The sequence below is a fragment of the Tasmannia lanceolata genome, unplaced genomic scaffold, assembly GCF_043159265.1.
Source record: "Tasmannia lanceolata isolate RefF3 unplaced genomic scaffold, GAP_Taslan_0.1 ptg000019l, whole genome shotgun sequence".
NCBI classification, from domain to species: domain Eukaryota; kingdom Viridiplantae; phylum Streptophyta; class Magnoliopsida; order Canellales; family Winteraceae; genus Tasmannia; species Tasmannia lanceolata.
Genome location: NW_027518696.1, coordinates 16,543,371 through 16,615,459, shown reverse-complemented (window position 1 = coordinate 16,615,459; position 72,089 = coordinate 16,543,371). Strand labels below are relative to the sequence as shown.

General features: G+C 39.1%; 2 protein-coding genes across 2 annotated transcripts; both read left to right on the top strand.

The window, feature by feature from the left end:
• Positions 1-46,296: 46,296 nt before the first annotated feature.
• Positions 46,297-47,088, top strand: LOC143852365 (putative inactive poly [ADP-ribose] polymerase SRO1). The gene has a single exon (XM_077361748.1). It carries the CDS (start codon positions 46,297-46,299, stop codon positions 47,086-47,088), a length of 792 nt encoding a protein of 263 aa, XP_077217863.1.
• Positions 47,089-66,833: 19,745 nt separating this feature from the next.
• Positions 66,834-67,394, top strand: LOC143852364 (uncharacterized). Its single transcript, XM_077361747.1, has one exon. It carries the CDS (start codon positions 66,834-66,836, stop codon positions 67,392-67,394), a length of 561 nt encoding a protein of 186 aa, XP_077217862.1.
• The last annotated feature ends 4,695 nt before the right edge of the window (positions 67,395-72,089 follow it).

Here is a 72,089-nt window from a genome sequence, read left to right as displayed (position 1 = left end):
TTGGAAATCAGCCCAATCGTCCCAACAATTCAAATGCTTGTTTCAAGTGTGGTCAAGTTGGCCATCGTTTCAAAGATTGTCCAAAGAGGCAAGTAGTTGCCTTCGGTGATGAAGAAAATGATGATAATTTTATTGATGATTCAAATCAGCCCATATATGATGAGGATCTTATTGACTATTCAAATCAACCCATATATGATGAGGAAGATGGCATACAAAATGTAGAAATCGAACCTGAAGGAGAAAGTTTGGTGATCCAAAGAGCACTTGCTACACCAAAGGTTGAATCCGATGATGATTGGCTTCGTTCCGATATTTTCAAGACTCGATGCGAATCTCATGACAAGGTTTGCTCCATTGTGATTGATGGTGGGAGTTCTGAGAACATCGTATCTCATAAAATGGTGAACAAGCACAAACTCAAAACCGAACAACATCCAAAGCAGTATCGGATTGCATGGTTCAAGAAAGGAAATGAGAGTAACTTTTTTATTTCCAAGAACGAATTTGATCAAGAGACTAGTGATAATGGTAAATTCAATGCTCTACTTGTTGTTGAAACTAACGAGGAGTATGAGGAACTTCAACGGCAATTCAATGAATTCATCACCAAAGAAATTGTATCCAATTGCATATTAGGTGAACCGATGGATATTGAAGTGATGGGTGAATGGAAAAATATTACATCAATTTTTCACCCAATTACATCGATCCATTTTTATTCGATCCTAGATTGAAGCTCACAGTTGACGTTTATATATTCAAACATGTTCAAAATCTAGACAAGTTATCACTTCTTCATGGAGATTATGAAGCGGAGTTTGATCTTGGGAAGTTTCAATTGATGATCATCCGTCGATACTTCAAGGTTCGAGGGCGAGTTTTCTTGAACGAAGGAAGTTTAGCAAATTTCAAGATCGTGTGGATGCCCCTTTTCAAGTGCTTCAGAAAATTGGGGATAGTGCATTCAAGGTTAAGCTCCCTCCAAATATTAATACTCACCCAATTTCAATGTTAAGACTTGACAACTTATCATGGAGAGCTTGATGAGAACTCATGGGCTAGTTCTTTCTCACCCGGAAATAATGATGCAGTGCCAACATGGTAGCCATGTCATGCCTAGGTGGTTTTGGTGGAGTTCCATGGTGCAGTCCCTCATTAATGTTGCTGGCCTGTTTTGAACCTGATTTTTGAGCTTCTAAATGAAAGAATTATGGAAAGTGGTAAACTACAAAGTTGTAGGTCTCTTTGAGATCTTTCCAACAAGTATTTGTGCTTGAAAATTGGACAAGAGAGTAGAAAGTTATGATAGTTTTGATGGACTGTGTCTGTGGGTTCCCTAAACAGTCAAAGTTAGTGAGTTCCTATGCAATTAATGTTATGTTAGTCCCTAAGCTAGCTAGTGGAGGAGCTTGAACGAATTTGCTTTGGTTTTATTTTATTTAAAGAGTTAGAAACTATCTTGAGAGGGGATTTTGGATGTTGATAAACTTATGTAATTGATGGAATATCAATTGGGTTGAGCTTTGCTCCCATTTTCTTCTTCTTCTCTAAGTTGTGTTCTTGTGTTCTAATTTTCTCCTTCTTCCCTCTTAAGCACCCGCATTAGTGATGGATCCATTTAACACAATTGAAAGCTTTCTTGTTTAATATTCTATGTATTAATCGAGTTTGTAGAAGTGCAATTCTTGGCTAACATCATGGATGCCATGGTTAATCCTTGGTTGATTTTCCACTCATGTATATATAAAGATGCACTATAGTTGAAACGGGGGATGAAACCCTATTCCTCTATCTATAACTAGAGAAATACATAACAAGAAGAAAAAGTATGAAGACAATTGTGTTAAGGTTGCTACAAAAAGCGGATCTTTGGATCCTCTTCATTCTCTCCCTCAACGTTGCCCTAGCCATGGAGAGGGTTTTCCTAGGGTTTTGGGAAACATAAAAAGGGATTATTTTACTTAGAGATTGGGAGATTGGAGAAGGTTTGCAGAGAAACATTTTCTTTTCAAGTAAAGCGGCCTCAGTGCTGAAAAGTTGAGGCGATTGGGGGGTGAAACCCTAGTGCTGAAAAGGGCGCCTCTCCGAATCGACTATAATCCCTCCAATCTCGTGATATTCTCACCACAAATCCGGAGTAGTAAGTTTCAGAAACCCTAAATTCCCTATTTCCTAAGACTTCGTCAACTATGTTAGGGTTTGTTCTCTGCTTCTGTACTTTGTATTGAGCTACTGAGGGTTTTAGGGTTCTTAAGTTTACTTCCATTCCAGAAAGTTGATTTTAGGGTTCTTATGTCTCTGATTTCTCTTATCATCTTCTCATTTCAGTTGGTAGATACTCTCATGTCTACTCCATAGCTCTTTTTTCAATTCATTACTTATGGAGGAAGATGACAGTGACCCCCCTAGTCATCCTCTCCCCCAACACTTTCTATAGCTCAACTCATTAGACATAAGATCCAATCTACCAACCCCCCAGTGTTAAGTGAAAGGATGTAGAAGCTGAAGGAGATAGATAACGAAGGAAAACGAGAAGAACTGTATAGAACCTGAAGGAGATAGATAATGAAGGAAAACGAGAAGAACTGCTAACAACCCCACCAGAAATGTCATTACAAGAAAAAATGGAATTGTTGAAAGAGATTGAGAGCTCAATGTCACTCCATCTCAAAACAATCCCCTAAATGAATTAGAAAGCATCTCTTCTAAGATAAGAAGGAAGCAGGAACTAGTCAAAAAAAATTATCCAGGAAGATATTGAGGAAGATGAGATCGTCTTCACACCCCAAGCTTCAAACATGGTAGTAGTAACCATGGCCGGAAATTTTTCAATGAATATCACCTTCAAATCTGGTAAGAAGAATCTTCACACTTTGGTGAAAGAGCAGATTTCTATCCCTCCAGGCCAGCTTTTAACTATATACTAGAAGGAAATGCAGAAATCAGCAAAACTAAGGCAGGCAGATGTTTCAAAGGAATTGAAATCCTATAGGGCAACCCAAGAGGGGGGTGAATTGGGTAATTTAAAAAAATTCTTAACCTACAAGGGAGTTTGAAATTAATCCAAGGTTGTTCTAACCCTTGTTCAATTAATATTACAAATAAAAGAAAGATATTACAAAACACCACAAAGAGAGAGATGAAGAGTGAGGAGACCACACAACGGTATATAGTGGTTCGGTCACAAACGGACCTACTCCACTACCCAAGTACTTGGTCTTTTCTTGGAATTTTCCTTTGCTATTGTGAGATTCCACACGCCGAATCTGCAGGCTTTACAATAAATGCCACCTACAAAGGGAACAAACCTTCTTTGCAAGAACCGCCTCGAAGGACGTTAACCCTCTTTCACACCGCCTCGAAAGGTATAACTCCTCTCCGTAAATACAAGAAATAAAACTAAAGAAGAAAGCTCCCAAAGCCTAGTAAAAGCGAGTACACAACACTCAAAGCTCACAATCACTCCTAAAGATTACAAATCAATGCTCTTTGGAATGCCTCTTGACAAGAAGTAAATGCACAAGAGAAAGAAGAAGAATCCTTTTTGATTTCAAGAGTAAAAGCTCTAGGGCTTCATAAATGATCTTTCAAAAGGCCCTTTAGAAGGTCTGAGTGGTTTTACCCAAACCAGATGAAAGAAACATGGTATTCGAATGATCTTTGGCAATTTCAATGGGGGCTGCAACCAGGAGCCGCTTAACTCTATCCTCACAGCTAGAAAAAATTTCCTTCTCTTCTACCATGTGTTGTTGGAAGAAAGACTTTGCTTTCTTTCTGCTTTTCTTATTCTTCTCTTTCTTACTGGATGAGGAGTTAGATTCATTAGAAGAAGGAGACTGAGATAGCTCAGCATCAATAAGCTTGAAGATTTCTGTTTTCTCTTTCACGGATAAAGAGTCATCGATGCCTTTAGATTGCACAAGCTGAGAAGTTTTTCACTGGGAGTGACATTGTTCAGCTTGTCGAGGACGAATTGAATGAAGGATAATGTTGAAGTTTCTCATCAAATTGCTCGGGTAAGATGTAACTCAGTGACCCTTCTTCATTTGATCTTTTTGCCAATGATTCCAAAAGAACAGATTTCCCCACAGAGGAAGCATCCAAGAAAGGAGTTGGTTCCACCAATGGAGCAGGATTTCCATTTTCCACCAAAGTTCCTCTTTCCTTGAGTGGAACTTGCTGAAGTCCAGGAGACCAATCCTTATTTAGGTTGGCAAAGGAGACGGCGATGGGAATCTGCATCTGAAGCTTCTTCCTCCGAATCTGAGAGTAGCTTAGCAACTGGTGTTCCATGATCTTCTTCAGAGGATTCAGAGTGTAGATGGGACCTCACAAGGGTAGCTACCACCAGATTTTTCGTGTGTAGAACTGAACAGAACTTGAACTAGAACTGAACAGAACTTGAACAGAGCTAATATTGAACAAAAGCTAAATCTAAAAAATCTAAACCAAACATAAAACCAGGGCTTAACTAAGTGAAACCAGTGAGAAGCAGAAGATGAAGGCTAACCCATTTCACATCTTATTTGCAGATGACATGCCCATGTTTATTGCACGGTCTTTTGACAGGTTCTGAATCAATAGACAAACAATTCGGTAGAGAAAAACTAGTGGGTCGTAGATTACATCCCACTATAGCTAATTAGAAAACAGAAGCAAAAAGCATTCTTATGCTAGCCAAATGGAAAAATGTAATTGATGAGTGCACTATTTCAATGAGCCTTAAAATAAAATCTGAATGGCATGTAAGTCAATTATATTAAAAGCATAAGAAACTAAAAACCAATTTATTGAAAGATTAGAGGTTGGAATAATTAGCACATAATAGCACTTATATCTGAAATTGTAGAATTCCTTGACTTACAAATCTGCAACAGTGTTGTAAGCATATTAAGCTTCTCCAATCAAAGAGATGATGCCTATTTTTGCAACAGCTAGATAAAAAAATCAAAACATCCAACCCTAACATATAACCAAAAAACCCTTCTTCACCTATACTTTCAAAGAAAACCATTCAAGAAAAAACCTTCCACCAATCAAATCGATTTCCCAGAAATCAAGAATAAGACTATAAATTATTATTAAAACAAGAATTCGACAATAAATTATAAGAAAATTGTTTGATAGAATGAAATATAGATCAATCTAGTATGTCAATATCCTAGGGCAAGAGTAGTGCAAAAATGCCAGATAAAACATGAATCCAATGAGAAAAATGCCAAAAAGTGAATGCAATGCCAATTATCATCATAAAATCCCCAATCTAGGTAATATTAGGGCAAATAATTCAAAGCAAAAATAGAACTAAAATGCATTGAAAGGAAATAATGCAGATCTGCTAAGTAAGATACGCTATTGAAAGATTAAAATTCTAATACAGGGCAATATTAGGGTAAATTTTCAATGTAAAACCTAGCATACCTCTTGCAGATTGATGCAACCAGCACTAGCAAGAATCCAGCCAATAAGATATCGGAGAAAAGTCAAGAGAGCAACCTTCGGAAAACAGTTCTAAAATCCGATGTAAATATTAGAACGGTTTTTCAATGCCCGCCGGACCACTCTTCTTCGGTCGGATTTTCCTCCGAGGTCATAGTGCCACCAATCCGTTATTTTTCTCTTTTAAATTTTTTAAAATGACAAAATTTCGCACAGCCCTCTCTCTCTCTCTCTCTCTTCACGGTTCATTCTCACGGTAGTAGTAGTACTACAGGGGTGCAACTTGGGCGGGCTCAACCCGAACCCGACTGGTTCAACCCGGCAAAAAGTCGGATCGGTTCGTGTTCGGGTTCGGGTTTCTCAACCCGGGTTGAGTTCGGGTCGGGTTCGGGTTCGGGTTTCTCAACCCGGGTTGAGTTCGGGTCGGGTTCGAATTGAGGGCTTTGGCAACCCGACCCGAGTGAACCTGACATTTTTAATATTTTTTATTTTTTAAGGTTAAAATCTCGGGTTGGGTCAGGTTGAACTCGGGTTCGGGTTGAACAAAAAGGGTTCCTCAGGTCGAGTCAGGTTGAATCTCGTTGGGTTGGAACTCAGGTCGGGTCGAGTTGAGCAAATTGTTGTTCGGATCGGGTGGCCGAGCCGGATGGACCCACAGGTGCCCATAAAAACACAAATGAACAAGATTTTATATGGTGTAAGCCCTTATAGGCCCATATCTTTCAAAAAGTACTGTATTGACCACATAATAGGATGGATGATCTAAACCGCACACAGTAAATAGGTCACCCACCAAAAATCATTTCCATAGGATGATCCTAGCCCTCCGATCTACGGAGGTTTCCACAAATAATAATATGCAATTCCTCCATGCTACGATCATCCTATGGACATGATCTTTTGAACACAACCTATTTACGTTATGGCCCACCACATGGATGGTTTGGATCATCCTATTGTAGTGTGGGAATAAAAATAGAAAAAAAAATCGGGTGACCCACGGGTCTACCCGGCTGTACGGGTGGGGTCCAATTCCCATTCAATAAGGTGATTGCCTTAACCATATATTGGGTGCAAACTTTAGAAAGTTTCATATTTGTATCAGCATATGGTTTCTGGCATTGTTTGAAAGTGATTTGCTAGGCATCTAGTAACAATCCCAAAGTTATCCAAGTTTGTTCCCCTCCTTCCCATGGGATTGTCAAACTTAATTTTGATGGCTCAAGTTTGGGGAATCAGAGGCCTGAGGAGATTGGAGGTCTTTGAAGAATGAAGTAGTAATATGGGCTTTCAGTGGCCCTATAGGTGTGGCTAATGTTACGTGCAACTTAGGGATGGGTTTGGTTGTTGCTACTTTTTAGGAAATTAAAAAAAGATTGAATATTTATTGTTACTAGGATAAGCTATGGTGGAACGTTGTGGTAGGATAGGATGTTTGCACATAATCTTAGTTTCCTATTTTGTAGGTTTTATTCCTACTTTGTTGGTAGTTAGGAGAGTCATTATAAGGTGGATTGTAATTGATGTTTTTTGCTTAATAAATGAAAAACTTGTTCCAAAACGTGTCTTGTGCACAAAGGAGGATTGATCCTTCCCTCGAAGTGGATCAAGAGGCCGATCTTCCCTTTAAGAAGATCAATCGCGTTGCGAATCGATCTAGATTCGTAAAAAGTTGTATCAGAGCCATCGATCTTTCACCATGGGAATCCATACATGAAGATCTGGAAAAGATTAAAGCACCAGTTTTGAAAATGGTAGAAGGACAACAACTATTTGTAGAAGGCTTGAAAAAAAATCAACATGACGATTGAGAAGCCCTACACGATGAAAAAGAGACGTCGAAATAGAAAAATAGGGGAAAAGAAGGGAGAAAGAATGAAAATAGAAGGAAAGAAAAATGCAAAAAAGAAGCGTCGTCAATTTCGGCAAAGTCGTCGCCCCTCTTGACCTATACACCATCAAGAAGATTCCCATCCATGACCATTCCTACGCCAAAATCGTAGTTGTTCCAAACAAGCATGACGATTGAGCTTTGATGAAAAACACGATCAGATCGACTTGAAAATGAAGCTTCCTCAACACTTGGTGACTAATCGCAAGACAAAGAGAAGAAAGGCAGCGACGAAAGAAAAAAGAAAAAGAGAAGAGGGAATAATTTAGAAAGGTTCTGCGCAAATCTTTCGCGGCCAACGGTTAATTCCAACCTTGAGCACATGATTGATTCCAAGAGGGGTGGAATGCGACGTGCAACTTAGGGATGGGTTTGGTTGTTGCTACTTTTTAGGAAATTAAAAAAAGATTGAATATTTATTATTACTAGGATAAGGTATGGTGGAACGTTCTGGTAGGATAGGATGTTTGCACGTAGCTACTAACACTAATGAGGCGGAAGTCTCAATGTAATTAGGTGGCTAAGAGGCTCGCGTACTGCTCCTTGGAAATTCGGCGCTCTAGAGTTGGATCTTCTTTGATCTCCTTCATCCTCGTCAGAGTTCCACGAATGCAGAGGCTGGCAAACTCGCTAGAGAGGGTGTATTTAGGCATAATATTGAGCTTTTTTATTTTCTTCATCCCTAGTAGCTATGATTTCCGTAATTTTATCTTGATCTTGTTCCTTTATTTTGTACTCTTTGGCACCTCCTCTGTCTAGCCTTCAATGAATTTTCACTTGCCATTCAAAAAAAAGAGAATTTATATGATGGGTGGCCGTGAAAACACGTGAAGTCTAAAAAAACTTGGTACGTCCCACTTTTTTTTATGATCCAAGCCGTTCATCTGTTTGGGCACAACATAAATAGGTTGTGCCTAAAAAATCATTTCCATAAGATGATCCTAACCCTCCGATCTATAGAAGTTTCCATAAATTGGAAATCTCCATATTCAGATCGGTTCAGATTGGAGGGTTAGGATAATCCTATGGAAATGATTTTTTGGGAACAACCTATTTACGTTGTGTCCAAGCAGATGAACGGTTTGGATCATAAAAAAAGTGGGCCGCACCTACTTTTTTTAGACTTCACGTGTTTTCACGGCTACCTACCCATCATATAAATTCTCCAAAAAAAAAACAAGGAAAGGGGTGCTAGTATCAAAACATACGATGGTGAGAGTATCATTTCCTAGTCCTTTTTAGTTAAATTCAGCCTAATCTCTTGTCTCTTTACCTACGCCACCTCTTCCCAATGACGCCGCCAAGGTTGCTCAGTTTCTTACACCGGAACTACCGGACGGTCCGAGAAGGGTATTTGGTTCAAGCCTTGCAATCGGAGCTCAAACACGAGAAATCTTCTAACCCTTTTCAGGTAATATAAAAAAAGCAAAACCCAACTTTAGAATTCTCAGAAACCCTACAAAATTGAGCCTCATCTCTTAAACTCTTCAAGAAAATTGCATTTGTAGAAAACCTAATAACAGTCTCTCCATTCATAAGAACTCTGCAAATCCAGATCTCTTTCAATGGAGACTATACTTTCAAAGTGATTGGAACTAGTATTTTGGTGCTTGAGTTCCTCATGGTGATGGTTAATGCCATGTTTTTATCTCATTATTCTATGAGAAAAATAAAGAAAAAAAGAAGAGGAGAGTTTCAAAATGTCCAACACATACTCTGGGTCTATGGTGTTCAACTCAGGATTTAATGGGATTGGTCATTATTACCCACTAGGCAGATCTGCATCTATAGCACAACTAAGGCTTTTATTTTTATTTTTAGCACACCTTAGTTTTGCGTCATCTAATTCGACAGTGATCATTTCACTGTAGTTTGTGATCCAATTTAGATGTTGTACACTGGATTATTCATTAACAAAAAAATTGATTAGTTCTATTGTGGGGAATTTCCATTCTTCATTGAAACTCTGTCATCTAGTTCCTCTGCTGATAATTTCATTTGAATGGAAAGTGAGAACTTTCAAGAGCAAAACATTAACTAGTATACAACTTGATTCTGCTATTACTATTGCTATTGCAGGCATTTTCTATTATTATTCTCTCTAACCCTCTAACTAGACCTATGGACAAGGCTTGTTTAGTGATTCCTGATTTGCGCCAGCCATTTGGTCGCTTTATTAGTAATGCCTCAGTTTGCTGGCCCAATTTCCCATCTCAACTCAACAATCTCCAAAGAATGGTTAGGGGATAATCATTTAAAAAGAAGAAGAAGAATAGTTAGAGGATTTACTGGATGCAACTTCATTTTATGTGACCCTACAAAATCATCTTTAGTAACATGAGTAAATAGCTATGATCTGTGGACACGGACACAAGTGTCGCGTGTAGACACAGACACAAGTGTCACGTGTCGACACAGACACCAAGTGTCGGACACGGCAAACCCCCAAACTTTAGAAACGGGGACACGGCTAAAATAGAAAGTATATGTAATAATGATTTGTGGATATGGATTCGTGTGTCCAGTTTTGACATGGATACGAGTTGTCTAAATGACGTAAACAGAATATTCAATAAAAATCAGAATGTCACACTTGACACGGTACAAAAATATGTCCACACACCCACATTAAGTCTAACACTTACAGCAATATAAGTAAAAATGTCCAAAGGAGTGTCGACACGTGTGGACGCGTGTCGTGTCGGACACGACATGACACGTGAGTCGGCAATAAATTCGAAGTGTCGGCCAAATCATAGGTAAATAGGTATATCTGTTCAGAATTAATAAGTTAATAGGTACATATCTTCAGAATTAATGAGCCTTCCAAATACTATAATCCTGAATTTTGTATGCTCTGCAGAACCATGAAAGTGGCTCTTTGGGGGATTTTGTTTTGGATTGGGATGCCTCTCATTCCCAAGATGTTGTCTTAAGAAGATATAGTCCTGGAGAAGAGATTGCTGTGTCCTCTTTGTTGGGTTTTGGAAGTTTTGAAGAAAATAGTTTGTTACCAAGAAAAGCTTTGATGAAGGTCTGCATAGTGAAGCCTGGATTAAGCCCTGTCTTGCAGTTTGATTGCGATATTTTCAGCCGAGAACATCTTGATGCAGTCAACTAACATGATTTTGGTCACGGACATCCCATGCGATAAAGAACAAAAAAAAATCAGCAGCTTATATTTTATTACTATAATCCTAAAGGAAGCTTATAGATCAAGGGCTTAGGATTATCCGTCGAAAATAATCTCAACGGCTTTCAACCTTAGTTGTGAACGTTGTTTGGATTAACGGATCTGATTACATACATGGCGCAAATAGGTCCAAAGACTGATTCTTACGAAAAAGCGACTTTTAGCAATGGAATTGTTGGTTTCATTCAAATAATCCATCATAGATAATTTGAAAATCATTTCAAGTGATGATAAATAACTGCCTAATCATGCCTTCTCTTGTTACATGCACGTGTTTTAAATCTGGTATTGTGAATTGATGCACTGTGTTTAGCCAAAATCACTCAAATATCACTTTACTGTTATGTTCTTTAAATGGTCAAATAGCACCTGATTTTATTCTCCTTTAAACCAATGAGCTTCTCACATATTGGTTAAGATAGCGTGAAATACCCCAAAACGATTTAACGTTTCTGGAGGGGTATTTTAGTCATTTTAATTAATGAAATTAATTAAATTAAATGCTAATTTTCGTCCAAAAATTAGAGGAAAAATAGGATGACCTAGTTTGAGTCAATTAGGGCTTCTAAAGGCTACTAAATAAAGGACTCATAGAGGGGAAACTATAAATACACTCTTTTAAGCCACAAAGTTGCAAAAATCTAACCCTAGGAAGAGAGGAAACGTAGAGAGAGAGATTGGAGTCTTGGAGGAAGAAGAGCGTAAGGAATTCTTGAGGAAATCACCAACGAAAGGTATGTAGAATTTAATTTTATAATTAATTCTATTCTCCACCGAGATCCAAGATCTCTTGAGGAGAAGATTAAAAGTTTAATCTAGGGTTTGTTGGATTTGAAACGACAACCATAGATTCGAGGTGGAAATCTTGTATTCCTCGAGTAAAGAATCATAGATTAAGGTTGTGGGAATTGATTTCCTGAAGATTTTCACGACTTTCCGCGTTTGATGCCCTAATTGATTGAGGAAATCAAGAGGGAATTTATTAAGATATTTTAATATGCTTAAAGGAAGGAGAAAAGAGGGTTTTATGGTAGAAAATCAAAGGAAACTCGTGTTCTTGCACGGATTTATTAAGGTATTATGTACTGAGTTTTTCAGCTGACTGTAGTTATATAACATTTTCAGGTCTTGACCGTCGTGAAGGAAACAAGGAATAGGACGCTTACCTTGGGATTGGACTTTGACTCAGAGAACTAGTTTAGTTGTTTCCAGTTCATTAGGAAGTGAGTGCTTTGAAGAAGATGCAAAGACCATATTTATTTTGCTTTGACTCTTGGGAGAGAGATGAGATTTGATTTGACACTGATGGGTCCGCATTAATTGAACTTTGATATTTAGTTATGAATCGCTAGGTTATTTCTGTTATTGCTATGTAGCCTTGTACATTTGTGGGATTCGTCTTGCAGGTGTATAGCGCTGTCATGTCCTACATCCAGGGTGGGGGCTTGGGGCGTGACAGGATCAGAACGATCCATCGCTTGGATCGATGTTTCCGGGAAATGTTTGGATCAATGTTTCCGGGAAATGTTTCTTCCTTGTAGTGTTCATCAACCAATTGCAGAAGAAAAAAGGAGAAACGCAGCCCCCAACTTCCAATAAACGGGTCCGTATCTCCCAAGAAGAAGAGGATGAAATCCCAGCCGTTGATGTTGCGTGTATAGTAAAGCTAGATTTTAACTTTATAGGAATGAAGCTGAATGAGGAGAGTGTAGATTATAAGAAGATTAAGAATATATTTATGAAGGGGATGAGGGAAATGGATAAAAAGACGAAGGTGGTCGCTATCCATTGCTGCTTGTATGAGGAGGCCAAGAGGATAGAAAGGTTGCAGGAATTTCGGAGATATATGAGGTTGACTGAGTTACTTCGTGGGGATGCTAATGTTGCTTATGGATGGTATGGTGGATCGCCACAAGCTGTGAAGAATTTTATTTTGCATGGTTTTGGAGAGCTGGAATATGGAATATTGCATGGTGGGTCCTCTTCCAAAGTTGGAGCCTATCTATATCATGAACACTATTCTCATGTTGCCAAACCCTAATTTTTTTTTTAACTAGGAAGCTTTCTTTGGGGAAGTGACATATTTGCCCCCACTTTCTTCCCGGGACCACCCCTTTAGTGCATTTATGAACACATTTTTACTCTAGAAAGTGTGGCCCAGGGAAGAACAAGGTGTGAATATATCATTTTCAGATTTTAAATTTAGTATATCTGTGGGGCCACATTTTGTTGATCCAAACTATTCACATGCTGGGCCCAAACATCTTCACCATCGAATAGATCAATTTCTATTGAAACCATCGATTTTCTGAGGCAAGGCCCATTCATAGTAAAGCCTAGATGAACGGTTTGGACCATGAAAACAATGGCGGATCCCACTTCCCATTCATATCATTCTTTAGAATACTATTACATGCAGCCATGGCATGATTCATATTTTAATGGTAAGTTCATTTTAATGAGATTGGGAATGTTTAAATATTCATTATTATTTCTCCATACCGATCCAATTTTTGGCATTCTCCTTATTCTATAATAGAGGGCTAGGATCGTCTAATGTGGGAGATTCCTTGAGGGATGGTCCATCATCCATAATGACGCCAATTAGATATAAAAGAATTGGATCGGACCATCGAATGAAAATACATAAATCTTGCTCACTATAAGAAATGCGCACATTGGCGACGGACAAAATCCTTCGCCAAAAGACAAAAAATCGTCGCTATATACACTACAATGAACAAATATTCATAACAATATATGGCGTCCTAATGACCCTGTTTGGATTGCAAGAAAATCATTTTTGAAAGAAATTTTTCTCTTAACTTTTTTTCTTTTCACGATTTAGAGCGAAATAATGTGATTATTGTTAATTTATACGGCTATTATTATAAATACAAAGCCCCTCTATGTAAAAATTGAATAGTATTGGTTCAAGTTATATCTATTCATGTATAAAACAAATAAGAAATTTTAGAAATATTTTCCTTTCCAAACTTTTCCACACAATTCCTGCAATCCAAACAGGCCTAAGGGCATGTTTGGGAAAATATTTCTCTTGAAAATGCACAGTCCAAGATTTGCTTAAGAATTTTAACGAAGATTTTAAAATATCAATCAAAGTTTTACTGTCTGCTTCAAACCAAATGTTAGATAGGCAAAATACTTTACAGTACCTCAGCCCATCTAACATACTTCTAGTCTATGCTTGCAAGTTATTGTCATTATAATAAATGTGAGAAAAATCAAATAAAATCTTATAATTTATGGTTTCTTATAATTCGTCCTTCACGTAATAAACCGGGATTGAATTTGAAGGTACCATCCATGCTCAATTTGAACTCCTTCTTAGGCTTAATCCACTTCACCTAACACATTCTTATTTATCATGTTAATATCCTTTCTTCACTCCTTTCTCCCTCCATTTTTGTCTTCCTCAGAGCGATTGCAATAGATTTTCATCATTCTCATACCAGTCTTTCACTAAATGTAGAGGACATATACTCTAGCTGTCAAGATCCTTTCGAAAATATACACTCAATTCATCACCTTTCTCCCCAAAAATGTGTTTGAATTCGTCTTTCCCCTTTTCTATCTCCTTTCTCCCTTTCGTTTCAAATTTTGGATTGAAAATCAGCTTTCTCCCCAAAATGTGTATGATTTTCCCTTTGTCACCTCCTTATGGATTAAACATCAGTACTCCATTCATATTTCCTATGATTTCCTCTTTTCTCTATATTTTCCCTCTTTATCCTCTCCATTCCCCTTGCTTGAGTGGTTGTGATGTTGGCAAAAACATGGTTTAGATAGGGATGAACATGGAGAGAGATGAACAACATTAATGGAGCAGACGATATTAATGGGTCTCATAAAAGGATTTTAAAGTTTAGTAGGTCGGAGAGAGTGATGCCTAGGTTGTTCCCACAAGGATCTGAAAACATTCTTGGAACCGGTGCTTGCTGGAAGGATTTTGACAGAAGAGGACTTCCGGAGATCGAGGTGACAAACTGCAGGGGTTTTTTGGCAAACCTTACTATCCTGCGAGAGAGAAAGAGAGTGGGGTTGCTATCAAACAACCAGTTACTCCAAAACCTTAAGCTGTTGGAAAGGCATTTTTTATTCTTTTATACTTTAACACTCCCCCTCACATGTGACCCCACTTTCTTTGGGTTGGCCTACACATGGCACATGTGGCCCCACTTTTTTGGTTGACCATTGCTTGTGGATTTTTGACAACAAGCTAGGAAGCTTGAACTCAGGACCTTTGCACTTATACCATGTCAAACAACTAGTTTTCCAAAAGCTTAAGCTGTTGGAGAAGGCATTTTTTTCTTTTATACTTCAACAGTTGCAACCAAAACCATAGAATTAAAAAAGTAGAAAAAAAATTGATAAAGAAGCTTCCAAGAAAGTTTTATTTTACAAAATTTCCTTTTCGATAGATCCAAACGTGCCCTAAATACATTCAATGATGTATTTGATGTTTCGAGATCTGTCGCAAATTATTACGAAATGGGGACGGATAAACTCTGTTGCTAAATAGAAAATAGAAAATATAATATATAATATAAATTTTGTTTTGGCATCGGATGACAAAAAGCCATCACCAATGGTATGCTATTCGCAACGGATTTTTTTTAACCGTCTCCATAATGTGTTTTTAACGGCGGAATGATATCAACAGTTAGTTTTCCATTACTATATTGTGTTTTTCTCGTTGTGGTGGCATGATTCCTATTTTAAAGGAAGTTCAATATGATGAGATAAAAAAGGTTTACATATCGCATAATATCTTCCAAATTTTCAACTTATATATATTGGTTTTTTCTATGATTTAGCCTACACTTTGAATTTATTCTTGACACACATGTCCACACATGTTCGACACGACACTTGTGTCCACACTTGTCGACACTCATTTTAACACTTTAAATGTGTTCCTATAAGGTTCAGACTTAACGTGGGTCTGTCAACAAGTTTTTGTACTATGTCAATTGTGGCATTCTAGTTTATTATTGAATATATTGCCTCTTTTACTATGAACTCTTCTTTTATTATATTCTCTTCTTTTAGCTCCTCTTTAACTAATATTTGTTGTTATATCCCTTCCCGTAAACATAAAACCCTAAACAAACTCTCATTCAAATATTATATTCAATGTATCCTATTGGTCTCCCTTTCTCACTGCACATAAGTGACTGAGGAGAACTATATTGAATTGATGAATTTGTTGTTATTTGTTTATCTCACATTTATTTTAGATTATAGTTGACTAATCCTAAGATTTATTAGTTGGTTAAACGAATACCGTATTTATATTGTTGCAAATTATGGTAGTAATCAATAGTTTTATATGTATGTGTGTGCATGGGTGTGTCACAATTTCTAGATTTTTGGGGTTTGCCTTGTCAGACACTTAGTATCCGTGTTGAAGCTTTACACACATAGTTGCAAATTATGGTAGCAATCAATAGTAATTGTATTTAGGTTTGTATTTCTCTTAAAATTCCCCTTTTTCTATGTTTAAAAATCTTTTTTTCTGACTTCATTAGTGTTATAAAGTCCTTTTACTTTAATATTTGATCTGTTGCAAATGAAATTTTGCATAATTTTCCTACTGTTTTATGCCAATTCAAACACAGAAAGATTCAAAACTTTGTAATTGTCCAATTATATAATCTTACATGAATACACCAAAATACTTGCAAATAGATAAAAGCATTGTGTTTTATGTCTAATTGTTCAGCTAAAGACATAATCTATAATTGTTTTGTAGTGCATCTTAGTCAGAACCAGACATTGACAACGAATTTCATTTGGTTCTCTGCAATGTTATTATGGGATATATGGAGCAAATCTCAGAAGGTTCCGATCAATTTGGACCCAACAGTGCAAGCTTCGACAATAGCGTTGATGCCTTGTCTGGAAGACCAACATGAGAACCCACATTCTCCCTAGATATGTTGTGAGCTTCACAGTATCAAAACTGTCTCAAGGTAGATTTTCTGAACAAATTCTGTCAAAAAACTAATTACTCCAAAAGCTTTGGCCGTTGGAGTTGGTGTTATTTAAACTTTTATACTAACAGTCCCCCTCACGTGTGACCCATCTTTTTTGGGTTGGCCTATTGGTGGCACACTGCGCCTCTTTTGGGTTGGCTATTACGTGTGGATTTTTAATACCAAGTGTAGACACCCTCATTTTGCTACACTTTATCCAACAATAACCTAATATATTGATCCGTGGAATTTCATTGGTAAAGTATGCATCCTCAAATTTTCTGAAAACCGAAATGATAAAGAGATGTACCTGGTGAGATGATTAGATCCGAAAAATTGAAAAATACCCTGATTGGTGAATTTAGTGTGTTAAATTCATGTGAGAGCCCCTCTATCATGGATTTATATGTTTTAGGTCATTAATATCTCGATCTGACTTTACGGATCATCAATCGGGACAAAATAAGCTAGGGTCACTTCACAGCCCGGGACCTGATTCCATTCCGAGACCCGATTTCCGTAAATCGTTAGATCAAGGGCAGATCTTAACCTGGGTGTCTTTCCTTACTAAGAATTTGTGATCATTTAGTCAAAATAGGATCGATCAAGGTTAATCTCAAATTCAGATTAAACATTGTGTCACTTAATTGAGCAAAAACCCAGTGAAAAATCACGGATCAATGTGGGTGAACGAGAGCCGTCGAAATAATTTAACCAAATTATCAACAACAGTGCTTTCAGTACTTTAATTGTTGTCAAAATTCATATTTCAAAGGTTAGGATCATTCATCAAAAATTGATTAAGTTGGTTGGATCAATCGAATCGTCAATTTGATCAACGGTTGGAAAAACGATTCGCTGTTAAAACCCGACGGCTCGCATTGGTCAAAAATTCTGAAAATAATATTTCTATGGCAACATTGGGCTTAAATGAAAGATTAAAAAATCAACGATTTTAATGGCGAAAGAATTATCGAAATCGGACTTCAAAATCTCCTGAAAACCGCGTTTCTCGATTTTTACATTCAAAATATTTGAAAAATCTTTTACAAGATTCTAGGAGATTTGGAGGCATCATCTCGTCCATTCTTTCGATCGAAATTGATCTCAACCACCCAATTTTATTCCATATCATTGCAAAGATTTCAGGATATTTGGAGACCCGATCTCGCCCGTTCTTTCGATCACATGGAGATTGCAGTTAATCGCAACCATCCAAATCATTGCCATTCTCTACAAAGGCAACCAAATTGGACATTTCCCTTACCTTGAAATTTGCTTCCAAAATCTACAAAGATTCCAAGGACAAATGGCATCATCTTGGACCTTGAATTGTTCCTAAATCTTTAGTACTTGATCCTGGCCGCATAAGTGCCTGCCATTTTTAACATAGCCATGGCTTAAATGGAAGATGCCAAAGAAGAGGGAGAATATTCTAGAAAAATCCGATCTTGGCCGTTCTTTCCCCTTCCTTTTTCCATCACTCAATCTCCACCCTACACCTCTAGACCCTAAAGATGGCAACCTGGCTCATCCCTCACCTATAAATACCCATGCTCTCTTCTTTCAAAAAAGGAGAAAAAAAGAGGAAGAAGACTCAAAGAAAACTACTAGAGAAATCCTCCATATCCCCGCCTTCAAATCTTGTCTTATTCAAAGGATACCCAAAATCTCCATCACAGGTAGGTGCACTATTCTCAGATTTTTTCAGGATTGTTTGATATTTTTTTATGTATTTTTGCACGAGTTTTAGCATTTAATTGAATTTAATTCAATATTATATGTGTGTGCTCAAAATCACGATCTACATGAGTGTTTCAATTCCGATTCGTCCCGAAATTTAATACACGGATCTATTTAAATAGACTAAAATAACCATCGGATTGGATCGGACATTGAATCAAAGGATTTCGAAAATTTGAGTGATGAGTGGAATTTTATTTAAAATAATGGCTGAGAAATTACAAAATTCGAAAAAATAGCCATCTCAGGATGATCTATTTTTTGGAATTTAAAATTTTTCTTGTGTTCATCATATCAGAACAAGATTAAAGGACGTTTTCCGGAGATGTAATTTTCTCGAAAATCGTGTTTTAAAAATAGAAAACTCTTCAAAAATATCTTTTGACGAAGAAAAATAAATTATATACTAAACGGATTCGAAAATTAATGGAATTTCGTGGAAAAATAATATGATACTGGTATATTCTACCATGAATTTTTGAGAATTTTTGGAATTGGTTTGGTATATTATTTTATGCTTTCTTTGAAAATTATCAGATTTTGGGAGAATTTGTACAGACATCAGATCACAGATAAAATTCCCACAATTTTTACCGCAGTCTTATATTCCATATTTCTAGTTGCTTTAAAATTTTCAAGTGATTTAGATCTTGTTTCATATGGGATGTAGTGTTAATTCATAATCTGGTCTGAAAATTGAAAAATCCGAAACTGATAGTAAATAGTTTCCAAAATTCATGAAAATCTCACAGCATGCTATATTTACTCATATCTTATTTCTGAAGAAATTTCATTGAATTTAGATTTCTATTTCTAGTAGTTTCTGTGTTATTTTTGCAATCGAGTCAATTAATTGTTAAATCAAAATTAAATATGATCTTAATGTAAAAATATTCCAGTAAGCTACACTTCATCATATCTTGCTGCTGTAGAAGTTTCAACTAATTTCGAATTCGTTTGCAACAGTTCTACTTGTAAAAATCACTCATATGTTTAAAATTGATAAAATTCATTGAAAATCGGACATTAATTGAAAATCATCTGAAAATCTCTAAAGAACCTTAAATCTCTGTCACATATTAACTCCTTAATCCATTAAAATAGAAATTTTAGGGTCTTTAGATTTTCCTGGAAAAATGGCCAGTGCATCCATAATCGTATCCCAATTGCACTCGATCTTTGACAATTTGAATATTTAAGCTATAGCATGTTGTTGGCTCCGAGGTTCACTGTCCACGGAAATCCTGAGATATGCCAGGCAATAAGATGTTATAACCTAAGTATTAAATTGCACAAGGAAAGAGCGCATGATTCCCTTCCTTGGATGCCATTCGAGGCTGAAATTGGTGAACCCTAGAACCATTAGTATTCCTTAAATATCCAGAAACCGAAAATCCTTGAAATCTGAAATTAATTAACCTGAAGAACTTGAATCGATTTACTTTGTGTCTTTCGGAACCGTTGGATCACGGTTTCCGTCATAAGAACCATTAGAGCCCAATTTAGGAACACTTGTGTCAGGTCGTGTCCTAGGTTTTAGGGAGTCTTAGGTTTTAGGGAGTCCTAGAGTTAGGAGTCCAGCCTCATCACGTACGTTTGCTATGGATAGCAACCGTGCCTTAGGTCTAGTTACACTAGTCACCCACTCTTTTCCTAGGACAAGCCTAGTAAACTAGGATGTAGGTTAACCTGCATTAGTCTAAGGAACCACTTGCATTTAGATAAGAATCATATAGCATCTTAGATGAAATCTTAGGATAATAAAATCCTCAACTTGAATTAAATAACTTCTCATAAAACTGTTGAAACAGTCAAATCCGTCTAGGTCGGTGTCTTAGTTGAGTTAGGCATATGTAGCTTAGCTTAGGTGCACCGAACTACGTCGATTCTGATCCCAGTGAGGCTTGGGTACGTAGGCAGCTTGGATGTCTGATGGCATACCAACCGCGAGTCGGCACTCCCCCTCACATGTGACCCCACTTTCTTTGGGTTGGCCTACACATGGCACATGTGGCCCCACTTTTTTGGTTGACCATTGCTTGTGGATTTTTGACAACAAGGAGGCTTGGACTCAGGACCTTTGCACTTATACCATGTCAAACAACTAGTTTTCCAAAAGCTTAAGCTGTTGGAGAAGGCATTTTTTTCTTTTATACTTCAACAGTTGCAACCAAAACCATAGAATTAAAAAAGTAGAAAACAAATTGATAAAGAAGCTTCCAAGAAAGTTTTATTTTACAAAATTTCCTTTTCGATAGATCCAAACATGCCCTAAATACATTCAATGATGTATTTGATGTTTCGAGATCTGTCGCAAATTATTACGAAATGGGGACGGATAAACTCTGTTGCTAAATAGAAAATAGAAAATATAATTTATAATATAAATTTTGTTTTGGCATCGGATGACAAAAAGCCATCACCAATGGTATGCTATTAGCAACGGATTTTTTTTAACCGTCTCCATAATGTGTTTTTAACGGCGGAATGATATCAACAGTTAGTTTTCCATTACTATATGGTGTTTTTCTCGTTGTGTTGGCATGATTCCTATTTTAAAGGAAGTTCAATATGATGAGATAAAAAAGGTTTACATATCGTATAATATCTTCCAAATTTTCAACTTGTATATATTGGTTTTTTCTATGATTTAGCCTACACTTTGAATTTATTCTTGACACACATGTCCACACATGTTCGACACGACACTTGTGTCCACACTTGTCGACACTCATTTTAACACTTTAAATGTGTTCCTATAAGGTTCAGACTTAACGTGGGTCTGTTAAAAAGTTTTTGTACTATGTCAATTGTGGCATTCTAGTTTATTATTGAATATATTGCCTCTTTCACTATGAACTCTTCTTTTACTATATTCTCTTCTTTTAGCTCCTCTTTAACTAATATTTGTTGTTATATCCCTTCCCTTAAACATAAAACCCTAAACAAACTCTCATTCAAATATTATATTCAATGTATCCTATTGGTCTCCCTTTCTCACTTCACATAAGTGACTGAGGAGAACTATATTGAATTGATGAATTTGTTGTTATTTGTTTATCTCACATTTATTTTAGATTATAGTTGACTAATCCTAAGATTTATTAGTTGGTTAAACGAATACCGTATTTATATTGTTGCAAATTATGGTAGTAATCAATAGTTTTATATGTATGTGTGTGCATGAGTGTGTCACCATTTCTAGATTTTTGGGGTTTGCCTTGTCAGACACTTAGTATCCGTGTTGAAGCTTTACACACATAGTTGCAAATTATGGTAGCAATCAATAGTAATTGTATTTAGGTTTGTATTTCTCTTAAAATTCCCCTTTTTCTATGTTTAAAAATCTTTTTTTTCTGACTTCATTAGTGTTATAAAGTCCTTTTACTTTAATATTTGATCTGTTGTAAATGAAATTTTGCATAATTTTCCTACTGTTTTATGCCAATTCAAACATAGAAAGATTCAAACCTTTGTAATTGTCCAATTATATAATCTTACATGAATACACCAAAATACTTGCAAATAGATAAAAGAATTGTGTTTTATGTCTAATTGTTCAGCTAAAGACATAATCTATAATTGTTTTGTAGTGCATCTCAGTCAGAACCAGACATTGACAACGAATTTCATTTGGTTCTCTGCAATGTTATTATGGGATATATGGAGCAAATCTCAGAAGGTTCCGATCAATTTGGACCCAGCAGTGCAAGCTTCGACAATAGCGTTGATGCCTTGTCTGGAAGACCAACATGAGAACCCACATTCTCCCTAGATATGTTGTGAGCTTCACAGTATCAAAACTGTCTCAAGGTAGATTTTCTAAACAAATTCTGTCAAAAAACTAATTACTCCAAAAGCTTTGGCCGTTGGAGTTGGTGTTATTTAAACTTTTATACTAACACTCCCCCTCACGTGTGACCCATCCTTTTTGGGTTGGCCTATTGGTGGCACACTGCGCCTCTTTTGGGTTGGCTATTACGTGTGGATTTTTAATACCAAGGAGTTTTGAACCCAGGGCAATTGCCCTTTGCCCTGATACCATGTCAGACAACCAATTACCCCAAAAGCATAAGCTGTTGGAGAAGGCATTATATAATCTTTTATATTTAACAAATTCTACCTTAAAATATTACTTTCTGCTAGGAGCGCAACCCTGGCCGGGTTGGGTCGGGTTAAGGCCAACCCTAGCTCAACCGCAGGTACCATTACCTAACCTTATAGAATAAAGTACTCAACATTGGATTTCTAAACTCTATCTATATCTCATGTAATCTTATCTTCTATTTATTGTACTTTATCTTCTATAAACCCTAAATGGACCTAACCTGAAACTTGTTAGAGAATAAAATCACATCTCTCAAGATCTTAGATTGATTAGGCATAGTTTAGGCATACTGATTTGAATAGGTAATTAGATTAGATTATGTTTATCTCTTTCCGTTCTTATCAGTATCTCTTTCTATGTTTATCCCATGAGTGTTTTATATAAACACTCTTTGGGCTCTTTGTAATGAATCCAAAATTTAGTGAAATATCAGAATTTATCATGGTATCAAAGCAGGTCGATCGGACCTAGCACAATCCATCAAGCTTCGTTCTCCGGCGGACGGCCGATCAAGCCGCCGGCCGCCGGCCGTCTGCCCGGCCACAATAAGCCCTTAGTTTTTTCTCTCTCTTCCATTTCCTTGCTCTCTTCCAATCTCTTCTCGAACAAGAGATACTGTAGCCCACCATCCCCACTGGATTGTTCGTTTCAATGTGCCTTTGCCTTTCTTGTTCAGCCTCCAAACTGTAGCCCAAAGCCGCTCTCTCCTTGTTCTCTTTGAGGTTAATACAAACTGCAAATTCCATTTCCCGGAAAATTTTGTTGTCATTTCTAAATATCCATTAACACAGTGAATCCCAACCCTTCCGGGTTTCTAGTTGTCATGCCGGGCATATGCAATCTCTTCTCCTTCACAAACAAGCACCAGGCTGAATGTTTTCGCTTGTGCAAGCACAGCCGAACATGCCACTTATCCTCAACTTGCTGCTCTCCTTTGGGCTGCAAAAATGGCAATTTTTAGTTTCTCCATTTCACATAAGAGAACTTTTCTTTTCCCTCTTTTTTTGGGTTGCGTATCCAATACATAACCTAATGTTTGAAAATATTGCCATCGGAGAAAAGCTTCCTACAGTTTTATTCCAAACCCATCTTTTGATTTTGATAATGGCACATCCTTCCATCTTTACCCAAGTATCTTTATTTTGCTCTCCTTCCTCTATCCTATGTGAAGAACATATCCCCATGTTGATAACTGCACCCCCTTCATTTGTCTTGCACAAGAGTTGCTTGTTGTCATGTCTTTCCTGATGTCACTAAAGTTTACCGTGAGTCCTTCGTTGTCGCTCATCTCGCATCCCTTTTCTCCCATATTCTGATTTTTTCAATTCTTCTTTTCCTATTTCAGTTGAGGTGCCTTTCTTAAGGCGCGTGCCTAAAATATCCAATCCTTTCGGTTGAGGTGCTTCATTGAAGTGCGTGCCCGAGAGTGTAATTCTCTTCCATGAGGATCGGTATCTAAAGCCGACCCATGTTCTTGCCCATTGAGGCTTCCTTTTGCCATTGAGCATTGGTCCATAGTGACCCATTCCTACGAGGATCGGTATTCTAAAATCGACCCGTGAAGAACTCGCCCATCGAGGCTTGAGGTCCATCCAGTCCATTGTGACTCATCTTTCAAGCAACACATCTACGGCATCAATCATCGTAATTACATTTGGCAACAGATATCAATAATTACCATTGGCGGACATTCTTCATCCACTTTCAATCGGATGAATCAACTAGAGGATTCAAACTACATTTCTTAATTTGGGATATCTTATTTGAGGAATTTTATTGTAATCAAACGTATATCGATTTTCAATCCATATACGTTTGAGGGGGCATGTTAGAGAATAAAATCACATCTCTCAAGATCTTAGATTGATTAGGCATAGTTTAGGCATACTTATTTGAATAGGTAATTAGATTAGATTATGTTTGTCTCTTTCCGTTCTTATCAGTATCTCTTTCTATGTTTATCCCATGAGTGTTTTATATAAACACTCTTTGGGCTCTTTGTAATGAATCCAAGATTTAGTGAAATATCAGAATTTATCAAAACTTAGGTTGAGATGGTCAACACTAACCCTCCCCCCTATAAATCCGTCAGCCCTAACCCAACCAGCTAACCCAACTGTCCAAATCGGGTTGGGTTGAGTTCAAGTAGGCTCTAGGACAAAACATAAAAGAAATACCAAAAAAATGGATGTTGGATTTGGGTTCACTCTCGGATGGGTCTCAGTAAAATTGCAATAAAATTAGGAGGATGAGATCGTGTTCAGGTTCGGATGCCCAATGCCTACAACCTAACTCAACCCGTAATTAAAGCGGGTTGGCTTACTCCAATTCTAACCCAACCCAACTTGACGGAAGGCCAACCCAAGGGTGAGCAAAAATCAGTTTAAAACCCATTGGGCCCGTTGAGGTTGGGCACAACCCAAGTTTCACCTCTACTTTCTACCATTTCTGAATGTTCCAATCATTTGTTCAAGAAAGCTAAACATGTTTTTCATTGCTTGAATGTGCTAGAACTGTTGAGGAGAAAATCTACATCGGGATCTTCTTCAACTGGAAATTCCAGACCTCCCACTCAAGCAGTATGATGCCAACATGATTTTCATTGATACTTGTCATTTTAGGCCATGTTTGGCTGCCATGAAATTTTTTCCATGGAATATTAGTTTATCAAGTAGTTGGAGAGGGGCGAGGAGGGTGGGAGAGGGAGAGAATTGAGAGGCATGAGTGAGGAGGGGGTGAGAAGTAGCTGCAAAATAAGGGAGAGAATTGAGAGGCATGAGTGAGGAGGGGGTGAGAAGTAGCTGCAAAATAAGGAAAATAAAAACTCTATTCAACACTTGAGCTTTTGTGTTCTATATTTTCAGCCACTTTGCACTATATCCTCACTCATGCTTTCTCAATTCTCTCCCTCTCCCACTCTCCCTACACTCTCTCAACAATTGCTAAGATAATATTCCATGAAAAAAACTATGGTTCCCAAACATCGCCTTACTATACATAGAATTTACTTTTCATGGAGTATTTTTTAGGGTGTTTAGGTTCCACTCATGCTGCCTCCTCCTCCTCCCCCTCCAATAAGTGCGCAAGGACAGTAAAATGACAGATTTCCCCGTGCAATTGTAGATCACAACAGGGCGTTCCCGTTGTTAGTCTATGTACTGAGAAAACACCTTCCCCAAAACAGTATTTATCCATTACTGAAAGTATATTATGATTTTAAGGTAATTAGATTTAAAAATACTTGGTGTATGTTCTTTCTTTCTTTTTTCTTGGTGCATAGTTACAAAGTTCTGAATTGGGAACAATCTTGAAAGGAAATTATTTAGATAAGTAGGGAAATGTTTGGAAAGAGTTTTGAAAATAAGTAAAGAAAAAGAATGGAAGAATATGGTTAACTGTCCAATAGTTTTGAGCTATTTAAGAGATTAACAAATATTATTTAAGAGATTAACATAATTGAAAGCTTTCCTGTTTAATATTCTACGTATTAATCGAGTTTGTAGAAGTGCAATTCTTTGCTAACATCATGATGTCATGGTTACTGCTTGGTTGGTTTTCCACTGATGTATATATAAAGCTACATTATAGTTGAAACGGGGGATGAAACCCTATTCCTCTATCTATAACTAGAGATATAAAAAAAGAAAAAGAAAACGTACGAAGACAATTGTGTTAAGGTTGCTACAAAAAGCGGATCTTTTGATCCTCTTCATTCTCTCCCTCAATGTTGCCCTACCCATCGAGAGGGTTTTTCTAGGGTTTTGGGAAACATAAAAAGGAATTAATTTTACATAGAGATTGAGAGATTGGTGAAGGTTTGCAGAGAAACATTTTCTTTTCAAGTAAAGCGGCTTCAATGCTGAAAAGTTGAGGCGATTGGGGGTGAAACCCTAGTGCTGAAAAGGGCGCCTCTCCGATTCGACTATAATCCCTCCAATCTCGTGATATTCTCGCCACAAATCCGGAGTAGTAAGTTTCAGAAACCCTAAATTCCCTATTTTCTTAAGGCATCGTCAACTATGTTAGGGTTTGTTCTCTGCTTCTGTACTTTGTATTGAGTTGCTAAGGGTTTTAGGGTTCTTGAGTTTACTTCCATTCCAGAAAGATGATTTTAGGGTTCTTATGTCTCTGATTTCTCTTATCATCTTCTCATTTCAGTTGGTAGATACTCTCATGTCTGTTCCATAGCTCTTTTTTCAATTCATTACGTATGGAGGAAGATGACAGTGACCCCCCCTAGTCATCCTCTCCCCCAACACTTTCTATAGCTCAACTCATTTGACATAAGATCCAAACTACCAACTCCCTAGTGTTAAGTGAATCGATGTAGAAGCTGAAGGAGATAGATAATGAGGGAAAACAAGAAGAACTACTGACATCCCCACTATAAATGTCATTACAAGAAAAAATGGAATTGTTGAAAGAGATTGTGAATGAGCTCAATGTCACTCCATCTCAAAAGAAGGCTCTGTTCACTTGCGTTCCCGGGAAAGCAAATCCCTGGTAAACAGCCTCTTTTTCGCTTGACAAGACTTTGACAAAACTGAATTCTGGTGTTCACTTGCTTTCCTGAGAAAGTAACAAGCCTAGGTGGAAAATGTCTAATAATGACATGGAAATTGGCAAAAATGATGTGGAAATGTCTCTTTTCTCACAAGTGTGGGAAACCAAATCCCACTATTTTGGTCGGATTTGCTTTCCCGAGAAAACTAGTGAAAAAGGTGGGCAAGCAGTTTCTCGGGAAACCTTTTCCTGTACAGTTCCTGCGCACGAGAACAGGCACGAGAAACTCTTTCCTACACAGTTTCCCTGGATTTCCGGAAAACCTTTTCTTTTCCTTTCCCGGGAAAACAAGTGAACAGAGCCTAAATGAATTAGAAAGCATCTCTTCTAAGATAAAAAAGGAAGCAGGCACAAGTCAAAAAAAATTCTCCAGAAAGATATTGAGGAAGATGAGATCGTCTTTAAACATTCTGCACCCCAAGCTTCAAACACGGTAATAGTAACCATGGCCATAAATTTTTCAGTGAATATCACCTTGAAATCTCATAAGAAGAATCTTCACACTTTGGTGAAAGAGCAGATTTCTATCCCTCCAGGCCAGCTATCAACTATCTACCTGAAGGAAATGCAGAAATCAGCAAAACTAGGGTAGGTAGATGTTTCAAAGGAAGTGAAATCCCAAAGGGCAACCCAAGAGAGGGGTGAATTGGGTAATTTAAAAATTTTCTTAACCTTCAAGGGAGTTTGAAATTAATCTTAGGTTGTTCTAACCCTTGTTCAATTAATATTGTAAATAAAGGAAAGAGATTACCAAACACTACAAAGAGAGAGATCAAGAGTGAGGAGACCACACAACGATATATATTGGTTCGGTCACAAACGGACCTACTCCACTACCCAAGTACTTAGTCTTTTCTTGGGATTTTCCTTCACTATTGTGAGATTCCACACGCCGAATCTCTGGGCTTTATAATGAATGTCACCTCCAAAGGGAACAAACCCTCTTTGCAAGAACCGCCTCAAAGGACGTTAACCCTCTTGCACACTGCCTCAAAGGGTATAACTCCTCTCCTCAAATACAATAAATAAAAATGAAGAAGAAAGCTCTCAAGCCTCGTAAAGGCGAATACACAACACTAAAAGCTTACAATCACTCCTAAAGATTACAAATCAATGTTCTATGGAATGCCTCCTGACAAGAAGTAAACGCACAAATTAAATGCTCAAGAGGAAGAAGAAGAATCCTTGTGATTTCAAGAGTAAACACTCTAGGGTTTCATAAATGATCTTTCAAAGATCCCTTAGAAGGTTTAGGATAGGGTATTTATAGCCCAAGCAAAGATATCACCGTTTGGGGCCAAAACTGTAAATAATGGGTCAAGAGAAAGCAAGGGCCTCGAGCCTCAACATCTACTTTGCCAGACGGGGGCGGTCGACCGAGGTGTCGCGGTCACCCTTCCTTATCGGACGCCTTTTTATTTTGAATTTTGAAACCGCCGCAGTCGACCTGGGTATCGCGGTCGCCCGCCAAGGTCTTTCTGTACTTTTTAATTTTTATTGATGAGAAACCTACCCGCGATTAGTTGAGCCTATGGCGGTCGACGGCCGAGACCTTTCTGTATGGCTCTGAATTTTCCAGAAGCCCATCCGCAATCGACCAGGATTTTTCTGAGTAGATGCTGGACTTTCAGCATCCATCCCACGGTTGACCGGGATGCCTCGGTTGATCGGCCTTGTTTTGAAAACTTTGTTTTACATGTTTTAATCTTAAGGCTTTAGGCCATAGTCTTTGGGATTTTGACCTATGTTTTCAAGTACCTTTTTGAGTTTGTTGAAATGGTTTTGACAAGGTTTTGAAAACACAAATTCATGCAACTACTTAGTGCCAAGAGGATTGTAATACATTCTAAAAGGTAAGGGACCTTGAGTCTTCTTGATCTCTAATCTTCTGTGCGATTTCATGGGTTGTTCATTAACTTTGGAGAGTCTTCTATCTTGATTTTGTGCTTGTAGTTTCCTTGATTCTTCAATGAACTTTAAGAGTTGTAGGAAGACCACCAAAGCTTGACTTTCTCCAAGTTGTGCCATTCTTCTTCTTGCCTCAAGTGTTTGCTTTGATTTATCCTGTCTAAATCACAACACTAGATATGCCTTTAGCAACCTACCATCAATTTGAATTTGTTGATCATGAAAATATTAGTGGGCGGTACCCTTGGGCTTACAGGAAGTATACCTCAGTGTTTCAAGCTGAAAATCAGAGATAGTCTCATTGAAGAAGGCGTCATCCACAACCCAAGTATAGTGAAGCAAAGGAAATTTAAACAGACATAAAACCCAAATCAGAGTCTCTTTCTAGAATATCACCCAAACAGAGCGAGCAAAGGCAACTCAAAACAAAAATCAGCCATGGAGCTCTTTGTTCGTGAGCAACCTTCCACTGCCTACCTCAAAACTGAACTACGTCAAGCCATCAGATAAAGAAGAAGAAAGCATTGAATTCTCTGATGAGGGATTCTCATAGACTGTGTCCCAATGGGATAACTCACTTGTAGGCTACTTTTTAGGAAGAAGACCATACTTCCAATCCCTCGAAAGCCACCTATCCCGTATTTGGAAACTAAAAGGCGACCTTCAGTTGTATGATCTCTAGAATGGGTTTTGTCTATTTAAGTTCTCCAACCCTGAAGATTGCACTCATGTAGCTCTCACAACTATGGTGGCCGACTACTCTTCCTTCGTCGTTGGAAACCTGAGCTATCCCTCGAAAGACTCACGCTCACCTCGGTGCCAATCTGGTCCATCTCCATAGCCTTCATCTCAAATTTTGGCCCCAACGTGGCCAGAGTAAGATTGCAAGTAGAATTGGAAATCCATTATATATGGATTCCCAAACAACAATAGCCTCTCGTCTTAGCTACACCAGAATCTGTATTGAAGTATAAGCTGGAAGGTCCCTACCAGATCAGTTAATAATCAACACTCCAACAAGACAAGTGATCCAGAAAATTGAATATGATTGGAAGCCCCCCTTCCTGCTACATCTGTAAGGACTTCAACCATCCCAATTCCTCCTGTCCAAAAAAAAATGGTAAATAATCAGAGCAAACCTCCATATTAGAGTGGAGAGCTGTTTAGAAAAAAAGGCCTGGAAACAAATGAAGTCATCCCCGAAATTGGCCAAGCAAAGAGACATCCCCCACAAGACACTCAAATATCTAAGGATGAATCTATACCTATAGACCAGCCCCTTACTTCCAAGATAAAAGATAAGCCTCACCAATGCTCCATCCCCTCCCCACTACTCACACCCACAACTCCTATGAGATCCTTGGAGAGATGGAGGAAGACGAAAACCAACTTGAGAAAATTGAAGGCCAATGTAAGCTCTCTCTATAACTAGAGTGATCCATCAACTTCTTTTGCAGCCATTGTGTCTAGGCCAAGACCCATACCTAAAGACTAGGGCCAACCAGTGATTCATGAGTTGTGGAAAATCAAGAGAATAAGGAGGTATAGCCAGAAGATAATAGACCTCCTCGATCACAACAAACATGGCTCCACCTGAGTATTGGGCACTAAGGATCTCATGTATGTTCTTTTCTCTTGCTTGTTGAGTTTGTCTTCAAGGGTATCTTGTCCCTAGTTGGTCTTTCCTTTCTCTTAGGCATTGTACCAAGTATTGGACAGTAATCTTGGTCCTTCAATTGTATCATCTTTCTTTATTAATATACTGGTAGGGGTCCGCCTAACCCCAGTTTTCCCATATAAAAAAAAGCAATAGTAATAGAATATCATTACTTTTTCACATTTATTTCCTGGCGAAAAACAGAAAATTTCATCACATAAATCCAAAAGATTCTGAAACTACCAGTAAAGCTCATTTTATTTAAGCAAATGATAACATAAGTTTGTCATAAAAGAAAAAGGATGATACTACCAGTTTGAGCGTTTTATTCTATTTGGTCCCTCTTGTTTTTCTTCCTCGAGTTCTCCCTCACATATCCTATCTCTCTCATTTTCCTCCCAACACAGAAACCGGTAACCCTTTTATATTTTTTTTTCTGCTTCTTCTTTTTTCCTCTTTTGCTTTTTATTTTATCCACTTTTTGTTTTGCTTCTTCTTCCATTTAGAATTTTCTTTTCTTTATGTCCTTTTTTTGTTGAAAACTATGAGATCTCTAATCTCTCAAAATAGGATCAAATATGATGTGCAATAAACGATAAGATGAGATGCAAGAAACACAAACCACACAAATCAAGATCAGAAATTTTACATGATTTGATTGTGTGCCTACATCCACAGGAGAAGAGAGTCATTATATCAGTTAGTGTTACAAAAATCCTCTTTCTTTCTTCTTACCCAAGAAATACACAAAAACTCTTACCTCCCCTAACCCATATATATATATATATATATATATATATATATATATATAGGAAAATGATCATATAGCTTATATGAGCTTGAGGGCCCAAACACATGTGGGCCCACATTGTTAGGATGATCTGAAGCATTCATTTGAAAGGCCCTTACATAGATAGGGTGTGTACAAAAAATCAGCTCCATAGGATCATCCTAACCCATCCAAAAGTGGAGGGCAAAATAGACAGACACCGTTTGCCACAAATCTGCCCATTTTTGCCCTCCGCTTTTGGAGGGGTTAGGATGATCCAATGGAGCTGATTTTTGGTACACACCCTATCTATGATGGGTCCTTGCAAATGAATGGTTTGGATCACCACAAAAAATGTGGGACCCATGTGTTTGGGCCCTTAAGCTCATATAAGCTATATGAGATTCAAGCTCACAATCATTTTCCTCATATATATATATATATATATATATATATATATATATATATATATGAGGAAAGTTTTTCTAGTCAGCCGAGTAGAGAACCTTCTCTAGTCCGCCGACCAAAAACACAGTGGGCCCATGTTGTTTGGATGATCCAAAGCATTCATTTGATGGGCCCTGGCATAGATAGGGTGTGCCCTAAAAATCAGCTCCATAGGATCATCCTAGCCCTTCGATTTGTGGAGGTTAAAAATAGACAGTGGAGGTTAAAAACACAGTGAGCCCATGTTGTTTTGATGATCCAAAGCATTCATTTGAGGGGCCCTGACATAGATAGGATGTGCCTAAAAAATCATCTTCATAGGATCATCCTAACCCTTCGATTTATGGAGGTTAAAATGGCCGCTTATAAACTCCACAAATCTGTCCATTTTTAACCTCCACAAATCAAAGGTTAGGATGATCCTATGCAGCTGATTTTGGGCACACCCTATTTATGCTAGGGCCTATCAAATGAATGTTTTGGATCATCCAAATAATGTGGGACCACTGTGTTTTTTGGTCGGCGGACTAGAGAAGGTTCTCTATTCGGCCGACTAGAAAAACTTTCCTCATATATATATATATATAACACCTGACCTCCTGGTTGTGGAAGTGGCTTATATCATCAAAAAATTACCGAAATACCTTCATCGCAAAAACCGAAAATTGAATTTTCCTTCCAGTGCATTGCCCCAAAAATCCTAGCAGGGGCTCACTATCTCCTACAACACCAATGAGGGATGATTGCACGACTCGACTCATGTGTGCGTCACACACATTAGTCCGCCAGGGTGATGAATCATTGCTAGACAATAAGACATCTGAACAACTTTTTTTATTTTCACTTTTTCTTCACCTCGGTGACCATATCAGTTAGGCTTTACATGCAAATATTTATGAAAACTTAATATCATTTTTTAAGAATTTATTCAATCACTAATCCGCCCTAGTTGACTTGGTTTTCTCTAGACTGAGTATTTATCCATGTAAGAGTTTTGCCCTACAAAGCCATTCAAAAAACTACTTTTACCTAAGCTTATTTCTCGTCTAAGTCATAGTTTTTTGTGACATTGTAAATTCTTGTTTTATGTACAAACATATGCATTCTAGTTTGTGTGTTGTGTTTCTTACTATTTTGTGAAAGGACTATGAGAAATGATATCAGCACACCCTTGTTTTTATAATCTCACTTCCCCTTTATTAGTCACTTTCTTCACTAGTTTTTAATAGCTTTTTCCGAAGTGTGCAGCCTTTAACACTAATTAGAAAGTGTAAAATAGAGATAGGAATGATAAATCATGAGAATGTAGATATCATACCAAAGGGTATAGTTGTCGTTAAAAATACAATCTTGAAAGGATGGGTGAAAAGGAATGGAATCTACAAAAAAACCCTATTGAAAACTCCCTTTCTTGATTTTAACAGCCCATTAACCTTGAGTTTCGTCTCTTTTCAAGGCCCTTTTCATAATTTTCACAACCCTGTTGATATCAAAGCGTCGGCTATCCGCTCCTTTTTCATCTTCCTCCTCTCTCTCTCTCTCTCTATCTAAAATTACAGCTCAATAGAGGAAATGAAAATAGTGGTAAAAGGGTTGCCTGCATCTTGGGGGAATGTCTTTCTTTGATTTGAAACAAATGGAGCTTCGAGAAGAGTGGGATTCCGGTAAGGAACATGTTCAACCATTCTGGCTAGAACGGTTTCTAGAAGAACATGATCCCTATCGGAATCCACTCTCCTCGAAAAGTCCTTTTGTTTGGGATATACTTCGTTGATTCGTGCAGAAAGAAATGGATTTTTACACTAGGTTTTTTTTACTCGAACTAGTTTGGATCTTAATTCAGTCTCAATGCCCTATTCGGTGTTCCTAGTGGCTTCTATCTTTAAACCTTCTCCAATATATGCCTTATATAGATTCTTGGGAGGCTTAAGATTTTCTTATTTTCTGATGTGGGACTAACTTCGGGAGGGAAAGCAAGCTCTGCCGGTCCCACATAAAACAAACACGTTTCGATAGCCGACGTCTAGAAGAAATATTGCCTTTTACGCTCAACCTTCCTAAAAAAGTGGAAGGACGATTTATGAGCATGGAACTCCAACACAAACACCACATCAAAATAATACCAAAATATCCTTAATGAGTATAGAGAAAAAACTCAATTATGAAAATCTTGAAAATTCATTTAAAAATTTGTAAACAATTCTGACAATAATTGGTTGTCCATGTTGGGTATATGATATAACCCATGTATGTTCTAATATAAGCCCAATAAGATAATGGACCGGTGTAGTGGGCCTACATGGGCTAGAGTCCATTAACCAGTCATTAACCCTAGTGTATCTCTATATATAGGGGCTGGAGGCAACAAACTTGGTATTCCAAACTAGATACCTTGGGTGTAATGCTTCAAGCAAACCTTGCTTGACTCTAACAGTCCAGACGATTTTGCTAAACCTCCTAATAAGAGAATGGTTGCATTTTATGGATTCACTCTAATAATTCATTTTGCTAAAAAATTCTAACAATGATCTTGCTAAATAATTCAAGCAATTTTTCATAGGGATAATTAGATTTACACCCCCTCAACTATAGCCAAATTCCACTTCTGACCCCGTGGTATCGACTTCACCAAAGACACCCCCTCAACTTTCAATAATGCTTGTTACGTGACATGGTGGATGGGAACGAAGAAATTGTCAGGAGGCGTCTTTGATGAATTTTGAACGATAGGGTCAAAAGTCAGGGGGTCTACTTACAAATGTCAGAATGTTGAGGGGGTGTCTTTGGTACCTTCGATACCACGGGGTTAGAAGTGGATTTTGGCCATAGTTGAGGGGGTGTATCTGTGTTTTCCCTTTTTCATAACTGCAAAATGAAACTGTTGCTAATTAATTAGTTCCATCCAATTTTTCAATGATTTCAGCTATTAATTTGCTTATATGCGTTATTATTGACAAAAGAGACACCAAAGGGGACAATCGAACAAATATTGATTTATGTATTCATCCGACGTCCAGATTGTCTAAAATCTCTTTGAGTGAATCTAGACCACCCAAGGGGTTTTCATATGCATACGCCTCAAGGTCTGCCACAAGGAAAGGCATACCAAACACTTCTATGTGTAATAAGGCTAGCTTGGAAGACATATGCCTTAAGCTCGGGAGGCTTTATTAGGCTTACAACTTTCAATTGCGGTGTATACTCTCTTTCTTTGATTTGAAACAAATGGAGCTTCGAGAAGAGTGGGATTCCGGTAAGGTCCATGTTCACCCATTCTGCCTTCAACGATTTTCTAGAAGAACATGATCCCTATCGGAATCCACTCTCCTCGAAGAGCCCTTTTGCTTGTGAAATTATTTCGTTGATTCGTGCAGAAAGAAATGGATTTGTGCACTAGCTTTTTTGACTCGAAGTAGGTTGGACCTTAATTCAGTCTCAATGCCCTATTCGGCCTTCCTAGTGTCTTCTGTTTATAACCCTTCTCTCATCTATGCCTTATATAGGTTTTTGGGAGGCTTAAGATTTTCTTATTTTCCGATGTGGGACTAACTTTGGGAGGGAAAGTAAGCTCCATCATCGCACAAAAACCAAACATGTTTTGATAGCTGACGTCAGGAAGAAATATTGCCTTTTAAGCTCTACCTTCCAAAAAAGTGAAAGGCCGATAAATGTACATGGAACTCCAACACGAGCACCACTAAGGGTGTCAATTTTGGCTCGGGCTCGGCAGCTGGCTCGAGCTTGGCTCGAATCCTTAACGAGCCGAGCCCGATTTAGGCCCAGCTCGGCTCGGATTTAGGCCAAGCTCGGCTCTTTAAGGCTCGTTAAGATTTTAATATATTTAAATATATTTATATATATATATATATATATATATATATATATTAATATATACACTAAAAGGGTTGTCCAGGGAGTGAAAGGGGGAGGCAAAATATGTCACTTCATTTTTGGAACCCCATTTGTTACTTGGACCACCCCCATAATGTAAAAAAAGTAGTCAAATTACACTAGATAGGGCTGTCTAGGGAAGATGAGAGGTGTGAATTTAATATAACCTGAGCTCGGTAAGGCTCGCGAGCCTGGCCGAGCCTGACCGAGCCGAGCCGAGCCCGAGCTGAGCTTTTGAGTTTAACGAGCCGAGCCGAGCCTGGCCAAGCTTGGCTCAGCTCGGCTCGTTTACACCCCTAAGCACCACATACCCTTAATGAGTATATGGAAAAAGCCTAAATTAAGAAACTTTTAAAACTCATTTAAAAAATTGTAAACAATTCTGACAATAATTGGTTGTCCAAATGATTTTTGCTAAGCCTCCTAGCAAGCGAATGGTTGCATTTTATAGATTTACTCTAATAATCATTTTGCTAAACAATTCTAACAATGATTTCGTTAAATGATTCTAACAATTTTTCTTAACTTCAAAATGAAACCATTGCTAATTAAAAAGTTTCATTCAATTTTTTTCATTGATTTTAGCAATTAGTTTGCTTATATGCATTTTTATTGACATCTAATTTTTCACGCATGGACAATACTTAATTTTGAAGGGAGGGCTAGATAAAAAGGAAAATGGTGCGTAACACAAAATAGAGGAGTTGACATGAATAATTTTTATGAATTGAAAGACAACAAAGGGGACAATCGAACAAATGCTGATTTATGTTTTCATCCAACGATCAAATTGTGTTAAATCTCTTTGAGTGAATCTAGACCACCTAAGGATTTTCATATGCATATGCCACAAGGCTTGCCTCAAGGCAAGGCGTACCAAACACTTCCATGTTTAAAAAGCCTATGCTTGAAAGGCATATATGGCGTAACCAAACACTTTTATGTTTCAAAAGCCTATGCTGCCTATGCTGCCGATGCTTGAAAGGCAAATAAGGCGTACCAAACCCTTTTATATTTAAAAAGCCTATGCTTGCAAGGCATATATGCCTTAAAGCTCGTGAGGCTTTATTAGGCTTATGGATCTACAAAACATGATCCCTATCGGAATCCACTCTCTCGGATTTGTGCACTAGGTTTTTTCACTCGAACTCGGCTGGACCTTCACCCAATCTCAATGCCCTATTTGGTCTTTCTAGTGTCTTCTGTCTTTAAACCTTCTCTCATCTATGCCTTATATAGGTTTCTGGGAGGCTTAATATTTTCTTATTTTCTGATGTAGGACTAACTTTGGAAGGGAAAGTAAGCTCCGTTAGTCGCACAAAAAACAAACATGTTTCGATAGCTGACGTCAAGGAGAAATATTGCCTTTTAAGCTGAACCTTCCTAGAAAAGTGAAAGGCCGATTCATGTTCATAAAATTCCAACACGAGCTCCACATCAAAATAATACCAAAATACCCTTAACGAGTATTTAGAAATAGCTAAATTAAGAAACTTCTGAAAATTCATTTAAAAAATCGTTAACAATTCTGACAATAATTGGTTATCTAGTTGATTTTACTAAGCCTCTAGTAAGTGAATAGTTGTAATTTATGGTGCAGGCCCAAACTTTCTTTGCTTCAACTTGTTATAAGTCCCTGTTAGAAACCTTACCTTGCGAAGATACACCATAACAAGATCTCCTTCTTTAAACTTAACATGGCATCTATGTGCATCAACTTTTGCTCTATAGTATTGTGTGACGTTTTGCAAATTTTGTTGAACTTGCTTCTGCATTGCTTGTATATGCTCCACAAACTCTTCTTCTTCCATGCTTGTATAATTTGGACATGGCAAAGGTAAAAAGTCCAAAACATCACGAGGATTTCGACCATACACAACCTCAAATGGCGAACTCGGCTTGTCGTAGTACAAATTTCCGTTTTTTTGGATTTTGTACCACCAAGCTTCGCAAGAGATTCCCAATAGATCCATTGACAACCTCTGTTTGTCCATCAGTTTGTGGATGATACTCACTTGAGAATTGTAGACGAGCTCCCATGAGTCTCCATAGAGTACGCCAAAAGCGACTTACAAATCGCACATCTCTATCCGATGTAATTGATCTTGGAACTCCGTACAAGCAAACAATCTCTCGAAAAAATAGATTCGCTATGTGAGATGCATCTATGGAGTTCTTGAATGGCGCAAAATGGGCCATCTTAGAAAATCGATTAACAATAACAAAAATGGAGTCACACTCACGTTAAGTCCTAGGTAGGCCAAGAATGAAGTCCATAGAGAGATCTTCCCACGGACATTCAGGTATTGGTAGGGGCTGATATAAACCCACATTTTGACAAAAATAGAGTCACACTCTCGTTCGCAAATAAGGCACCTTTGCACAAAGCGAGCATCACTCTTCAATGTAGGCCAAAAGTATGGCTCCTTTACAAGAGCCGCTGTCTTGTCTAGCCATAAATGCCCACCAAGTCCACCACGATGTAACTCAGTGATAATGCAGTAGTAATGAACATGTAGGTAGACATAGCTGAATTACTTTGAAGAGGTAGCCATTAATCACGCTATAGTCATTGCATGCTCTTTCTTGATAGTCTTGCAACACTTTGGAAAAGAATGGATCCATAGAATAATATTTTTGCAAGAGATCAAAACCTAATCTCATAAGAAAGAGTAGTGACTAAACTATAATTTCTGTTGAGAGCATCTGCTACCTTGTTGGCTGTACCAGCTTTGTGATGAAGGACAAATGTGAATTCTTGCAAGTAGGACACCCAACTCACATGGGGAGGATTCAACTTTTTTTGCATTGAAAAACTTGAGTGCTTGATGATCTGAATGGAGAACAAGGTCCTTATTGATAAGATAATGACGCCAATACCTTAATACTTGAACTATAGTCTCTCTCTCTCTCTCTCTCTCTCTCTCTATATATATATATATATATATATATATATATATATATATATATATATATATCAACATCATAAGTAGAATACTTCTTTTTGGCATCACTCAGCTTCTCACTGGAATGGGCTATCGGACTTCCTTCTTGAGTGAGGAAAACACCAATGCCAACATGTGAGGCATCCCATTCAACTTGGAATGTCTTAGAGAAATTGGGTAAATCCAACACGGGTGCTTCTGTAAGCTTTGTGTAAGCCCAATGGTTCTCACCTTTGCAATCTTCTATAAGCTATGTTTTGATGATTCCAAACACAAGTTGAAATGTGTTGTATTTCTAACGTGTTTGATATTTAAGTGCATGTATTGAAGAATCAGGCTTTTCAAACACTTAGATCAAGGAAAACGGCATGGATCGAGGCTTGTACATCCTTGAACATCATTTGAAGCCAAAGGATGAAGAAGGCTTGGAGCATTCGAGGAGAGATCTTGAAGAGCCAAAGAAATGGAGATGATCCATGCAAGAGTTCAAGACTTGAAGATGTGCTTCAAAAAGTAGAAGATTTGAAGGCATAAGTCTTGTGTTAGATTGTACATCTAATCCCTATTAGGAGCCCCACCTTGAGGCATAATGGAGTCACCAAACAACTGACCTTAATTGAATAACAATCCCATCTATGTGTAATTTGGAAGCCCTTGAAGCCCAAAAATTATCAGCATAAATAATCTGGAAAATCTACTGATTTAGGCTTCTCGAAACTCCGAGAAAGTTCTCGGAGCTCCGAGATTTGGTCCAGTAGCATTCTTCTAAATTATGTTTGTATTCCCGGAACTCCGAGATAAATTCTCGAAACTCCGAGAATTTCTCGAAACTCCGAGACCACTGTGTCGGGAACAAAATTATGACTGTTGGGAAAATTCACAGAATTACAACTATGCCCCTGTAACGGTCATATTTGAGTTTTCTCTATATATATATGTGTTCTCTATGTCTTAGAACGCATCTCTCTCATTCTTAAACATGTTCTAAACATATTAGAGAGTGGTAATCACCCTTGTGCCTCAATTTGGGATATCTAGAGGGATTAGACCTAAGCTTGAATTTGTACATCATTTCAAAGAGTAAAATTTGTGTGAGCTTGAGAGCTATCTACCCTTCAAGAGGTAGTTGTAATTTTCTATTTTCTTTGATTGTTTTTGGGCGGAGAAGCGTAGCCCTCTCTCCGTGGTGAGGATTGCCACCAAGGTTAAAGCGATTGTAATCGGCACCGATCTTCGCCGTGGTTAAGAAGATCAACATAGTGAAGCCATCAACGGGTTTGGTTGGTGGAGTGGAGTAGGCCTTGTGCGTTTGAGGACCGAACCACTTTAAATCTCGGGTGCACTCTTTCTTGTCTCTTGCTCTATTTCTTGCATTGCACTTTAGATTTAACTCACTTGCTTAAGTTGTTTTATTCTTTGATCTCTTAATCCTTCATTAGAGAGTTTAAATATTTTAGGTTAAAATTTCAAAAGGTAAATTTTATTTGTATCAACCTAATCTCCTTTTAGATTGCCACTAGGGCCCACCCTTGGAACTTCAATTTGATTTTAGGAATTCAAAGCTCTTTTCTGCCTCGTTGGTCCATTGGAACACCTTTTGCTTTAACACATCTATCATAGGAGCGATTATGCTCCTAAAACCTTTTATGAACCACCGATAGAATAAATGCCAATCAATGGTGGCTTGGAGTTTTTCAGTATCCATTTGGATGCAACCTACAGTCAAACATGGCCTAAGAATATAGTATGGCATGTACATCAATATGTCATCAAAGTAAATCAATGTGTGACTTTTCATCCTTGCTGTAAATCAATATGCCATCAAAGTACACAATGAAGAATCTTTCCAAAAGCTCCTTCAAGACTTGTGTCATAAGTCTCATGAAAGTTCTTGGTGCATTAGACAATCCAAATGTCATTAAAAGAGATTCAAAGAGACCACTTTTGTCTTAAATGCTGTCTTCCGTTCAATGCTGTCTTCCGTTCATTACGAGATTGAATTTAGATTTGGTGATAACCACTTCGCAAATCAATCTTTGAAAATAATTTTGCAACGCCAAGCATGTCAATCATATCATCAAGATGAGGAATTGGAAACCGATACTTCACAGTTTTCATGTTCACAGCACGACTATCGATACACATCTTCCATGTCCCATCTTTTTTAGGAGTAAGAATGGTTGGAACGGCACAAGGGCTAAGACTCTCTCTTACAAGTCCTTTTTACAACATGTCCTCAACTTGCCTTTGTAATACAACATGCTCTATTGGGCTCATTCGATAATGAAACAAATTAGGGAGTGTACTTCCTGGAATGAGGTCAATCCGATATTGGATATCACGCATGGCTGGAACACCATGAGGTAATTCATCATGAATAAAATCTTTGAACTCATTTAACAAGTTAGAAACATTTATTAAAATTTCTTTTTCAAACTCTTGACTTTCTCCCATAGCTACCAAATCATAGACCGCCTCCTTTTCTTCGCAACATTGTTCAAAGCTTTTGTAGGATAGCAAACTGATTTGACTATCCCATTGTGCATTAATAGGCTTGTCTTTCAATGGGTGAAGCACATACATCAACCGATGATTAATAAGAGAGTAGGTGTTTCTTTTCCCATAATGGTGAACACATATATCAAATTACCACGGCTTTCCAAGAAGAAGATGGCAAGCATCCATAGGAAGGACGTCAAATAAAATCTCATCATCATATTTTCCAATTGAGAACTTGATTCAACACCTCTTAGAAATCATGACTTCATCTTCCCGTTTAAACCATGAAACTTTGTAAGGTCTAGGGTGGTACTCACATTTGAGTTTAAGCTATTCAACCATGGCATTAGACACCATATTTTCACAGCTTCTAGAATCAATCATCACTGTACACATTTTTTCCCATATGATGTGCAATATGTTAGAAAAATAATATGTCTAATCCACTTGTCATCCTCTTGGACAGAGATCACACAACGAATAACAAGGTTATCAAGATCAAATCAGGATTACAATACTCTTCTTCTCCTTCATTTTCAAGTTCTTCATCATAGATAGGTTCTTTTTTTCCCTCATTTTCTACAACTTCATCTTCAACAATGTTTATTTCAGCCTTTTTCTTAGAGCACTCATATGCCCTATGTCTAGGTTCACCACACCTAAAATAAGAATTTAGTGGCGTAACAACCATGCTACGCTCCTTTCCTCGTCCGTCACTTGAGTTTAGATGCTTAGAAGCATGTGAAGAATTCTTCTGAGCTTGAGAAAAAGTCTTTTCTTTCGTTATCTTAGAGGATTCACCCCTCTTGAAAGAATTTCAGCTGAACGTTTCTTCGGCCTTAAGAGCCATTTGATACGCCTCTTCGAGAATGTGAAGAGAATGCATTACATGCTCTCCATAAATACTATATTTAAGTCCACTCAATTATCGTCCCACAAGCTGGTCATCATTTTTACTCAGATCAATACGACTCAATAATTTATAAAATTGTTCGGTATAATTAGCCACAATTGATCATTTCATTGGCATATTGATGGAAGTTCTTGTAAAGAGATTAAGAATAGTCCAAGCGTAGAAACTTATCATCCAGCTTAAGTTTCATCTTTGCCCATGTAATAATTCTTCTAACCCCCCTTCTTTCATGATTGTTTTGATATTGTTGTCACCAAACACGAGAATGCCCTTTGAGTTTTGTGGCAACAAATTGCACCTTTCTTTCATCTGAGAGATTTTTCCATTCAAAGAATGATTCTAGTGATGCTATCCAATCAAAATACTCATCGGGATTGAGCTTGTCTTAAAAATCCTGAACATTCACTTATATTCTTCTATCCATTCCTTCAAGAGCTCTAGCTAAACGTTCCATACTCCATTGGTCGTTTGGCGTTGCTGCTGGAGGTTCAACAAACCTAGAGAAGTCACCATCTTCATTCGTATTCCTCCTTTCATGTCTAAATGATGCACTTCTCCTACTTCGAGGAGAAGAAGGAGCCGACGCTCTTTCTAAAAGCTCATTCACTATTTGTCGAAGCTCTTAATTAGATTGACGTAGTTCGGCAAGTTCGGATCGCACATCGACATTATATATTTCAGTAATAGGTCACCCACGATCTCGCCATCCACCACACCCTCTATAAACTTGAAAAATCAAGGAAACTCTGATTGGCAGTCCCCTCAGTCGGCCTTTAGGAAAATATTAATATCTCGTAGAAAACTCCGATTGATGATCCATTTGTTACGCTAGAAACTAAACTCAAAGATTTGAACAAAAAGAACAGAAAAAAACAGTAGATAATTGTTGTCGTGAAAAAATTCTGACAACACGTGATGCAAAAGCAAAGATTGTTTGGAGATCTCCCACAAACAAGCGTGCCATCCTATCATCTCTTTAATTACAATTTCAATGTTGTTTTGCTATCATGATTTTATGGCCACTGGATTATCCAATATAGGGCCTACTAAATAGGCGGTTCACATCAACCGATATTGAGGCCCACAAATGAAATGTAGCTCCATATATTATTTTTTATTATTACAGGGGCTCCCTTCAATCTAGCATTCCTCTTCTTTTTGTTGGTATGGATGATTGACATCCGCTCTACCATATTTGAAGCACATTACTCCAGATGCTATCAAATCAAACATTCAATCAGGACAGTGCAAAACTAAGTGAGTAGTGCCATTATCAAAATATGGCAAGAGTATAAAAGGCATAATTTGAAATTCCCCACTACCATATTTTGGTAATAGCACTCATAAAATGGGTACTTAATAGTGGAGATAGTTTCGGGATTTTCGGCGTGTTTGCTTTGGATTCGTTCACTCTGAAATTAAGATGTAAGTAATGGAAAGAAATGATTTCTAAGTGCTCGATCTATGATCGGACCCACGAACAAATTGTTTGAAATCAATGATCTTGGCCGCCCAAATTTGAATGGATGTGCCAAATTGTTCCTCCCCTTTGAAAATACGGTAAATATCGTATCCTTTATTTCTTTTTAAAGCTCATTAATATTACGTTGAACATGCCGTATCTATGGTGATTGAAAATCATAATCGATCAATCAGGGAGGATTTTTATTTTATTTTTTTGGATTTTTTTCAGGTTTTCCCCATTTATCATTGAAGACTGCAAATTTCAACCCGTAATTGAATGGATAAGATCATTTAGTCGCCGTCATTTTGAAAATTCCATTGTGTCTACATATAGGTACCTGAGCATTTAATGCCCTTCTACCCATCGCAATTGTGAGATCCCACATCGGAAAGGGAGGAAAAGTTACTGGGCTATATATGTGGATTTCCACTCTCCCCGTGGAGTCACGTTTTCAGCATCTCCTGGGGGAGGACCCCACGAGTGCGTCGGGCACGGTTAGCTGCTAGAAAACAAAACTAGGGAGGGTGGAAGATCTAGAACCGGACAATATTTACACTGTGGGATCAGGGCGTGACAACAACCTTCGGGTGAGGGTGATTGTAATGAATGAAGATTAAAGTAATAGGATTTCTAGTTACAGTTAATGTAAAAAATTCAAAGTTTCTGTAATTTATGGATTTTTCTTAGAATTTTATTTGAGAAATTTGATAGTATCTCTTTTGAGTGCAAATTGAACCCTTTAAATAAGGTCTAAACATTTGGAAAATGCTATTCAAAATCGACATGGGACTAAAATCCTGGGGCAATACCAATTACAATTAAACTTTAGCTGGACAAAAATGAGATTTAATTTGAAAAGTGATGTGCCCATAACAATCAAGTAATACTACTACTACTGCTAATAATAGTAATAATAATGATGATGGCGGCGGCGACGATAATGATATTCTATTTTTTAATTTTTTTTGAAATGGCCAAAATTTATATTAAGGGGAGGGGCGAGCCCCAAGACCGACAAGGTCGCAAAAACATGAAGCTAAAGAACACAAGAAGGTAGATCTTGTATTATGCTAATAATGGTAAAAACCCAATATGAATGTTGAAAAATTATAACAACAATTATTTTACCTATTTTGATAAATTAAATGTTATTGGATGTTTATATCTTTTTTTTTCAATTGATTTCTTTTTTCTATTTGCATTTTTTTATCTTTAACTGCCAGGATCGTTAAATAACGATAATCCTCCTTGGCAATTATAACATCCTATACATTGTTGTTTTAATCTTTGATCTTACTATACTTGTTTTAGAAAAGGGTGAACTATTTACTCTTGATATTTAATGGTGACGCAGACGTGTAGCCTAATCCTATTTGGAGAAAAATTAACCTCAGATCGAAAGTTCAAAGATCGTTCGAATCGGGTTCAAAAATTTTAAAATTATGACAAACAGTAACATAAAGTTAATCTGATCATTCCGAGATATTTCAAAATAATAAAAAAACGTCGCCTAAATTACCATGAGACCCTTTATAATTCATCGAACAAGGCTAGACTTAGACGCCCAACATTCGTGCACAAGTAACACATCTTGTTTTCAGGCAAATTTACTAGGCTCTTACTCGACATACAAGGCTATTAGGTGTATGCATAGTTACAGAGTTCAAATTAAGAAATAAATATGCGAGGAAAATGTTCAGAAAAAATTAGAATTTCAAACGTAATGAAGCATTCTTGAATATATTAAAGTTTGAGTTTTTTTTTATGATGCATTATTATGAAACATGTGAAATGTTTTGAATTATTCATGAACTTCTTTTTTCTCATGTAGCACATAAAAACTTACAATTGTTTTTTCAAATTTTTCAGTTAATGGCAAACTCTAGCAAGGTGTGTTGGCCCTAGCAGCACTTACCGATTTGGCCACAACTTCATTTGAAATAGAAGCATGAAAATTACTCATTGAAGCACCTAGCGAGAGAGAGAGAGAGAGAGAGAGAGGTGGGGTTGGGTTGGGTTGGGTAAATAACTCATTTTTAATTAATTAGCTTAAAATAAATGAACAAAATGGTGGTCAAATTCTTATTTTTAATGAGCCTATTTTGGAAATTTCAGTAATGAAACAAGGGCAACTTTTCGTCAAGAAAAAAAATGGTAGAATGGTAAGTTAGGTAACATAGGAGTGCAGTCTGGAAATCTATTCATCTATATAATCACATTGCAGCCAAAAGCCTCTGTATTATGCCATGAGGAGCCAAAAGCCGTAGAGTAACACATTCAACTCCTCTCATCTCTCCTCTCCCTGCAACTTCTTCTTCTTCTTCATCCTCTCGCCATATAACGAAGATCCACGGTCACCCCGGCCCTTTGTTTATCATCGATTATCAACCCCTCTGTTTCAACTCAACATCCATAATTTAAATACCCAAGAAATCCCCTCTTTGCTAACCAATTCCTCCTTCAAATTATATCCTTGTTACCGATTCTTTTAACACCTCAAAATCCAACCTATTTGTTGTTCTTTAACCCATTAACAGTTCTTTCATTCTCATCATATTGAAAACTCCCTTTCTTGATTTCAACAGCCCATTAACCTTGTGTCCCGTCTGTTTCCAACACCCTTTGCACGTGCCTTTTCAATTTTTTCACAACCCTCTTGATATCAAAGCTTCCGCTATCCGGCCCTACGTCATCATCATCATCATCACGTCCCTTTTCATTTTTTTCACAACCCTCTTGGTATCAAAGCTTCCGCTATCTGGCCCTAAGTCGTCATCATCATCATTGCCATCCCTCCTCCGCCTCCTCCTCTTCCTCATTTCTCTCTCTCTCTCTCTCTCTCTCTCTCTCTCTCTCTGAAAAAATGCAGCCAAGTAGTTCTCTTTCTCCGCTATTTCAGAATAAAGACCGTTTTGAAAAAAGCGCCACTCCAGCGCGAATCATGTTCTACTCACACTCAGAATGGTCTGATTACCCATACGATAACTTCCAAGTACTCAAGATGGCTTTTGTTTCAGGATTTCCTTCCACCATTTTGGAAATCCAAAGCCATCGTTACCTCATAGATTTCCTTCGTATGCTACAAACTGATTTGACTTCTGGATCAGAACGATCCATCGCTTGGATCGATGTTTCCGGGAAATGTTTCTTCCCCTGTAGTGTTCATCAACCAATTGCAGAAGAAAAAGGAGAAACTCAGCCCCCAACTTCCAATAGACGGGTTCGTATCTCCCAAGAAGAAGAGGATGTAATCCCAGCCGTTGATGTTGCGTTTATAGTAAAGCTAGATTTCAACTTAATAGGAATGAAGCTGAATGAGGAGAGTGTAGATTATAAGAAGATTAAGAATATATTTATGAAGGGGGTGAGGGAAATGGATAAAAAGGCGAAGGTGAGCGCTATCCATTGCTGCTTGTATAAGGGGGCCAAGAGGGTAGAAAGGTTACAGGAATTTCGGAGATATATGAGGTTGACTGAGTTACTTCGTGGGGATGCCAATGTTGCTTATGGATGGTATGGTGGATCGCCACAAGCTGTCGAGAATTTTATTTTGCACGGTTTTGGAGAGCTGGAATATGGAAGATTGCATGATGGGTCCTCTTCCAAAGTTGGAGCCTATCTATATCATGAAGACTATTCTCATGTTGCAAGGTAACCAAACCCTAATTTTATTAGGAAGCTTTCTTTGGGGAAGTGACATATTCTCCCCACTTTCTTCCCGGGACCACCAACACTTTTTTACGCTCGAAAGTGTGGCCCAGGGTAGAAAAGGGGGTGAATATATCATTTTCAGATTTTTAATTTTGCTGATCCAAACTATTCAGATGCTGGGCCCAAACGTCTTGACCATCGAATAGATCAATTTCTATTGAAACCATCGATTTTCTGAGGCAAGGCCCATTCATAGTAAAGCCTAGATGAACGGTTTGGACCACGAAAACAATGGCGGATCCCACTTCCCATTCATATCATTCTTTAGATACTAATACATGCAGCCATGGCATGATTCATATTTTAATGGTAAGTTCAAATTAATGTGATTGGAAATGTTTAAATATTCATTATTATTATTATAAATACAAAGCCCCTCTATGTAAAAATTGAATAGGATTGGTTCAAGTTATATCTTTTCATGTATAAAACAAATAAGAAACTTTAGAAATATTTTCCTTTCCAAACTTTTCCACACAATTCCTGCAATCCAAACAGGCCTAAGGGCATGTTTGGGAAAATATTTCTCTTGAAAATGCACATTCCAAGATTTGCTTAAGAATTTTAACGAAGATTTTAAAATATCAATCAAAGTTTTACTGTCTGCTTCAAACCAAATGTTAGATAGGCAAAATACTTTACAGTACCTCAGCCCATCTAACATACTTCTAGTCTATGCTTGCAAGTTATTGTCATTATAATACATGTGAGAAAAATCAAATAAAATCTTATAATTTATGGTTTCTTATAATTCGTCCTTCACGTAATAAACCGGGATTGAATTTGAAGGTACCATCCATGCTCAATTTGAACTCCTTCTTAGGCTTAATCCACTTCACCTAACACATTCTTATTTATCATGTTAATATCCTTTCTTCACTCCTTTCTCCCTCCATTTTCGTCTTCCTCAGAGCGATTGCAACAGATTTTCATCATTCTCATACCAGTCTTTCAGTAAATGCAGAGGACATATACTCTAGCTGTCAAGATCCTTTCGAAAATATACACTCAATTCATCACCTTTCTCCCCAAAAATGTGTTTGAATTCGTCTTTCCCCTTTTCTATCTCCTTTCTCCCTTTCGTTTCAAATTTTGGATTGAAAATCAGCTTTCTCCCCAAAATGTGTATGATTTTCCCTTTGTCACCTCCTTATGGATTAAACATCAGTACTCCATTCATATTTCCTATGATTTCCTCTTTTCTCTATATTTTCCCTCTTTATCCTCTCCATTCCCCTTGCTTGAGCGGTTGTGATGTTGGCAAAAACATGGTTTAGATAGGGATGAATATGGAGAGAGATGAACAACATTAATGGAGCAGACGATATTAATGGGTCTCATAAAAGGATTTTAAAGTTTAGTAGGTCGGAGAGAGTGACGCCTAGGTTGTTCCCACAAGGATCTGAAAACATTCTTGGAACCGGTGCTTGATGGAAGGATTTTGACTAGAGAGGACTACCGGAGATCGAGGTGACAAACTGCAGGGGTTTTTCGGCAAACCTTACTATCCTGCGAGAGAGAAAGAGAGTGGGGTTGCTATCAAACAACCAGTTACTCCAAAACCTTAAGCTGTTGGAAAGGCATTTTTTATTGTTTTATACTTTAATACTCACCCTCACATGTGACCCCACTTTCTTTGGGTTGGCCTACACATGGCACTTGTGGCCCCACTTTTTTGGTTGACCATTGCTTGTGGATTTTTTACAACAAGGAGGCTTGAACTCAGGACCTTTGCACTTATACCATGTCAAACAACTAGTTTTCCAAAAGCTTAAGCTGTTGGAGAAGGCATTTTTTTCTTTTATACTTCAACAGTTGCAACCAAAACCATAGAATTAAAAAAGTAGAAAAAAAATTGATAAAGAAGCTTCCAAGAAAGTTTTATTTTACAAAATTTCCTTTTCGATAGATCCAAACGTGCCCTAAATACATTCAATGATGTATTTGATGTTTCGAGATCTGTCGCAAATTATTACGAAATGGGGACGGATAAACTCTGTTGCTAAATAGAAAATAGAAAATATAATATATAATATAAATTTTGTTTTGGCATCGGATGACAAAAAGCCATCACCAATGGTATGCTATTCGCAACGGATTTTTTTTAACCGTCTCCATAATGTGTTTTTAACGGCGGAATGATATCAACAGTTAGTTTTCCATTACTATATTGTGTTTTTCTCGTTGTGGTGGCATGATTCCTATTTTAAAGGAAGTTCAATATGATGAGATAAAAAAGGTTTACATATCGCATAATATCTTCCAAATTTTCAACTTATATATATTGGTTTTTTCTATGATTTAGCCTACACTTTGAATTTATTCTTGACACACATGTCCACACATGTTCGACACGACACTTGTGTCCACACTTGTCGACACTCATTTTAACACTTTAAATGTGTTCCTATAAGGTTCAGACTTAACGTGGGTCTGTCAACAAGTTTTTGTACTATGTCAATTGTGGCATTCTAGTTTATTATTGAATATATTGCCTCTTTTACTATGAACTCTTCTTTTATTATATTCTCTTCTTTTAGCTCCTCTTTAACTAATATTTGTTGTTATATCCCTTCCCGTAAACATAAAACCCTAAACAAACTCTCATTCAAATATTATATTCAATGTATCCTATTGGTCTCCCTTTCTCACTGCACATAAGTGACTGAGGAGAACTATATTGAATTGATGAATTTGTTGTTATTTGTTTATCTCACATTTATTTTAGATTATAGTTGACTAATCCTAAGATTTATTAGTTGGTTAAACGAATACCGTATTTATATTGTTGCAAATTATGGTAGTAATCAATAGTTTTATATGTATGTGTGTGCATGGGTGTGTCACAATTTCTAGATTTTTGGGGTTTGCCTTGTCAGACACTTAGTATCCGTGTTGAAGCTTTACACACATAGTTGCAAATTATGGTAGCAATCAATAGTAATTGTATTTAGGTTTGTATTTCTCTTAAAATTCCCCTTTTTCTATGTTTAAAAATCTTTTTTTCTGACTTCATTAGTGTTATAAAGTCCTTTTACTTTAATATTTGATCTGTTGCAAATGAAATTTTGCATAATTTTCCTACTGTTTTATGCCAATTCAAACACAGAAAGATTCAAAACTTTGTAATTGTCCAATTATATAATCTTACATGAATACACCAAAATACTTGCAAATAGATAAAAGCATTGTGTTTTATGTCTAATTGTTCAGCTAAAGACATAATCTATAATTGTTTTGTAGTGCATCTTAGTCAGAACCAGACATTGACAACGAATTTCATTTGGTTCTCTGCAATGTTATTATGGGATATATGGAGCAAATCTCAGAAGGTTCCGATCAATTTGGACCCAACAGTGCAAGCTTCGACAATAGCGTTGATGCCTTGTCTGGAAGACCAACATGAGAACCCACATTCTCCCTAGATATGTTGTGAGCTTCACAGTATCAAAACTGTCTCAAGGTAGATTTTCTGAACAAATTCTGTCAAAAAACTAATTACTCCAAAAGCTTTGGCCGTTGGAGTTGGTGTTATTTAAACTTTTATACTAACAGTCCCCCTCACGTGTGACCCATCTTTTTTGGGTTGGCCTATTGGTGGCACACTGCGCCTCTTTTGGGTTGGCTATTACGTGTGGATTTTTAATACCAAGTGTAGACACCCTCATTTTGCTACACTTTAACCAACAATAACCTAATATATTGATCCGTGGAATTTTATTGGTAAAGTATGCATCCTCAAATTTTCTGAAAACCGAAATGATAAAGAGATGTACCTGGTGAGATGATTAGATCCGAAAAATTAAAAAATACCCTGATTGGTGAATTTAGTGTGTTAAATCCATGTGAGAGCCCCTCTATCATGGATTTATATGTTTTAGGTCATTAATATCTCGATCTGACTTTACGGATCATTAATCGGGACAAAATAAGCTAGGGTCACTTCACAGCCCGGGACCTGATTCCATTCCGAGACCCGATTTCCGTAAATCGTTAGATCAATGTGGGTGTCTTTCCTTACTAAGAATTTGTGATCATTTAGTCAAAATAGGATCGATCAAGGTTAATCTCAAATTCAGATTAAACATTGTGTCACTTAATTGAGCAAAAACCCAGTGAAAAATCACGGATCAATGTGGGTGAACGAGAGCCGTCGAAATAATTTAACCAAATTATCAACAACAGTGCTTTCAGTACTTTAATTGTTGTCAAAATTCATATTTCAAAGGTTAGGATCATTCATCAAAAATTGATTAAGTTGGTTGGATTAATCGAATCGTCAATTTGATCAACGGTTGGAAAAACGATTCGCTGTTAAAAACTGACGGCTCGCATTGGTCAAAAATTCTGAAAATAATATTTCTATGGCAACATTGGGCTTAAATGAAAGATTAAAAAATCAACGATTTTAATGGCGAAAGAATTATCGAAATCGGACTTCAAAATCTCCTGAAAACCGCGTTTCTCGATTTTTACATTCAAAATATTTGAAAAATCTTTTACAAGATTCTAGGAGATTTGGAGGCATCATCTCGTCCATTCTTTCAATCGAAATTGATCTCAACCACCCAATTTTATTCCATATCATTGCAAAGATTTCAGGATATTTGGAGACCCGATCTCGCCCGTTCTTTCGATCACATGGAGATTGCAGTTAATCGCAACCATCCAAATCGTTGCCATTTTGAGGCATGGCCCATTCATAGTAAAGCCTAGATGAATGGTTTGGACCATGTCGTATGGATATGCAGGAAGGGGTGCTCCTAGCTGTGTGTAGGGGGTGTGTTTGTTCGCGTGAAAACGATGGCGGATCCCACTTCCCATTCATATCATTCTTTAGATACTAATACATGCAGCCATGGCATGATTCCTATTTTAATGGTAGGTTAAATTTAATGTGATTGGAAATGTTTAAGTATTCATTATTATTTCTCCATAACGATCCATTTTTTGGCATTCTTCTCATTCTATAATAGAGGGTTAGGATCGTCTAGTGTGGGAGATTCCTTGAGAGATGGTCCATCATCCATAATGAAGCCTATTAGATATAAAAGAATTGGATCGGACCATCGAATGAAAATACATAAATCTTGCCCACTATAAGAAATGCGCACATGGCGACGGACAAAATCCTTCGCCAAAAGACAAAAAATCGTCGCTATATACACTACAATGAACAAATATTCACAACAATATATGGCGTCCTAATGACCCTGTTTGGATTGCAAGAAAATCATTTTTGACAGAAATTTTTCTCTTAACTTTTTTTCTTTTCACGATTTAGAGCGAAATAATGTGATTATTGTTAATTTAGACGGCTATTATTATAAATACAAAGCCCCTCTATGTAAAAATTGAATAGGATTGGTTCAAGTTATATCTTTTCATGTATAAAACAAATAAGAAACTTTAGAAATATTTTCCTTTCCAAACTTTTCCACACAATTCCTGCAATCCAAACAGGCCTAAGGGCATGTTTGGGAAAATATTTCTCTTGAAAATGCACAGTCCAAGATTTGCTTAAGAATTTTAACGAAGATTTTAAAATATCAATCAAAGTTTTACTGTCTGCTTCAAACCAAATGTTAGATAGGCAAAATACTTTACAGTACCTCAGCCCATCTAACATACTTCTAGTCTATGCTTGCAAGTTATTGTCATTATAATACATGTGAGAAAAATCAAATAAAATCTTATAATTTATGGTTTCTTATAATTCGTCCTTCACGTAATAAACCGGGATTGAATTTGAAGGTACCATCCATGCTCAATTTGAACTCCTTCTTAGGCTTAATCCACTTCACCTAACACATTCTTATTTATCATGTTAATATCCTTTCTTCACTCCTTTCTCCCTCCATTTTTGTCTTCCTCAGAGCGATTGCAATAGATTTTCATCATTATCATACCAGTCTTTCAGTAAATGTAGAGGACATATACGCTAGCTGTCAAGATCCTTTCGAAAATATACACTCAATTCACCACCTTTCTCCCCAAAAATGTGTTTGAATTCGTCTTTCCCCTTTTCTATCCCTTTCTCCCTTTCGTTTCAAATTTTGGATTGAAAATCAGCTTTCTCCCCAAAATGTGTATGATTTTCCCTTTGTCACCTCCTTATGGATTAAACATCAGAACTCCATTCATATTTCCTATGATTTCCTCTTTTCTCTATATTTTCCCTCTTTATCCTCTCCATTCCCCTTGCTTGAGTGGTTGTGATGTTGGCAAAAACATGGTTTAGATAGGGATGAACATGGAGAGAGATGAACAACATTAATGGAGCAGACGATATTAATGGGTCTCATAAAAGTATTTTAAAGTTTTGTAGGTCGGAGAGAGTGACGCCTAGGTTGTTCCCACAAGGATCTGAAAACATTCTTGGAACCGGTGCTTGATGGAAGGATTTTGACAGAAGAGGACTACCGGAGATCGAGGTGACAAACTGCAGGGGTTTTTCGGCAAACCTTAGTATCCTGCGAGAGAGAAAGAGAGTGGGGTTGCTATCAAACAACCAGTTACTCCAAAACCTTAAGCTGTTGGAAAGGCACTTTTTATTCTTTTATACTTTAACACTCCCCCTCACGTGTGACCCCACTTTCTTTGGGTTGGCGTACACATGGCACATGTGGCCCCACTTTTTTGGTTGACCATTGCTTGTGGATTTTTGGTTGACCATTTATACAAAGGAATCAATAAGTGAAAACGAGGGGCGTAGATATTTTCCTCTGCCATCGCCGACCACTGCCGCCCGTCAACCCCCGGCCACCACCTCTCCGACCACCATCTCTCGATATTTTTGGGTTTTTGGGCAGCAAACAAGAGGAAAAAATTCGAGGAGGAGTAGAGGGAGAGACAAGTTTATGCAAAGAGAAGAAAGATGAGGATCCACGAGTTTGGATCCAGTAATCAATCTTAGATGCTCCTTGAAGAACTGATTGAGGCGAGGAGGAGTTGGATCATCGCCACCACACTTCGCCGTCACTCTTTGCTCGATTTAGGTCCAAACCACTCAAGAATCATGACCAAAAATTTGAGCGGGGTTTAGAAAATCTAGGGTTTTCCTCATTCTCGCCTCCAAACCCCATTCGTCTGGTCAGGTTTGGGCGGTTTTAATCTGTTTACACTGATTATGGGAGTGATTCTTGGGTTTCTTATGTTTCCCAAAACAGAGCTGCGGAGGTGAAATGGTGAGAAAATCTAGGGTTTCATTGTTCTCCTCATTTTCGCCTCCAAACCCCACTCGTCTGGTCAGGTTTGGGCGCTTCCCTCCGACGGCTTCCCTCCGACCAGATTGAATCAAATCCACGTCATTCAAAACTCAGATTTTTTCTTTTGGGCAGATTCTCTCTTACTCCTAGGCTATCTTGCTGTGGAGGAAAAAAGGGGGTATGTAGGCAAGAATTGCTACCGGTAAAATTTCTTATTGAGATTTTGAGAGGGAAGAAGGTTAAGCAGTAGAATCGCAGGGAGAAGAGAATGGTGGTTCCTTGGGCGAAGCAGAAGAATCGCAGGGATAAGAGAAGAGATAGAATAGGAAAGAAGAGAGTGGAACAGCTAAGGGGAGACTGGAAGTGCTGCAAGTGTGGGTTCCACAATTTCAAGAGAAGGGTTGAATGTTGGCAATGCGGGAAGATCTGGTCGTCGTATGACTGCAATGTCGATACGAGTCCGCCAAAACCAAAGACCAATGCATTGAATGCATCAAGTAGTGGGAGCATGGAAGGGTTTGATAAGCCTGAGTTTGGCAGTAGGAAAACTCCTTTGAATATTGTCTTTGGCGAGCCGAACAATGGAGCGGTTCTTCCATTGGTCTCTTTGAAAGGAACAGAACGCAGTTTGTGGGGCAAAATCGGGGAAGGATGGTCTGGCAATGTTCAGGCTTTGGAAGCTTGGTTGTTTGAAAGGAAAGTTGCAGAAGGGGCTGTTAAAGTTTACAAAATAGATGAAATGGAAGTTATGATAGTTTTAAAGGCAGAATCTGCTCTTGAGAAATCGAAGATAGCCTGGTTTGTTGCTAGAAATTCGCCTTTTGTTGAATTGAGCTCTTGGTCGAAGAAGTTTGAGAATCTGACAAGGGTGGAGTGGTGGTTCATTTCTGGAATTCCACCTCAAGCTTGGTGTGTGGAAAATTTCAGAAACATCGGGAAGAGGATTGGTAGGGTAATTGAGATGGATGATTCCTGCAAAGCTGCTAGAGGATATCAGTGGGCCAAAGTTCGGATTGCCACAAGCTCTGGTTGCCCAGTCGTGGTGGCTTTTCCGGTAGGCATCGACGGAGCAACGATGTGGGTGAAATGCGAAATGGAGTCGGCGCACAAAAGGGTGGATGGGGGGAAGACATATTCCAATCAATTCAGCTCGGATGATGATGAGGATGGGTTTGGTGTTGATGGATGTTCGGAAAACCAGTCCGGTAGTGGGGAGGAAGAGTCTTGGAGGCTGGAGGAGCAGGTTAGCATGGATTGGGCTGGAAAGAATAGGGTGGTGAACGATAGCGGGGGGGGGCACACGATAGCAAGGGGGCGCACGATAGTGCAGAATTTGAAAATCAAATTTCTCAAATTTGTGGTGAGGAAAGAATGGAAGGGAGTGCGCAGGAGTTTCTGGAAGGTCAGACGTCTGGTGTTGACAGAGGTAGGGGGCTGACTTAATTGACGCTAGGTTGGTGGGCTTGCCAGATGATCATATAAATGGGCATAGGTTGGTGGGCTTGCCAGATGATCAAATCAGTGGACATATTAATGGGCTTAGAGGACATTTGAACCTGCTGGTGGAGAATATTATTGGGCTGGTATAGAACAACTCAGGGAGAGGTTGTGGGCCTGTTACACCTTTAAGACAAATGCCAATTGCTAGGAAATTTTGCAACATTGCAGATGGCCCGCCCTTGATTGACATGTCACCAGATCAAGGGATCATAAACTTTGGGGCAGATTTGCATGGTGTTGCTGGCAATGAAATTAGCCTGGAAGAATGGAGGGCTGATTCAAGAGCAGTGGATAGTGTCTATTCAAGTGAGTCGTAGGGAAGATTGAATTAAGGAGAACATCGGTGAGTCGTAGGGAAGATTCTAACACTGATTTGAGGGGAGGGTGTGAGGAATACTCTCGGAGGCTTATCCCTTCGGAATTGGTTTTCCGGAGAATTAATGATGGTTTGGGTAACTCAGAGCACTCTGTACAGTTCAGCCTAGACCGAGCGGGAGAGAAAAGCACCACAAGTGCCGTAGAAGATCCTATCTTACCAGGTATTGGTGGGTTAATGAAGATATTTCAAGTCAATCAATCACAACTGGAATGCGATGGTTGTAGTCTTGGCTTCAACTCCCCCAAAGGTATCAACTCTTCGTTTTCATTTCGTGGCAATGAGGTGTCTTTTTCTTATCCAAATATGCAGGGCACAGAAATGGGTTTCTATCTAGAGGACGAAATCAGTGAGTCTTTGGGTATGGATGTCCCAAACCATTGCTTGCTATCCTCTCCTATTCCTTCTTGTTATGGGCATCTTGATAAGAGGGCTTTGTTGGGCCGGGAAAATTCCAATAGTCCTGAGGAGATAGAGGGGGTTGAGGGGTCTGAGGGTAACATGGAGCTACTGGAGAGGGCAGTGGATAAGGTGATAGATGTTAGTGGGAAGGGGGGGTTAAGATACCTCAGACCATTACCGAAGTTTCGTGGTATGATTCGGTCGATTGAATTAAGGGATATGGTTGGGGGAGAGGTTAACGAGTCTCACAGGAGTGAATCTTCGAAGAAGTCACTCCGAGAGTTGGCTAGATTGAAATCGGGTGTTAACTATGGGGATAAGAAGAGTGAGGGAGGTAAGAAGAGTTCTCCATTGAGTAGTGTCAAGTCAGGGAGAAAGGGGAGAAAGTACGTGAAAATTGTTTCCTTATGAAAACGTTATCATGGAATGTAAATGGATTGGGTTCTTTGGCGAAGAGAGCTCAAGTGAAGGAAATGGTTAAAAGATGTAAACCGAGTCTTGTATGTCTACAAGAAACCAAATTAGAGGTTATTGATAAGGTTACTGTTCAGAGTATTGGTCTCACAGGTCAGTGGAGCTTTTCTTTTGTGGGTTCAATTGGCCTTTCTGGGGGGATTTTGGTTGCTTGGGAGGAGTCTTATTGGAATGTGGTCGAGGAATGGAAGGGTAGGTTCTCCTTGTCTGTTGTTCTGGAAAGGGTGGAAGACACGGTGAGGGTTGTTTTCTCTGGGGTCTATGGGCCTTCTCAAAGGGTGGAGAAAAGGTTGTTATGGGGGGAGTTAGATGGGATTAGGGCGCAATGGTCCCATCCTTGGTGTTTAGGTGGAGACTTTAATGAAATTAGATTTGCGTGTGAAAGGGTGGCTTGCACGAGGTCTAATAGAAATATGGTCTTGTTCGCTGATTTCATTTCTAAGCATGAGTTAATCAATCTTCCATTATCTAGGGCTCAGTTCACGTGGAATAGAGGGGAGAGTCATAGTAGGATTGACCGCTTCCTTGTATGTCCGCTGTGGATGTGCTTGACTCCTGAGGTGATACAAAAATCCCTGGTTCATTCGGTTTCAGATCACTGTCCTATTCTCCTGGATCCGAGGTTAGAATCTTGGGGCCCCCCACCTTTTCGATTTGAGATTGCATGGCTCCAGGATCCGAATATGGAAGAGAGGATGGGAAAATGGTGGGCCTCTGAAAATTTTGAGGGGCCTGCAGACGTTAGAATAGGGAGAAAATTTAGATTTGTTAAGAATATGTTGAAGGAATGGATTAAGGAAAAAAGAGGGTCTGACTCTTGCAGAAAGAATTGGTTGGAAAGTAGGATTGTAGATCTAGGAGATTTAGAGGAAGAGGGATTGGGGAACATTGTTTCTAGGGAGGAATTGGGGCGTTTTCGAGAAGAACATAAAAGTATTCTTCTACATGAAGAGATATCCTAGAGGCAAAAGTAGAGGGTCAAGTGGCTGAAGGAAGGTGATAAAAATACAGCTTACTTTCATGCTATGGCTAGTGCTAGAAGAAGGGGTAATAAGATTGTCTCATTGATGGTGGACAGGGCGGTGGTTTCCGGAAAGGAAGATATTTCGAGTGTTATATTGAGCTTTTATAATGCCTTATATACATCAGATGGTATATTGAAGCCTATTCTGGAGGGGGTGGATTTTAATTATTTAAAATGTGATCAGAGTAGGAAATTGGAGGATCCGTTTGAGGTCGACGAGATTGAGAGGGCTGTTTTCTCTTTGAGTAGAGATAAGGCTCCCGGGCCGGATGGCTTTTGCTTGGCATTTTTTCAATCTTGTTGGGAATATGTCAAGGGTGACCTAGTGGTGTTTTTTCATGAGTTCCATCAAGGTATGGAGTTGGATAGAGGTTCGGGGGCTACTTTCATTACTCTAATTCCTAAGGTGGAAGGTGCTAGTAGGATATCGAAGTTTAGGCCTATCAGTCTTGTGGGATGCCTTTATAAGGTTTTGGCTAAAGTTTTAGCGGATCACTTAAAAAGGGTACTTCCATCAATCATATCGGATTATCAATGTGCTTTCGTAGAAAAAAGACAAATTTTAGATTGCTCCTTGATTGCAAATGAGGCTATTGACTCATATCGCAAACTTCGTAAGCAAGGCATCATGTGTAAGTTGGACATGGAGAAAGCTTATGATAGAGTGGATTGGGGATGTCTGGATTACTCTCTTCAGCGTATGGGATTCGAATGTCTATGGCGTTCGTGGATGAAGAGTTGTGTGTCATCTGCTTGGTTTTCTATTCTCATTAATGGATCTCCAAAGGGTTTTTTCAAGTCGTCTAGAGGGCTTAGACAAGGGGATCCTTTATCCCCTTTCTTGTTTATCATTGTGGCGGAAATCCTTAGTAGGTTACTGGCGAAGGGAAGCGGCCTTGATCTTTTTAGAGGATTCAGGATCGGCTCGGAGGAGGTGGAGGTCTCCCACTTGCAATTTGCTGATGATACATTATTATTTTGTGAGCCGGAGATTGGGCAAGTGAGAAACTTAAAAGCCATTTTGAGATGCTATGAGCTCATTTCAGGCCAAAAATCTAATTTCCACAAGTCTAAAATTTTTGCTTTGAATATTCCTGAGGAGAGGGCTCTGGAAATTGCTGTGATTCTGGGATGTCAGCTGGACGCGTTGCCTTCCTCATATTTGGGCCTTCCGTTAGGGGTTGGTAGACCGAATAAAGATATGTGGGTTCCTATAGTTGAGAGGATCGAGAGAAGATTAGGTTCATGGAAAAGGAATCTTGTTTCTCGTGGTGGTAGGCTTGTGCTGGTTAAGGCGGTATTGTCCAATATACCTATATACTTCATGTCTTAATTTAAATGCCCTGTTAGTGTCTCCCTTAGGATTGAACAGATCCATAGGAGATTTTTGTGGGGTGGGAATGAGGATAAGAGAGGAATTGCTTTGGTCAAATGGGAGGAGGTTTGTGGCCCTATCAAGTTGGGTGGTTTGGGTATCAGGAGAATTATAGATTTTAATCATGCGCTCTTGGGTGAATGGTTATGGAGATTTGGGGATGAGCATGATCGTTGGTGGGTCAAGGTCATTAGAAGTAAGTATGGATGTGATATGGGGAGATGGGAATCCTTGGACTTGTTTGCAAAAAAAGGGTTGTCGGTTTGGAGAGACATTCTAAAAATATCTTCTCTTTTCAAGTTAAAGGTTAGATTTAGAGTGTATAGGGGTGATAGAATATCTTTCTGGCAGGATGTGTGGTGTGGGGATGTGTCCTTTAAGTGTCGATTTCCGAGATTATTCAATATGGCTTCAAATAGGGAGGCCTTTGTTAGCGATTGCTTTGAATGGAATGAGTGTGTTCTTGTGTGGAACCCTGGGTTTAGAAGATCATTTTTTGAGTGGGAGGTGGATTTGGTCTCTAGCCTGCGGGCCCTTCTTGAGGGTTGTTACATTAAAAGGAATGGGGAGGATAAAAGGCTTTGGATTGAGGAATCTTCTGGGACTTTCTCGGTTAAATCTTTCTATAAAAGTATTATGCCCATTTCTAACCCTTCATATTCGGCAAAGGTATGGAAATTTCATTGCCCACCTAAAGTTTGTATCTTTGGTTGGGCGGTTTGTCGTGATAGAATACAAACTATTAATTTTCTGAGAAACCGTGGTATGTGGCTTATTGATCATTGCCCACTATGTCTGCATGATGGGAATCTGTGGATCACTTGTTTATGCATTGTTCGTTCACTAGGCTCATATGGCAATTCATCTTCATGAGATTTGGGATTTGTTGGGTTTTTTCAAAATCTATTCCGTCGCTATTGCACCAATGGGGAGGGGTTCCTTGGAAGGAAAAAGGAAAAACCTTGTGGAATTTTTGTTTACTTGCTACGTGGTGGTCTATATGGAAGGAGAGGAACTCTAGAGTCTTTGAGGGGAAAGCCATGAATCTTCATTGGATTTACTTGAAGATCATCACCTTGGTTATATCTTGGGTGAGATGCCTCCCATCTTTTCGGTTTGTATCGGCTTTTGATCTTTGGGAAGGTTGGCGGGAGGAGTGCTTTAGTGTCGAGCGCAAAGATCTTATTTTGCATAGGTGGAAGCCCGCTGCTCAAAACATGTATAAGGTTAATTTCGATGGTGCGAGTTCCAGCAATCCGGGTCCGGCAGGAGTGGGAGGGGTTTGTCACAATGATAAGGGGGATGTTATGTGGGCATACTACGGCTCTATTGGTGTGTCTGATTCCTCAGATCCGGAAGTGAGGGAGGCACATTTTGGCATTTTGAATATTGATAGAAGGTTGATGGATCAAACCATTGTTGAGGGAGATTCGTTAAATGTGATTCGTTGGCTGAAAGGTGGGGTGGCTCCTCCGTGGAGATTTCTTTCCATTTTTGATGAGATTGAGGACTTAACTGCGGGGTCCGCTATCGGCTTTCAACATGTTAGAAGATCGGCAAATGATAAGGCGGATGCGCTAGCTAAGCGTGGTGTCTCCGGTGGTTCTATTCTGTGGTTCGACCACCTTCCTCCCTGAAAAGGGGTTTTCTCTGTATTTTGTTTTTTCTTCGTTCCTGTTTCTTTCTTGCCTCCTATTGTAGATATAGGTGGTACATCTCGGCCTCCTTATTTTGCTATATATAATTATTGCCATTTCAAAAAAAAGAACTCAGGACCTTTGCACTTATACCATGTCAAACAACTAGTTTTCCAAAAGCTTAAGCTGTTGGAGAAGGAGTTTTTATTCTTTTATACTTCAACAGTTGCAACCAAAACCATAGAATTAAAAAAGTAGAAAAAAATTGATAAAGAAGCTTCCAAGATAGTTTTATTTTACAAAATTTCCTTTTCGATAGATCCAAACGTGCCCTAAATACATTCAATGATGTATTTGATGTTTCGAAATCTGTCGCAAATTATTACGAAATGGGGACGGATAAACTTTATTGCTAAATAGAAAATAGAAAATATAATTTATAATATAAATTTTGTTTTGGCATCGGATGACAAAAAGCCATCACCAATGGTATGCTATTAGCAACGGATTTTTTTTTAATCGTCTCCATAATGTGTTTTTAACGGTGGAATGATATCAAGAGTTAGTTTTCCATTACTATATGGTGTTTTTCTCGTTGTGGTGGCATGATTCCTATTTTAAAGGAAGTTCAATATGATGAGATAAAAAAGGTTTACATATCGCATAATATCTTCCAAATTTTCAACTTATATATATTGGTTTTTTCTATGATTTAGCCTACACTTTGAATTTATTCTTGACACACATGTCCACACATGTTCGACACGACACTTGTGTCCACACTTGTCGACACTCCTTTTAACACTTTAAATGTGTTCCTATAAGGTTCAGACTTAACGTGGGTGTGTCAACAAGTTTTTGTACTATGTCAATTGTGGCATTCTAGTTTATTATTGAATATGTTGCCTCTGTTACTATGAACTCTTCTTTTATTATATTCTCTTCTTTTAGCTCCTCTTTAACTAATATTTGTTGTTATATCCCTTCCCGTAAACATAAAACCCTAAACAAACTCTCATTCAAATATTATATTCAATGTATCCTATTGGTTTCCCTTTCTCACTGCACATAAGTGACTAAGGAGAACTATATTGAATTGATGAATTTGTTGTTATTTGTTTATCTCACATTTATTTTAGATTATAGTTGACTAATCCTAAGATTTATTAGTTGGTTAAACGAATACCGTATTTATATTGTTGCAAATTATGGTAGTAATCAATAGTTTTATATGTATGTGTGTGCATGGGTGTCTCAACATTTCTAGATTTTTGGGGTTTGCCTTGTCAGACACTTAGTATCCGTGTTGAAGCTTTACACACATAGTTGCAAATTATGGTAGCAATCAATAGTAATTGTATTTAGTTTTGTATTTCTCTTAAAATTCCCCTTTTTCTATGTTTAAAAATCTTTTTTCTGACTTCATTAGTGTTATAAAGTCCGTTTACTTTAATATTTGATCTTTTGTAAATGAAATTTTGCATAATTTTCCTACTGTTTTATGCCAATTCAAACATAGAAAGATTCAAAACTTTGTAATTGTCCAATTATATAATCTTACATGAATACACCAAAATACTTGCAAATAGATAAAAGCATTGTGTTTTATGTCTAATTGTTCAGCTAAAGACATAATCTATAATTGTTTTGTAGTGCATCTCAGTCAGAACCAGACATTGACGACGAATTTCATTTGGTTCTCTGCAATGTTATTATGGGGTATATGGAGCAAATCTCAGAAGGTTCCGATCAATTTGGACCCAGCAGTGCAAGCTTCGACAATAGCGTTGATGCCTTGTCTGGAAGACCAACATGAGAACCCACATTCTCCCTAGATATGTTGTGAGCTTCACAGTATCAAAACTGTCTCAAGGTAGATTTTCTGAACAAATTCTGTCAAAAAACTAATTACTCCAAAAGCTTTGGCCGTTGGAGTTGGTGTTATTTAAACTTTTATACTAACAGTCCCCCTCACGTGTGACCCATCTTTTTTGGGTTGGCCTATAGGTGGCACACTGCGCCTCTTTTGGGTTGGCTATTACGTGTGGATTTTTAATACCAAGGAGTTTTGAACCCAGGGCAATTGCCCTTTGCCCTGATACCATGTCCAACAACCAATTACCCCAAAAGCATAAGCTGTTGGAGAAGGCATTATATAATCTTTTATATTTTAACAAATTCTACCTTAAAATATTACTTTCTGCTAGGAGCGCAACCTTGGCCGGGTTGGGTAGGGTTAAGGCCAACCCTAGTTCAACCGCAGGTACCATTACCTACCCTTATAGAATAAAGTACTCAACACTGGATTTCTAAACTCTATCTATATCTCATGTAATCTTATCTTCTATTTCTTGTACTTTATCTTCTATAAACCCTAAATGGACCTAACCTGAAACTTGTTAGGGAATAAAATCACATCTCTCAAGATCTTAGATTGATTAGGCATAGTTTAGGCATACTGATTTTAATAGGTAATTAGATTAGATTATGTTTATCTCTTTCCGTTCTTATCAGTATCTCTTTCTATGTTTATCGCATGAGTGTTTTATATAAACACTCTTTGAGCTCTTTGTAATGAATCCAAGATTTAGTGAAATATTAGAATTTATCAAAACTTAGGTTGAGATGGTCAACACTAACCCTCCCCCCCCTATAAATCCGTCAGCCCTAACCCAACCAGCTAACCCAACTGTCCAAATCGGGTTGGGTTGAGTTCAAGTAGGCTCTGGGACAAAACATAAAAGAAATACAAAAAAAATGAATATTGGATTTGGGTTCACTCTCGGATGGGTCGCAGTATAATTGCAATAAAATTAGGAGGATGAGATCGTGTTCAGGTTCGGATGCCCAATGCCTACAACCTAACTCAACCCGTAATTAAAGCGGGTTGGCTTACTGATCTAATTCTAACCCAACCCGACTTGACGGAAGGCCAACCCAACGTGAGCAAAAATCAGTTTAAAACCCGTTGGGCCCATTGAGGTTGGGCACAACCCAAGTTTCACCTCTACTTTCTACCATTTCTGAATGTTCCAATCATTTGTTCAAGAAAGCTAAACATGTTTTTCATTGCTTGAATGTGCTAGAACTGCTGAGGAGAAAATCTACATCGGCATCTTCTTCAACTGGAAATTCGAGACCTCCCACTCAAGCAGTATGATGCCAACATGATTTTCATTGATACTTGTCATTTTAGGCCATGTTTGGCCGCCATGAAATTTTTTCCATGGAATATTAGTGATGGGACATAAATACGGCACTACTCCCAAATCTCACCACATGTCGTTCATGCACTAATGAAGCCTAAACCATCATGAGGAAATGTGCTGATAAACGACAAGACCATGCGATTGCGACACGTGTCACCTTCTCGCCGTCCAAACCTCATCATCACAAATTATAGAAGGGATTATCCAGCAAAACCACCCCCGTCGTCAAAACAGGGGAACGGCCCAATCCCGCCAAGGAAGGTTTTCTCTCCATAATGATGAAAAGGTCCGCACGCCACCCCTTAAAAAAGGGAGAAGGGAAGAAGGGAGGAGGACTCTTTTGGATCTCCCACAAGACAACCAAAAAAGAAAAAGGCAAGGCAACAGCAAAGGAGGCCGGGAACTTAATCCCACTCTCCCTGTTAGTCCCCTCCGACCCATCTACCCACACACCAAGAAAATAATGTGCCTTGGCCTTGGTAAACCTGATCGAACCCTCTCCTCTTCTCATTGTTCTTTATATTGATTGGTCTAATAATCTGACTTGGGTGTCGAAGTGGTCGTCCAGGACCCCCCTGACCCCCTTTGTTTGTGATTGCAGACCCCGCGGAGGCTCTCTACTGACCGCGCCATCGCAGACCCGGATTCCGACGCCATCATATTGGCGCCATCCGTGGGACTCGTCGAGTATTGAACGCCTTAACGCGATGAGAAACCATACCCAACAGCAAGAAATAGGGGTAATGACCAGGAGCCAGGCCCAACACGCGCAAACCCACGCCTCAACTTCCCGGGAGCCAAACTCGCCGCTCTCGGGCCGACACCAGCCCTCCTCCAGCACACCGCAAATGGCCCCAACCATGGAAATGTTTAACGAACTCTGCCAAGAGCTACTCCAACGTTTGTTCCACCGGAACCTCCGGCCCCGGGGAGGCCCCTGGCAACACATGACCAGACGGAAGCCTATGACGAAGGTGACGAGGAACATCCGAGGGACCTTCATCCCCATCGGCAAACAGCCCTTTGCCTCCCACAGCTAGGGGGCACCAGCGAAACGACGGGAAGCAAGCTACTCTAAGCCGCGCTCCCCCTGTCCGGACGGGTCGCTTCCAAGAACCACCCCCAGCCCGGACAGAGGAGGTAGCAACCTCGGCGCCGGACTGAACCCGCTAGCCGACCTGCAGAGGCAAATCCGAGAAGTAAAACTGGAAATGAAAAAGCCTTACGCCCACGACATCCTCGACGAATGGGAGAGAGAAACGGCATCCCCGTTCACCTCGGAGGTCTTAAAGACCCCAGTGGAAGCAGGAATAGACCTCTCCCATTTCGATCTGTACGATGGGAGCACAGACCCTCTTGAGTTCCTCCAAACTTTCAAAAGGGTAATGACGCTCTGGGGCCGGTCGGATGGATTTATGTGCAGAGCCTTTGCCTCCCTGTTAAGAAAGACCGCTAACGACTGGTACATGGATTGGAGCCCGACTCCATCACATCCTTCCACGAATTCGGAAAGAAGTTCAGCGCAAGATTCGCCAACAACCGCCTCCGCCACGATCCAGCAGATGCCCTCTTAGCCCTCCGACAAGGAAGAAACGAGACCCTAAGAGACTTCATGTTGAAGTTAAACGCCGAGCTAGCCCAACTTTCCAACATCGACGTCCAAATAGCGGTCGCAACACTGAAGCATGCCACCACCGACCCGAATCTCAAACTGCATCTTACCCTCAAGCCACCACGGGACCTGCAGGAGCTCGAATCCAAGGCTGACAAATTTGTACGAGCAGAAGAAGCCTGCGCACGAGAGCGAAGCCGGCCCGGCCCCGATGAAAGAAAAAGCAACGACGGCCAAAGGGCCATGAGGCCACGGGCCGAGGAAAGACAAGCGAGCCGGAACCCCGTCCCCGTCTTCGAAAGACTAGGAAGCGCCCCCCTGAAGGTTCCCCTCTCCCATGTCCTGCTTGCTATCAGAGATCAGGGTCTCCTGACCCCCCCAAGAGAATGGCCACGGACCCGAAGAAGCGGTCCACAAGAAAGTTCTGCGATTTCCACAGGGACCATGGCCACGAAACCGACCATTGTTTCCACCTCCGGCTCTAGTTAGAAAAACTGGCCGAGGAAGGGCATCTAAATCAATATCTTAGGAGCCCTGTTGAAAACTCGCATGAGGCCCATCACCCCGCCAACGAACCCAGAAGCAGGCGTCAATCACGTAGCAGGCGCCAGTCCAGTAGCCGACGCCGATCCACTAGCCGACGCCGATCCCCGAGCAGGCATCGCTCCCGGAGCAGACACCGATCCCGCAGCAGGCACGACACACGTCTCCACTAGCGCCCCAAGAAAGAAGAGCCCCCTGAACGGCTGCAGGCCCGCGAATAGCCGCCTACCATTATCGAAAAAATCAACATCATCGCAGGCGGACCCGCGGCAGGAGGACCAACAGCCGCTGGTCGACGAGCGTAAGCGGAGCGGGTGTTCTCCCTAGAAATGCCCTCCAAAAAGGCCCGGACGGATCCTCCCCATGAGGATCAGCTCATCACTTTCTCCTCCGAAGACCTCAACGGACTACAAGTTCCACACGATGACGCACTAGTCGTCAGGCTAGTCGTCGCCAACTTCGACATAGGAAAAATTCTGGTTGACACGGGGAGCTCCGTCAATGTGCTACACCTCGGAACCTTTGAAAAAATGAAACTTGGCGAAGGGAGACTAGGACCCGCGGAGTACTCCGTCTACGGGTTCTCCGGGGCGTCGGTACGGGTCAATGGCAAAATCGACTTACCCGTAACCTTTGGGACGTACCCCCTCCAAAAGACTATCTTGACCACCTTCATGGTCGTAGGCATACCTTTCACCTACAGTGCCATCATAGGGCGCCCCGCTCTGAGAGACTTGGGAGCGGTAGTCTCCACCCGCCACCTCAAAATGAAGTTCCCCACTCAAACCGGGATAGGAGAAGTTCGGGGGCAGCAGATGATAGCACGCCAATGCTGCGCGGCAAGCCTAAGAGGAAGCAACGCCGGCCGAAAACTTCACGATCGGGAGTGAAGACCCCCGGGAGCGGGCCCGCACGATCAGAGGAAAGCCCGTTGAGGAACTAGACTCCATCCCCATAGCCCAAGATCAACTAGAGAAACAAGTCCGGATTAGTTCCCTGCTGAAAGGCACCTTACGAGACCAAATGATCAGTTTCCTCAGAGCCAACAAAGACGTGTTCGCGTGGTCGACTCAGGACATGCCCGGGATACCCAAGAAATTGGCCGTTCACAGGTTAAACGTAAATCCGACCTGCGAAACACCGGGAAACTCGCACCAAAATGGGAAGGACCCTACAGGGTCGTTCGAGCGCTCCGCCCTGGGGCCTACCAACTAGAGCACCTCGACGGGGCCCCTGTCCCTCGAAGTTGGAGCATGGATAACCTCCGAGAGTTTTACCAGTAAAAAGGAAGGGTAAGGTCTGTGTTTTCTTTTAAGTTATGACGGATGTTTTGTTTGTTTTCTTTTTGTTATTTCCAGAAGCAAAGCCATGTTTTCCCCTTCATAAATTAATGGAATAGCGTTTCTACCCGAGCCATTTGCATCTCCACTTTCCGGCCTATGATGAATAAAGGGCCGAAAAAAGACAGGGAGTGGGACAGAGGTAGCATCTAGGCTGATCCCCCCGAAAATACCCTAAAACGCTCCCCATGAAAAAAAGACCTCCCCTTTTTAAAATTAGAATGGTCCTTCGAGGGGAAGATGGTCCTTCCACGAACAAGACGCCCTACAGGGGCACACTAGAAGTATTCTCGCCAACCAAATTAGAATTTAATAACCCGCGGTGAAGAAAAATACCGAAAAGCTCAAATGGCCCACGGCGCATTGTATAAAAAAAGAAAAAAGAAAAAAAAGAGTTCAAATAGCCATTACAGACCCAGCACGTCAATAGAAAAATAAAAAGAAGCCAAAAATCCCAAGGCATCTGAGCCTCACCGACCCCCCTCAGAAGTCTCAATAACAAGAGAAGCATCCGGGGCAACCGCCGGATCCTCAACCGGTCTCGTGGTATCCACTGGTCCCGGCGAAAGGTCCTCCGAGATGGCTTCCTCGGCCTCATGCACCAACTGCTCAAGAGGGAAGGAAGGATCAACCTCGCGAATGCGCCGCCGGCACTCGACGAAAGCATCTATCTCAATATCCACGTTGAACGAGACTGCGGCCTTAAAAAACTCCTCGGAATCTCGTCATTCCTCCCGCGCTTTCACCAGCTCCTCAGTGAAAGTTTGTCGGGTCACCACTAAGTTATTTTCGCACGGTTCCTCCCATCCTCGGCCAACTGGAGTTCCCCCCGGAGTTGAGAAACGGTGTCGTCAAGCGCCGCCTTTTCGGCTTGGGCCTTCTCCAGGTCATCGCTCAGCTTGCGAACTCGGTCCTCGAAAGCACCGATCTCGGACTCATCCTCAACCATGTACTGCAGCATCTTCCTGGCGTAACTTTGAACCTACAAAAGCCCCCGCCACAAGCAAACCATTAGAGAATTGCCGCATGCAGTCTCAAAGGCAACAAAAAGGGGAAAACGCAGGCGGAAAAGCCAGCCACTCGGTACTTACGCAGGACATCGACTGAAGGTACCGGGCCCCCAAGGCCCTGCGGGGGAAGCTTTCTAACTCAGCCTCATCACCAGGAATGGCGGTCATCAATCCAAGCTCCACCCCGACCCGGGGATTCCCAACGACACCATCCTCAACGCCGATCTTCCAGTCAGGCTTAAACATTTCTCCTTGCGCCCGGTAGCACTGCGGGGAAAACTCCATTTGCTCCAGAAGCAGCTTGGTCATAACCGACTCGACATGTCCTCCGCAAAGGCAGCAGGAGGACGGGCCCCACGGCCGGCTTTCCCCTGTTTAGCGCAAGAAGAGGCAACCCTCTTGGCAGGAGGCTCCAACTCCCGGGGAAGAGACCTAGCCGTACCCCTCTCTCCGACCGATCGACCGGAAGAGCTAGACGGCGCGGACGGGGGAAGCCGAGTTTGCCACCGGTCTTTCCTGGCCGCGGCCATAAAGCCGGAAGGAATCTTCTGACGGCTAACCGGACCCTTGGCCGCCGTTGCCGCATGTGGGACCCGATCCCGCGAGAGGGGTGGGGCGCGAGCCACCACTCTCTCTCTTGGTCTCTCGTACCCACGCAATTGGCGTGTGCATTTTAATTATTGGTTTTAATTCATCTTTTATGTGAACTTGGGATCACTAAGGCAATCCGAATTCCACACAAAAGAGACTGACAGAGTCGCCACCTAGATGTGGGATCTATGACCCATAATTAACCAGAAATCTAGACTCGCTACCTGGTTACGAGAATGGAAGGTATGGGGATTTATCCACCACATGCACCATTCCTGCCCGATAATCGGTCTTCGATTCCAAAAGCTAACTCTTTTAAATTTATTTTAAATGGCTCATTCAACTCTCTATTAATGTGCTAACTACGGGACATGCATCCTATGATCTAATTTCAATGTGAATCCTAGATGTGTATCTTGATTTCTTAATTGGTTTGAATTCAATCTAAGTGAAAGTTCTCCTAAAATTCTAATTTTATTGAAAATCCTAAGTGATTTAATTAAGCATTTACAAGAAAATTAATATACAGAACACCACAATTTGTTGTAGTGCCGACTCGCGGTTGGTATGCCATCAGACATCCAAGCTGCCTACGTACCCAAGCCTCACTGGGATCAGAGTCGACGTAGTTCGGTGCACCTAAGCTAAGCTACTTATGCCTAACTCAACTAAGACACCGACCTAGACGGGATTGATTGTTTCAACAGTTTTAGGAGAAGTTATTTAATTCAAGTTGAGGATTTTATTATCTTAGGATTTCATTTAAGATGCTATATGATTCTTATCTAAATGCAAGTTGTTCCTTAGACTAATGCAGGTTAGCCTACATCCTAGTTTACTAGGCTTGTCCTAGGGAAAGATTGGGTGACTAGTGTAACTAGACCTATGGCACGGTTGCTATCCATAGCAAGCGTCCGTGATGAGGCTGAACTCCTAACTCTAGGACTCCCTAAAACCTAGAACACAACGTGACGTGAGTGTTCCTAAGGGGCTCTAAAGGATCCTACGATGGGAGACCGCAATCCAACAGTTCCAAAGACATGGATTAAATCAATTCAGTTTGTTGAAATGAAAGATTTTCAGTTCTTTAAAAGGTTTTTGATTCCTAACATCTAAGGAATACCAAAGGCTCTAAGGCTTGATAAAATTCATGCTTAGATCGCATTCATGAAAGGGAATCGTGCGCTCTCACCTCGCACAATTTAACATCTAAGTTATAGTACATTATTGCCTGGCATGTTTCTCAGGATTTTCGTGGACAGTAGACCTCGGAGCCAATATCGTACTATAATTTACATGCTCAAATTGTCAAGGATTGATCACAATTAGTATACGATTATGAATGCGATTTCAGCCATTAAACTATCACAGCATCAGGATTTTACAAAGGAAATCAGTGATTCCTAAGGTTTCTATTTTGATAATTTAATGATTGAATATGTGATGGAATATTATGATCATCTGGAAATTTTTAAAATAATTTGATTTTAATTCGATTTACTTAAGGATTTTAAAAGGTTTCAAATCAGATTGTAGATTTACACATCAACATATAGTAAATCTTTTTAGAACAAGATAAAATTTTTACAGTAACTTCTCCTTAATTAGATAAGATTATTATAAAAATTTCATAGATTTTAAATGTCTTTTGCTATTAGTTTTTCATTGTTGAAAGTTTCTGTCCAGATTGTAAATTAACACAGTAACGTATAGCAAATCAATTCAAAACAATATGAAATTTCTACAGTAACTTTATTACAATCAGAAAGAAGTACTGTAAAAGTTTCATAAATTTTAAGAATGATTTACTATTAATTTACGATTTTACAAATATCTATCCAGATTATGAATTAACAAAGAAACACATAGTAAATCAAATCCAAATCAGTTTAAACTTTATAAAAACATGTAATTCCCGGAATAATTATCAAACAAATATTTTCAGAAGTTTTCATTGCAATTTACTATTTTTCTCAGATTTAATACAGCATGCATGATTTGACATAAAAAATCATAAACAAATATCCAACAGCAACCAAAAATCTTGAAAAATTCACAGGAGATTAGATTAGATTTAATTTGCTTCTCATCCAAATTTCACTTTTGAAAACCTTATAGAGTTTTCGAAAATTGGTTTTTTCCAAAAATACCCCTAGAGTTAAATGAATTTTTAAAGAATTTTCATTGATTTTGGATCTGTTTTGACATCTTTTTAAATTCAATCTTTAGAATTTTACCCCTTTGAGGGTAAAGTTCAAAAGGTCAAATCGCGGTCAAAACGAAGTCAAAATTCTTCGAAATTCCAGATTTCTACACTCTTTAATGTGCAAAACACTCAGAGATTGAAAAATTCAAAAATTTGTAAAGGTTTGTTATAATTGCTTTGTAAATTGGATTTTAAACCCTTTTCTTTCCGAAAATTCAATTTTAATATAAAAAATAGATTTTCCAAGAAAAATTTCAGATTATGAAATAACTTAAACTTGATCTAATCTCCTTAAAATTTCACATTCAAATTCTTTAATATTCATGACTTAAAAAAAAATCACAAATTCAATCCTAGCATGCTTCTAGTTTAAGATATATGAAAGAGGGTTTTGGAATACCAACCTTGCTAGCTCTCCTTGTCTCTAGGGTAAGTAAT

Coding starts and splice junctions, on each gene's coding strand:
- LOC143852365 (XM_077361748.1), top strand. CDS start 46,297: ATGCAGCCAAGTAGTTCTCTTTCTCCGCTATTTCAGAATAAAGACCGT.
- LOC143852364 (XM_077361747.1), top strand. CDS start 66,834: ATGCCCTCCAAAAAGGCCCGGACGGATCCTCCCCATGAGGATCAGCTC.